Here is a 72,089-nt window from a genome sequence, read left to right on the forward strand (position 1 = left end):
TAGTGACATATTAGAATCAGTTATATGAGTTGAAAGGGATCACAAGATGGCCTATGGCCTTTTAAGACACATTCCATGATGACATATGTGCCTAAGGGTCCTAGGACCCCAAAATGACACATTAGAATGATTTATATGGGTTGAAAGGGGTTACAAGATGACCTATGGCACCTTTTGACACATTCAATGATGAAATTTGTCCCTAGGCATCCAAACACCCATAGAGACATATTAGAATCAATTATATGGGTCGAAGGGATTCATAGGATGCCCCACAATAGCTTTCGACACATTCCATGATCACATTTGTCAAAAGGGGTCTTAGGAGAACTTTAGACATATAAGAATTGTTTATATGGGTTGAAAGGTGTCATAGTATGACCTATGGCCCCTTTCAACACATTTCATAATGATATGTCTCTAGGCATCTTAGGACCCTTAGGAACATATTAGTATTATTTATATTGGTCGAAGAGATTAATATGATGAGCTATGACCCCTTTCAACCCATTCCATGATGGCATATGTCTCTAGGGGTCATAGGACCCCTAGGGACATATTAGAATCATTTATATGAGCTAAAGGGGGTCACTAGATGAAATATCACCCCTTTTAACACATTCCTTGAAGACATATGACTCTAGGGGTCCTAGGACCCCTAGAAAAATATTAAAATTGTTTATATGGGTCTTAAGGGGTCACAGAATAACTTATGATTCCCTTCAACACATTCCATGATATATATGTCTCCAGGGGTCTTAAGAACCCTAGGAACATATTAGAATCATTTGTATAGGTCGAAGGAGGTCATAGTTTCCTTTCGGCACATTTTATGACCTACTATAATATTAGAATCATTTATATATATCAAAGGGGATCATAGGTCCTAGGACCCTTAGGAACATATGAAAATTGCTTATATGGGTCCAAAGGGGTCACAGAATGACCTATGACCCCTTTCAACACATTCCATGACATATATGTCCCTACAGGTCCTAGGACCCCTAGGGACATATTAGAATCTTTTATATAGGTTGACGTGGTTCGTAGCTTCCTTTCAACACATTCTATGATGACTTATGTCACTAGGGGTCCTAATATTCTTAGGAAAATATTACAATTGTTTATATTGTTCAAAGAGGGTCATAGGATGACTTAGGACCAGTTTTGACACATTCCATGATGACATATTTCCCTAGGGGTCCTAAGACCCCTAAAGACATATTAGAATCATTTATATGAGTCGAAGGGGGTCATGGGATGACCAATAAACCCTTTAAACACATTGCATGATGACATACATCTCTAGGGGTCCTAGGAACCCTAAAGACGTATTAGAATCATTTATATGAGTCAAAGGTGGTGATTGGATGACCAATTTCCCCTTTCGACACATTCCATGATGACATATGAACCTAGGGGTCTTAGCACGCCAAGGGACATATTAAAATTGTTTATATGAGTTGAAAGGGGTGATAGGATGACCTATGACCCCTTTTGTCAAATTCCATGATGGCATATATCCCTAAGGGAACTAGGACCCCTAGGTGTTAGGATAAACCACAGACAGAAATAAAAACTACATGCAAATATAACTAATAAAAAAAAATAATAGAACACATAGAAATGAACACAAGGCACCAAGATTTAACGTGGTTCACCCAATCCCTGCGCTACGTTCACCAAACAACACGTCCGATCTTACCACAATCTAACAATCTCCCACTTGGGGACTGATCAGGCTCCACACTAAACAATAATCTCCCACTTGGAGACTAATCCTGTATCAATACAACTACCGCATGGGGCTCCCACTGGATCAAAACCACCCTAGACTCTGTTGTTCTTTTATTCACATTTAGTCTAAAAGACCAACTGAAGCTGAAGAGGAGTTCGGCTTCTCCCTTGTTACAACCTTTGTCAACATATCTACTAGATTTTCATTGGTATGTATCTTCTCCAGCTTTAATTGTCCATCCTCCAAAACTGACCGAATGAAATGGTACCGCAACTGTATGTGTTTCGTCTTAGAATGCAGAGCTGAATTCTTAGCAAGATGAATGGCACTCTGACTATCTATGAACAAATAATTATCCTTCTGAGGATGTCCCAATTCTTCCAAGAAGAATTGAAGCCATATCATCTCTTTGGCTGCCTCTGTAGCAGCAACATACTCTGCCTCTGTAGTGGAGAGAGCATTAATCTTCTGTAGCCTAGAAACCCAGCTCACGGCTGCCCCACCAACAGTAAAGACATAACCTGTAGTACTCCACCTAGTATCAATATCCCCAGCCAAATTTGAGTCAACATAGCCCTGTAAATCAGTAGTAGAGCCCCCAAAGTGTAAACACTTATTGGATGTTCCTCTCAAATATCTGAGAATCCACTTGACAGCATTCCAATGCTCAAATCCTGGATGACTCATATACCTGCTAACGACTCCCACTGCATGTGCAATATCTGGCCTAGTGCATACCATAGCATGCATCAAACTTCCTATAGCTAAAGCATAGGGTACCTTGGACATCTTATCCTCCTCTTCCTGTGTCTTGGGACACATCTCCTTAGTCAATTTCAAATGACCAGGTAAAGGTGTGCTGACAGCTTTAGCATTCTCCATAGAGAAACGTTGCAACACCTTCTCAACATAATCAGCTTGAGATAGCGTCAATGTTTTGTTCTTCCTATTTCTACAAATCTTCATACCAAGGATTTGTTTTTCTGGCCCCAAATCCTTCATAGCAAATGCATGTGCTAATTGGCATTTCAGCCCCTTAATATGATCCATGTTAGACCTAGCTATAAGCATATCATCAACATATAAACATAAAATAATGTAGTTATCATCATCCAACCTCTTAAAATAAACATAGTAATCTGAATGACACCTATTATATCCATGCTGGTGCATAAAACTGTCAAATTTTAGATACCATTTCCGAGGTGCTTGCTTCAAGCCATATAAACTTTTCTTCAATTTGCACACTAAGTTCTCCTTACCTTTGACCTCAAAACCTTGTGGCTAAGCCATATATATTTCTTCATCCAAATCACCATGAAGAAAGGTTGTTTTAACATCCATCTAATCTAAATGCAAATCTTCAGTAGCCACAAGACTTAAAACAGTACGAATAGAAGTCATTTTAACAATAGGAGAAAATATCTCATCAAAATCAATTCCATTTTTCTATGCAAATCCTTTTACAACTAACCTGGTCTTAAATCTTTTCTTACCTCCTTCCTCTTCTTTCAACCTGTAAACCCATTTATTTTGTAAAGCCTTTTTACCTGCAGGCAACTTGCACAAATCCCATGTCTTATTTTTCAGCAAAGAGTCCATTTCATCTTTCATTGTAGACTCCCACTGAATCTTAGTATCCACCTGCATAGCTTCATCATAACTTTCAGGTTCACCAGCATCAGTAAGTAAAATAGAATACAAAGAGGGAGAAAACCTTTTTGGAGGTCTAATTGGCCTTGTTGACCGTCTAACATTCACTGGTGTCTATGGTATTTGTTGTTGCGGTTGTTGCACATCATGAGGAATGGATGGAACATCAACTTTTGGAGTATCATCTAGCACTACATAATCATCTTCTTTCTTCTCATGTTGCTGCAACAGATCTTTGTACAACACTTTTTCATTGAATATGACATCCCGGCTTCTTATAATTTTATGATTTTCAAAATCCCAAAGCCTATAACCAAATTCATTAATGCCATATCCAACAAAGACACATTTCTTTGATTTAGCTTCTAGCTTGGTTCTATTTTCAAAGTCTATATGAGCAAAAGCTTCACAACCGAAGGTTTTGAGAAAAGAATAACTCACCTTCTTACCAGTCCATGCTTCCTCTGGAATACCACAGCCCAAAGGAGTAGAGGGACCTCTATTAATCAAATATACTGCAGTATTGACAGCCTCCGCCCACATGTGTAAGGGCAACCCAGCATGCAACCTCATGCTCCTTGCGTGCTCCATTATAGTCCTATTCATGCGTTCAGCCACTCCATTTTCCTGTGGAGTCCTTGGAACAGTTTTCTGTCTACGAATACCATTAGTGGAGAAATAATCCTCAAATTCATGACTGCAATACTCACCACCATTATCAGATCTAAGACATTTTAATTTCTTACCAGTCTCATTTTCAACCAAGCATTTCCATTTCTTAAAAGTTTGAAATACATCAGATTTCTGTCTAAGGAAATAAACCCATACTTTTCTAGTTGCATCATCAATAAATGTAGTATAATAATGAGAGTCACCAAGGGAAGATACCTGAGCCGGTCCCCATACATCTGTATGCACAAGCTCTAATTTCTCCTTTTTGTTTTCCTTCCCAGTCTTTACAAAACTCACTCTCTTTTGTTTTCCATACACACAACTTTCACAGAAATCCATATTCACATATTTTAGACCTAGTAAAACTTTCCTTGAATGAAGTACTTTCATAACTTTCTCACTCATGTGCCATAGTGCTATATTAGAATCTACAGCAGCTATTTGTTCTCCCTGCTCAACTGCAGTAATTGTTCCTGAATATTCATTTTTCTCTGAAATAATCAAAGTAGAAGGAATAATATGACCTGTACAAAGATATAAGGTGCCTAATTTCACACCTTTTGCTACTACAAGGGAACCTTTTGAAACCTTTCAATTTTTATCATTAAAAGTAACTACACAACCCTTATCACCGAGTTGCCTTGCTGAAATTAAATTTCTACTCAGTTTTGGAACATGTCTTACCTCATGTAGTAGCCAATGATTCCCATTCTGCAACTTAATCTTAATTTTTCCCTTTCCAAAAATCTGACAAGGTTCATTATCCCCCAAATAAACAAGCCCAAAATCCCCTTGGACATAATCAATGAAATAACCTCTATGAGGTGTAGCATGAAATGAAGCGCTAGAATCTAAAACCCATGAATCATCAACACTCTCTAAAGACAGAAGCAAAGCATCCTCTTTGGATTTGTTACTTACCACATTTTCCTCCTTGTCTCCATCTAATTTATCTCCTTCATTTTTCTTTCGAGTCCAACAATCTTTCTTTTTGTGCCCTGGTTTCCCACAGTAACAGCAATCATTTGGTCCTCTCGATTGAGACCTCCTCCCCTTTGACTTTCCTCTTGATTTCCCACGATTTCCAGAGTTACTTCCTCTTTCAGTCGTTCTACCCCTACTTTGTGCATTTAAAGCACTTCTTGATGTAGTTCCACCTGAGGATTTTCTACGAGTTTCTTCACTTAAAATAACACCGATTACATCATCATATTTTAGGGTACTAGATCTAGGAATAGAATTACTCACCGCCATTACCAAGCCATTCCAGCTTTCAGGCAAAGAACACAAAATCAAGAGAGCCCTAATTTCTTCATCAAAATTGATACCCACAGAAGATAATTGACTAGTAATAGTATTAAACTCATTTAAATGATCTACAAGAGATCCACCTTCTGCCATTTTCATATTAAATAAACACTTCATGAGAAATACCTTATTTGAAGCAGAGGGCTTTTCATACAATGTCGCTAGGGTTTTCATCAAATCTTCTGTCATCTTTGCTTTTGTAATATTAAATGCCACCGATGGTGCCAAGCATAACCAAATGCTTCCAAGTGCCTTTCTGTCCAAAAGATCCCATTCAGCCTCTGACATAGTTCCCTGATTCTTGGCTTTTCCTTCCAACGGCTTCCATAAATCCTTCTGATATAAATAGTCTTCCATTTGCATCTTCCGTAACTGGAAGTTCTGTCCATTAAACCTTTCAACCCTCAGCTTACCCTCATCTGCCATCGCTCCCACTTAACCGTGAGACTTTCCTGCAGAGGATAACTAAAATAAAACCTCGCTCTGATACCACTTGTTAGGATAAACCACAGACAGAATTAAAAACTACATGCAAATATAACCAATAACAAAAAATAATTGAACACATAGAAATGAACACAAGGCACCAAGATTTGACGTGGTTCACCCAATCCCTGCACTACGTCCACCAAACAGAAAGTCCGATCTTATTACAATCTAGTGATTACAACTTGATTACAATCCGTAATCCCTTACAGCTCAATACCGCCGCAAGAACCAATTTCGTATCACCACACATGAAAAATACCCAACCCTAAGCCCTTTTTATACAAGTTTTAAACTGCTTTAGGGTTATAACTTGTCGGCCATATGTCGGCCATAATATGTCGGCTATCATGTCGGCTACTTCCCAAAAAAAATTTTTGGAGACTACTTATGAAGTATGTACAGTACTTTCCTGATCAGTCACCACAATCTAACACTAGGGACATATTAGAATTATTTATATAGGTTGAAGAGGGTCACAGGATGACCTCTGACACCTTTAGACACATTCCATGATGACATATGTCCCTAGGGGTCATGTTAAAATTATTTATATGGTGCGAAGGGTGTCATAGGATGACCTATGACCCCTTTCAAAATATTTCATGACAACATATGACCTTAGGAGTCCTAAGACCCATAGGGACATATTAAAATCATTTATATTTGTCAAAGCGGGTCAAAAGATGACCTATGACCCCTTTTGACACATTCAATAATAGCATATGTCCATAGGGGTCCTAAGACCCATAGTGACATATTAGAATCATTTATATGGGTCGAAGAGGATCACAAGATGACTTATGACCCTTTTCGACACATTCCATGATGACATATGACCCTAGGGTTCTTCGAATCCCAAGGGACACATTATAATTATTTATATGGGTCGAAGGGGGTCACAAGATGACCTATGGCCCCTTTTGACACATTCCAATGCAACATATGTTGCTGGGCATCCAAGCACCAGTAGAAACATATTAGAATCATTTATATGGGTCGAAGGGAGTCATAGGATGACACATTACATGATCACATATGTCTATAAGGGTCTTAGGACCATTTGAAACATATAAGAATTGTTTATATGGGTCGAATGGGGTCACAGTATGACCTATTTCCTCTTTTGACACATTCCACAATGACATATGTCTCTAGGGGTCCTATGACCCTTAGTGACATATTAGTATTATTTATATGTGTCGAAGGGGTTATAAGGATGAGCTATGACCCCTTTCAACACATTTCATGATAAAATATGTCGCTAGGGGTCATAGGAGCCCTGGGGACATATTAGAATCATTTATATGTGTTGAAGGGGGTCACTAGATAAACTATGTCCCCTTTGACGGTTTATATGGGTCGACGGGGGTCATAGGATGACCTATGAACCCTTTCGACACATTCTATGATGACATATGTCTGTAGGGTTCTTTGGACCACTAGAAACATATTAGAATCATTTATACAGGTTGAAGGGGGTCATAGGATGACCTATAACACTTTTCAACACATTTCATAATGACATATATCCATAGGGGTCCTAAGACATTGAGGGACATTAGAATCATTTATATGAGTCTAAGGGGGTCATACGATGACCTATGACCCCTTTTGACACATTATAATACAACATATCTCCCTAGGGGTCCTATGACTCATAGGGACATATTAAAATCATTTATATAAGTTGAAGGGGGTCATAAGTTCAACACATTCTATGACAACATATCTCCCTCAGGGTCCTAGGACCCTAAGGGACATATTAGAATCATTTATATAGGTTGAAGGGGGTCATAAGAGGACCTATGAACCCTTTCGACACATTCCATGACGACATGTCTCAATAGATCCTAAGACCCCTATGGACATATTAGCATCATTTATATGGGTCGAAGAGGGCCATAGGATGACCTATGGCCTGTTTAGACAGATTTTATGATGACAGGTGTTTTTAAGGGTCCCAGACCCCTAAGGACTTTTTATAATTGTTTATATGGGTGAAAAGGGGTCATAGGATAACCTATGACCCCTTTTGAGAAATTCAATGAGGACATATGTCCCTAGGGGTCCTAGGACCTCGAGGGACATATAAGAGTCATTTACATGGTTCAAATGTGGTCATAGAATGACCTATAAACTCTTTCAACACATTCCATGATGATATATGTCCCTAGGGGTCCTACGATCGCTAAGGACATATAAGAATCATTTATATGGATCGAAGAGGGTCAAAGGATGACCTATGACATGTTTTGATAGATTCTATGATGGCATATGTCTCTAGGGGTCCTACAACCCTTAGGGACATGTTATAACCATTTATATGGGTCAAAAGGTGTTATGGGATGACAATAACACCTTTTAAAACATGCAATGATGCCATATGTTCCGAGGGGTCCTAGGACCCATAGGGACATATTAGAATCATTTATATGAGTCGATAGGCATCACAAGATGACCTATGATCTGTTTTGACACATTCCATCAAGAAATATTTCTATAGGGGTCCTAGGACCCCTAAGGACATATTAGAATCATTTATATGGGTCAAATGAAGTCACATGATGTCTTCTAACTAGTTTCAACATATTCTATAATGGCATATGTCCCTAAGGATCTGAGGATCCCTAGAAACATATTATAATTGTTAATATGGGTCGAAGGTGGTCATAGGATGTCTTATGACTATGACCCTTTTTGACATATTACATGACGACATATGTCCCTAGGCGTCTTATGACCCCTATGGACATATTTAAATCATTTAAATGGGTCAAAGCGGGTCATAGGATTATTATTAATATTTTTTGACACATTCCATGATGACATATGTCCACAGGGATCCTAGGACCCCTAGGGACATATTAGAATCATTTATATGGGTTGAACGAGGTCAAAGGATGGCCTTTGACCCCTTTTGACACATTCTATGATGACATATGTCCCTAAGAGTTATTAGGATAGCTATTGATATACTATAATCATATCTATGCCTCGAAAGGGGTCACAGTATGACCTCTAACCCCGTTCAAGACATTCCATGATGACATATGTTCCTAGGGATCCTTGGATCCATAAGGACATTTTATAATCATTTATATAAGTTGAAAGGGGTCATAGAATGAGCTATGATGTCTTTCATGATTTTTTGTTATGACATATGTCCCTAGGGGTACTAGGACCCCTGAGACATATTAGAATTCTTTATATGGGTTGAAATGGGTCATAGGCTAACCTATGACCCTTTTCGACACATTTCATGATGACATATGTCTGTAGGGGTCCTAGGACTCCTAATGATATATTAAAAATATTTATATGGATCGAAGGGGTTGATAAGATGACCAATGAGCCCTTTCAACACATTCTGTGATGACATATGTCCCTAGGGGTCCTAGGACCCCTACGGACATATTATAATTTTTTATATGGGTAGAAAGGGATCATAAGATAACCTATGACCCCTTTCAACATATTCCTTGATAACATATGTTCCTAACGGTCCTAGCAACCCTAGGGACATATTAGAATTGTTTAGATGGGTCGAAGGGGGTTACAGGATCACCTAAAAGCTCTTTCAACACATTCCATAATGAGATATCTCCCTAGCAGTCCTATGAGCCCTAAGTACATATTAGAATCATTTATATGAGTTGAAATGGGTCATAGGATGAGCTATGACCCCTTTCAACACATTCCATGTTGATATATGTCCTAATGTGTCTAAAGACCTATACAAACATATTAGAATCATTTAAATGGGTCGAAGGCGGCCATAAGATGACCTATAACACCTTTCAACACATTCCATGACAACATATGTCAATAGGGGTCCTAAGACCCCTAAAGACATATTTGAATTATTTATATGGGTCAAAGGGGGTCATAAGATTACTTAAGAAACCTTTTGACATATTAGAATCGTTTACATAGGTCAAAGGGGGTACACATTCCATGACAATGTATATTGCTAGGACCCCTAGGACTACTAGGGACCCCCTAGTAATGCGTCAAAAATGGTCATAGGATGACCTATGAAACCTTTTGATAGATTCCATGATGACATATGTCGTTACGAGTCCTAAGAACCTTAGGGACATATTAGAATCATTTATATGAGTTGAACGGGGTCACAAGATGACCTTTGACCCCTTTCGATATATTTCATGATGACATATGTCCGTAGGGGTCCTGCGACACCTAGGGACATATTAGAATTGTTTATATAGGTCAAAGGGGGTCATAGGATGCCCTATGACCCCTTTTGACACATTCCATGATGACATATATCCCTAGGAGTCCTAGGACCCCTAGGGACATATTAGAGTCATTTATATGGGTCGAAGGGGGTCATAGGATGACCTATGACTCCTTTCGACACATTTCATGATGACATATGTCCATAGGGGTACTAGGACCCCTATGGATGTATTAAAATCATTTCTATAGATCGAATGGGTTCCCAAGATGAACTATGACCCCTTTTGACACATTCCATGATGACATATGTCAATAGTGGTCCTAAGACACTTAAAGACATATTAAAATTATTTATATGGGTTAAAGGGGGTCACAAGATGACCTTTGATCCCATTTGACACATTTAGTGATAATATATGTCCATATGGGTTCTAAGACCCCTAGTGAAATATTAGAATCATTTATATGTGTCGAAAGGGGTCACATGATGACCTATGAACGCTTTCAAACTATTCAATGATGACATATGTCTCTCGGAGTCCTACGACCCCTACAAACATATTATAATGGTTTATATGGGTCAAAAGGTATCCCAAGATGACCTATTACCACTTTTGACACATTCCATGATCACATATGTCTCTAGGGGTCCTAAGACCCTTACAAACATATTAGAGTTATTTATATGGGTCGAAGGGGGTCATAGGATTACCTATGACCCCTTTCAAAACATTCCATCATGACATATGTCCATAGAGGTTCTAGGACCCCTAGGAACATATTAGAATCATTTATAGGAGTCGAAGGGGGTCGCAGGGTGACCTATTATCCCTTTCGACATATTCTATGATAACATGTCCTTAGGGGTCTTAGGACAACTAGGGACATATTATAATCATTTATATGGGTTGAAGTGGATCACAACATGACCTCAACCACTTTCAACACATTCAATGATGACATATGTCTTTAGGGGTCCTAAGACCCATAAGGACATATTAGAATCTTTTATATGTGTCGAAAGGGGACATAGGATGACCTAGGACCCACTTTTAAGATATTTCATGATGACATATGTCCCCAGGTGTCCTAAGACCCTAGAGGACATATTAGAATCATTTATATGGGTTGAAAGGCATCATAGACTAGGGACATATTAGAATTTTTTATATGGGTTGAAGGGTTTTATAAGATAACCTAAAACCTGTTTTGACACATTTAATAATGACATATCTCTATAGGGGTTCTAGGAACCCTAGAGACATATTAGAATTATTTATATGGGTTGAAAGGTGTCACAAGATGACATCTAACCCCTTTCGACACATTCCATGATGACATATTTCAATAGTGGTCCTAGGACACTAGAGACATTAAAATTATTTATATGGGTTAAATGGGCTCACAAGATTACCTTTGACTACTTTCGACACATACCATGATGATATATGTCCATAGGAGTTTGAAGACCCCTAGTGAAATATTAAAATTATTTATATGTGTCGAAAGGGGTCATGGGTCCTTTCAACACATTCCATAATGACATATGTCCCTTAGAGTCTAATGACCCTTAAGGATATATTAGAATCATTTATATAGATCAAAGGGGGTCACAGGATGACCTATGACCACTTTCGATGCATTCTATGATGACATATGTCTCTAGGAGTACTAGGACCCTTAGAGAAATATTAGAATCATTTGTATGGGTCAAATGGGGTCATAGGATGACCTATGAGCCCTTTGGACACATTTCATAATGACATATTTTCATAGGGGTCCTAAGACCCCTAGGAACATATTAAAATTGTTGATATACGTCGAAGGGGCTCGCAAAATGACCTATGACCCCTTTTGACACATTCTTTGATTACATATGTCTCTAGGGGTCCTAGGTCCCCTAGGGAACGATTATAATTATTTATATGGGTCGAAAGGGGTCATAGGATGGCCCATGACCTCTTTTGGTAAATTCCATGATGACATATGTCACCAAGGGTCATAACAACCCTAGCGACATATTATAATCATTTATATGGGTTGAAAGGGGTCATAGGATGAACTATGACACCTTTTGACACATTCCATGATGACATATGTCCCTAGGGGTCCTAAGACCCCTAGGGACATATTAAAATCATTTACATGGGTCGAAGGGGGTCACAGGATGACCTATGACTCTTTTCGACACATTTTGTGGTGACATATGTCCATAGGAGTCCTCGGACCCCTAAAGACATATCAAAATCATTTCTATAGATTGAAGGGGTTCACAGGATGACCCATGACCTTTTGACACATTCCATGATGACATATGTCAATAGCATTCCTAGGACAACTAGGCACATATTAAAATTATTTATATAGGTTGAATGGGGCCACAAGATGACCTTCAACCCCTTTTGACACATTCCATGATGATATATGTCCAAAGTGGTCCTACAACCTCTAGGGACATATTAGAATTATTTATATGGGTTGAAGAAGGTCATAGCATGACCTATGACCACTTCCAACATATTCCATGATAACATATTTCTCTAAGGGTCCTAGTTACCTTAGGGACATATTACAATCATTTATATGGGTCAAACTTTTGACACATTCTATGACAACATATGTCCATAGGGGTCCTAGGACCCCTAGGGACATATTAGATTTATTTATATAGATCGAAGGGGGTTGCAAGATGGCATATGACCCTTTTCGACACATTATATAATGACATATGTCCTTAGGGGTCATAGAACCAATATGGACATATTAGAATCATTTATATGTGTCAAAGGGGGTCATAAGAAGACCTATGACTACTTTCAACACATTCTATGATGACATATGTCCCTAAGGGTCCTATGACACCTACAGACATATTAGAATCATTTATATGCGTTGAAAGGGGTTATAGCCTGACCTATGACCTTTTTTGACACATTCGATAATGAGATATGTCCGTAGGAATCCTAGGACCTCTAGGGACATATTAAAAATATTTATATGGGTGGAAGGGGTTCATGGGATGACTAATGACCCCTTTCGACACATTTCATTATGACATATCTCAATAGGGGTCCTAGAACCCCTAAGGATATATTATAATTCTTTAAATGATTTGAAAGGGGTCATAGGATAACTTATGACCCTTTTCAACACATTCTTTGATGACATATGTCTCTAGGGGTCATAAAAACCCTAGGGACATATTAGAATTGTATATATGGGTCAAAGGGGGTTACAAGATAGCTTATGACCCTTTTTGACACATTCTATGATGACATATGTCCCTAGGAACATGTTAGAATCATTTATATGGGTTGATGGGGGTCACAAGATGACCTATGACCCCTTTTGACACATTCTATTACGACATATGTTCTTAGGGGTCTTAGGACCCATTGGCACATATTAGAATCATTTATATGGGTTAAAAGAAGCAATAAGATGACTTATGACCCCTTTCAACACATTCTATGATGACATATGTCAATAGGGGTCTTAGGACCCTTAGGGACATGTTTGAATCATTTATAAAAGGCAAAGGTGGTAATAGGATGACCTATGACCTCTTTCGACATAGTAGAATTGTTTATATAGGTCGAAAAGGGTAGACATTACATGACAATGTATATCACTAGGACCCCTAGGACCACTAGGGACCCACTGGGAATGCGTCCAAAGGGGTTGTAGGATGACGTAGGACACCTTTGAACACATTGCATGATGACATATGTCTCTAGCAGTCCTTAGGAACCCTAGGGACATCTTAAAATCGTTTATATGGGTCTAAAGGGGTGATAGGATGACCTATGACCCCTTTCAACACATTCCATGATAACATATGTCCCTAGAGATTCTACGACTACTAAGAACATATTAAAATCATTTATATGGGTCAAAGGGTGTCATAGGATGACCTATGACCACTTTCAACACATTCCATGATGACATATGTCTCTAGGAGTGCTACAACCCCTATTGACATATTAGAATCATTTAAATGGGTCAAAAGGGGTAAGACGATAACGTGTGACCCTTTTCAACACATTTCATGATGACATATGTTGCTAGAGGTCCTAAGACCCCTAGGGAGATATTATAATAATTTATATGGGTTGAAAGAGGTCATATGATGAACTATGATCCTGTTCGATACATTCCATGAAGTCATATGTCTCTAGGGGTCCTATGACCGCTAACAACATAGTAAAATTATTTATATGGGTCCAAATTTGTCACAGAATGACCTCTAACCAATTTAAACATATTCTATAACAACATGTCCCTATGGGTCCTACGACCCATAGGCACATATTAGAATTGTTTATATAGGTCGAAGGGGGTCATAGGTCCTTTTTAACACATTCTGTAATGACATATGTCGCTCAGGGTCCTAGGACTACTACAAATATATTAAAATTATTTATATGGGTCGAAGGGGGTCATAGGTCTTTAAGACACATTCCATGATGACATATTTCCCTAGGAGTCCTACCCCTAGGGACATATTAGAATTATTTATATGAGTTGAAGGGGGTGATAGGATAACCTATTACTCCTTTTGACATATTTCATGATAAGATATGTCCTTAAGGGTCCTAGGATCCCTAGGGACATATTTTAATAATTTATATGGGTCAAAAGGGGTCATGACCTGTGACCTCTTTTAAAACATTTCATACAACATATTTGCATAGGTGTCCTAGGACCCCTAGGGACATATTAGAATCATTTATATTGATCGAAGGAGTTTTGATACATTTTATGATGACATATGTTCTTAGGGGTGCTATGATCACTTAGGACATATTAACATTATTTATATGAGTCGAAGGGGGTTATAGGATGACCTATGACCCCTTTCGAAACATTACATGATTACATATGTCCCTAGGGGTCATAGAACCCCTAGGGACATATTAGAATCAATTATATGAGTCAAAAGTTGTCATTGGATGACCTATGACTCTTTTCAACACATTCTTTGATGAAATATGTCTCTAGGTGTCCTAGGACCCCTAGAGATATATTAGAATCATTTATGTAAGTCGAAAGGGGTCACAAGATAACTTATGATCCCTTTAAACACATTTCATGATGACATATGTGTTTATTACATGTTACAATCATTTATATGGGTCAAAGGGGGTCACAAAATGACCTATAAAACCTTTCAACACATTCCATAATGATATATGTCTATAGGGGTCCTAGGATCCCTAGGGACATATTAGAATGACATATATGGGTCAGAGGGTGTCACAAGATGACCTCTGACTCCTTTCTAACACATTTCATGATGACATATATACCCAGGGGTCATACGACCCCTAGGGACATATTAAAATTATTTATATGGGTCAAAGCAGGGCATAGGATGACTTATGACCCCTATCGACACATTCTATGATAACATATGTCCCTAAGGGTCCTAGGATAGCTTGGGACATATTATAATCATTTATATGGGTCAAACAAGATCACAGTATGACCTCAAACCCCTTTTGACACATTCCATCATGACATATGTCCCTAGGGGACTTAGGACCCATAGGGACATATTACAATAATTTATATGGGTTAAAAATGGTCATAGGATAACATATGCCTCCTTTCAAGATATTTCATGATGATGTATGTGTCAAGGGTACTAGGACACCTAGGGACATATTAAAATTGTTTATATGGGTCAAAAGGGGTCATAGGCTAACCTATAACCCCTTTTGACATATTCCATAATGACATATGTCTGTAGGGGTCCTAGGACTTGTAAGGATATATTAAAAATATTTATATGGGTTGAAGAGGATCATAGGATGACTGATGACCACTTTCGACACATTCTGTCATGACATATGTCCCTAGGGGTCCTAGGACCATTAGGGACATATTATAATTGTTTATATGGGTCCAAAGGGGTCATAGGATGAACTGTGATCGCATTCGACACATTCCTTGATAACATATGTCCCTAAGGGTCCTAGCAACCCTAAGGACATATTAGAATCATTTATATGAGTCAAAGGGGGTCCTAAGATGACCTGTGACCTCTTTTAACACATTAAATGATGACATATATCCCTACAAGGTACTAGGACTCCTAGGGACATATTATGATAATTCATAAAGGTCAAAAAGGGTCATAGGTACTTTCAACAAATTTCATGATGATATATGTCCATAAGGGTCTTAGGATCTTTAGGGAGGTATTAGAATTGCTTATATGCATTGAAGGGTGTCACAAGATGTCCTATGACCCCTTTCGACACATTCCATGATGACATATGACCCTAAGGGTCCTAAGAACCCTAGACCCCTAGGGACATATTGGAATCATTTACATGGGTGAAATTTGTCCATAGGTTTTCTAAGACCCCTAGAGACATATTAGAATCATTTATATGGGTCAAAGGGGGTCATAAAATGATCTATTGCCCAATTTAACTCATTCAAGAATGACATATGTCCCTAAGGGTCCTAGAACCCCTAAAGATGTATTAGAGTGATTTATATGGGTGAAAGGTGGTCATAGGATGACCAATGACCCCTTTCGACCCTTAGGGACATATTAGAATTATTTATATGGGTCGAAGGGGGTCACAAGATGACGTATAACCCATTTCAACACATTCCATGATGACATATGTCTGTATGGATATTAGAACCCCTAGGGACATATTAAAATCATTTATATCGGTCAAAAGGGGTCATAGGCCCTTTTAAGATATTTCGTGATAACATATGTCCCTAAGGGTCCTAGGACCCCTAGGGACATATTAGAATCATTTATATGGGCGAAAAGGGGTCATAGGCTTACCTATGACCCATTTCGACACATTCCATAATGACATATGTTCGTAGGGGTCTTAGGACCCCTAGAGATAGATTAAAGTTATTTATATGTGTCGAAGGGGGTCATAAGATGATAGATGACCCCTTGCGACACATTCTATGATGACATATGTCCATAGGGATCATAGGATGACTTATGACCCCTTTCAAGATATTTCATGATAACATATGTCCCAATTGGTCCAAGTACCCCTGGGGACATATTAAAATTGTTTATATGGGTCGAAAGGTGTCATAGGCTGACCTATAACTCCTTTTGACACACTCCATGATGACATATTTTTATAGGGGTCCTAAGCCCCCTAGGGATATATTAAAAATATTTATATTTGTTGAAGGGGGTCAGAGGATGACCGATGATCCCTTTCGATGCATTCTATCATGACATATGTCCCATAGGGACATCTTATAATTATTTATATGGGTTAAAGGGGTCATAGGCCCTTTCGACACATTCCTTGATGATATATGTTACTAGGGGTCACATCAACCCTAGGGACATTAGAATTGTTTATATGGGTCAAAGAGGGTTATAGGATAACTTATGACCCCTTTCAACACATTTCATGATGACATATGTCCCTAGAGGAATATATTAGAATCGTTTATATAGGTTGAAGGCGGTCACAAGTCTTTTCGACACATTTTATTATGACATATATCTCTAGGGGTCTTAAGACCCATAGGCACATATTATAATCATTTATATGGGTCGAAGGGGCCCATAAGATGAGCTATGACCCCTTTCGACACATTGTATGACAACATATGTCAATAGGGGTCTTAGGACCCATAGAGACATGTTAGAATCATTTATGTAAGACGAAAGGGGTGATAGGATGACCTATGAATCCTTTAAACATATTAAAATTGTTTATATAGGTCAAAGTGGGTACACATTTCATTACAATGTTTATCGCTAGGATCCCTAAGACCACTAGGCACCAACTAAGAATGTGTCAAAATGAGTCATAGGATATCCTATGACCCCTTTTGACACATTTCATGAAGACATGTCTCTAAGAATGCTATGACCCCTAGGAACATATTAGAATAATTTATATGGGTCGAAGGGGGTAAGAGGATGACCTATGACCCTTTTCAACACATTCTATAATGATATATGTTTGTAGGGGTCCTAAGACCCCTTGGAAAATATTAGAATAGTTTATATGGATTAAAGGGGGTCATAGGATGAACTATGACCCCTTTTGACACATTCCATGAAGACATATGTCTCTAGTGGTCCTAGGACTGGTAGGAACATATTAAAATTATTTATATGGGTCCAAAGGGGTCACAGAATGATCTATGAACCCTTTCGATACATTCCATGACATATATGTCCCTAGGGGTCATAGGACCCCTATGGACATATTAGAATCATTTATATGGGTCGAAGGGGGTCATAAGTCCTTTTTGACACATTCTATGAAGACTTATGTTTCTAAAGGTGCTAAGACCCGTAAGTATATATTATAATTTTCTATATAGGTCGAAAGGGGTCATAGGGTGACCTATGACCCTTTTCGACACATTCCATAATAAAATATTTAGCTAAGGGTCCTAGGACCCATAGGAACATATTAGAATCATTTATATGGGTTGACGGGGGTCATAGGATGACTTATGACCCCTTTCAACACATTCTATGATGACATATGAGTCTAGGGTTCTTTAGACCCCTTTTGACATATTCCATTATGACATATGTCCCTATGGGTCCTAGGAACCCTAGGTATAGATTATAATCATTTATATGGGTCGAGCTGGGTCATAGGATGACCTATGACCACATTCGACACATTTCACAATGACATGTCTCTAGGGGTGCTAGGACCCTTAGGGACATATAAGAATCATTTATATGGGTTGAAGGGGGTCACAGGATGACCTATAACATCTTTCGAAATATTTCATAATGACATATGTCCATAGGGGTCCTAGGACACCTAGGGACATATTAGAATCATTTATATGAGTCTAAGGGGGTCATAGGATGACCTATGACCTCTTTCAACACATTACATGACAACATATGACCCTAATGGTCCTATGACTCCTAAAGAAATATTATAATATTTTACATGGATTGAAGGGAGTCATAAGAGGACCTATGACCCCTTTCAGTACATTCCATAATAACATATGTCTGAATGAGTCCTAGGACCCTTAGGGACATATTAGAATCATTTATATTGGTCAAGGGGGTCACAAGATGACCTATGGCATGTTTTGACAAATTTCATGATGACATATGTCTTTAGGGGTCTTAGGACCCTTTGGGACTTTTTATAATTGTTTGTATGGGTCAAAAGGGGTCATAGGTCATCTTATGACCCTTTTTGACAATTTCAATGAGGACATAATTTCTTAGGGGTCCTAGGACCCCGAGGGACATATAAGAGTTGTTCACATGGGTTGAAGGTGGTCATAGGATGACCTATGAACCCTTTTGACATATTTCATAATGACATATGTCTCTAGGGGTCCTACAATGACTAATGATGTATTAGAATCATTTATATGGGTCGAAGGGTGTTTTGACAGATTCCATTATGACATATCTCTCTAGGGCTACTATGACCCCTAGGGACATGTTATAACCATTTATATGGATCGAAAGGGGTTATAGGATGACCTATAACCCCTTTCGACACATATAATAATGACATAGGTCCCTATGAGTCTCAAGACCCATAAGGACATATTATAATCATTTATATGAGTCAAAAGGGGTCACAAGATGACCTGTGACCCATTTTGACACATTCCATGATGGCATATGTCCATAGGGGTCCTAAGACCCATAGGAACATATTATAATAATTTATATGGGTCAAATAAGGTCATAGGATGACCTACGACCCCTTTTGACACATTCTTTCAAGACATATGTCCCTAAGGGTCATAGGACCCGTAGGGACATACTAAACTCATTTATATGGATCAAAGGGGGTCAGAAGAGGTCTCATGACCCCATTCAACACATTCCATCATGACATATGTCCCTAGAGGTCTTAGGAACCATAGAGACATATTAGAGTCATTTATATGAGTTGAAGGGGGCGATAAGATGACCTATGATGTGTATCGACACATTCCATGATGACATATGTCCTTAGAGGTCCTAGGACCTGAGGAGACATATCAGAATAATTTATATAGGTTGAATAGGGTGATAGGATGACCTACAATTTTTTTTGAAACATTCTTTCATGACATATGTCTCTTGGGGTCCTAGAACCCATAGGGACATATTAAACTCATTTATATGGGTCTAAGGGGGTCATATGTCATTAGGAGTCCTAAGAAACCTATAGACATATAAAAATTATTTATATGGGTCAAAGGGGGTCATAGGATGACCTATGACTCTGTTAGACACATTTGATAATGACATATGTCCGTAAGGGTCCTAGGATACCTAGGGATATATAAGAATCATTTATGTGGGTCAAAGGGGGTCATAGGATGAGTTATGACCCCTTTCAACACATTCCATGATGACATATGTCTCAAGGTGTTTTAGAACCCCTAGGGACATATTAGAATTGTTTATATAAGTTGAAGGGGTTAATAGGATGACCTATGACCTATTTCGAAACATTCCTTGATCACATATTTCTCTAGGGATCCTAAGGCCCATAGGGACATGTTATAATTTTTTATATGAGATGAAAGGTGTCATAGGCCATTTTGACACAATTAATGATATATGTCCCTGGGGACCTAGGACCCTGAGGGACATTGGAATCATTTATATTTTTTGAATGGGATGTCCCTAGGGATCTTAAGATGTCTAAAGACATATTGCAATCATTTATATGAGTCAAAGGGGGTCATAGGATGTCCTATGACCCATTTTGACACATCCTATAAAGACATATGTCCCTAGGGATCCAAGTACCCATAGGGACATATTATAATTGTTAATATGAGTTGAATGGTGTCATAGGATGACCTATGACCCTTTTTGACACATTACATGATGTCGTATGTCCCTAAGGGTCTTATGACCCCTAGGGACATATTAGAATCATTTATATGAGTCGAAGTGGGTCATAGGATTACTTATAACACCTTTTGACACATTCCATGATGACATATGTCCATAGGGGTCCTAAGACCCCTAGGGATATATTAGAATAATTTATATGGGTTAAATGGGGTCATAAGATGACCTATAACCTCTTTCAACACATTCTAAGAAGACATATGTCTCGAGGGGTCCTAGGACCTTTACGGACAAATTATAATCATTTATATGGGTCGAAGGGGGTGACAAGATGTCCTCTGACCCCTTTCGACACATTCTATTATGTAATAAGTCCATAGGGGTTGTACAACCCCTAGGGAATTCCTAGAATCATTTATGTGAGTCGAAGGGTATCATAGGATGACCTTTGACCCATTTCAGCACATTCCATGATGACATATGTCCCTAGGGGTCCTAAGACCCTTAGGAAATTATTAGAATCATTTATATGGGTCAAAGGAACCATAGGATGACCTATGACTCCTCTTGAAACATTTTTTGATGACATATTTCCATAGAGGTCGTAGGACCCCTTTCGATATATCAAATTCATTTCTATACATCAAAGGGGTTCATAGGATGACCTATGACCCCTTTCGACATATTCCATGTTGACATATGTCAATAGTAGTCCTAGGACACCTAGAGACATATCAAATTTATTTATATGGGTTAAAAGGAGTCACAAGATGACTTCTGACACCTTTCAACACATTCCATGATGATATATGTTCATTTGGGTTCTAAGCCCCCTAGTAAAATATTAAAATCATTTATATGTGTTGAAAGGGGTCACAGGATGACCTCTAATATCTTTTGACATATTCCATGATGAAATATGTCCCTCAGTGTCCTACGACTCCTATGGACATATTAGAATCATTTATATGGGTCGAAGAGGGTCATAGGAAGACCTATGACCACTTTTGACACATTCCATAATTACATATCTCTCTAGGGTTCCTAGGACCCTTAGGGACATATAAGAATCATCTATATTGGTTGAAGGGGGTATAGGATGACCTATGACCCCTTTTGACACATTCCATGATGAAATATGACCCCTAGGAACATATTAGAATCATTTAGATGAGTCAAAGGGGGTCATAGGATGATCGATGACCCCTTTTGACACATTCCATGATGATATATGTCCCCAGGGGTCTAGAGAAATATTATAATTGTTTATATGGGTTGAAAAAAGTCATAGGATTAACTATGACTCATTTCAACATTTTCCTTGATGACATATGTCCCTAGGGGTCCTAGCAACCCTAGGGACATATTAGAATTATTTATATGCATTGAAGGGGGTTACAGGATAAACTAAAACTCCTTTCGACACATTTCATGATAACATATCTTCATATGGGTGCTAGGACCACTAGGGACATATTAGAATTGTTTATATGGGTTGAAATGTATCATAGGATGACCTATAACCCCTTTCAATACATTCCATGACAACATATGTCAATATGGGTCCTAAGACCTCTAGAGACATGTTATAATGATTTATATAGGTCGAAGGGTGTTATAGGATGACCTATGACACCATTTGACACATTAAATTCATTTATATAGGTCGAAGGGGTACACATTCGATGATAATATATATCACTAGGACCCGTAGCAAACCTACGAACCTACTAGGAATGCGTCAAAAGGGGTCATAGGATAATCTATGACACCTTTTGACACATTCTATAATGAAATATGTCTTTAGGAGTCTTATAAAACCTAAGGACATATTAGAATTGTTCATATGGGTCGAAGGTGGTCATAGGATGAGCTTTGACTCCATTTGACACATTCTATGATGACATATGTCCCTAGGGGTCCTATTACCCCTAAGGACATATTAGAATAGTTTATATGGGTAAAAGAGGGTCATAAGTTGACCTATGACCCCTTTTGACATATTTCATGGTGACATATGTCCCGAGGGGCCTAGGAACCCTAGGGACATATTAGAATCATTTATATAGGTTGAAGGGGGTCATAGGATGACCTGTGACTCCTCTTGACACATTTTGTGATGACATATGTCCATAGGAGTTTTAGGACACCTAGAGATATATCAAAATCATTTATATGAATTAAAGGAGTTCATAGGATGACCTATGATCTCTTTCAACACATTCCATGATGACATATGTCAGTAGCGGTCCTAGGACATGTAGGGACATATTAAAATTATTTATATGGGTTGAAATCGGTCATAGGTTATCTTATGACCCCTTTCGACAAATTTCATGATGACATATGTCTCTCGAGATCATACGACTCCTAGGGAAATGTAAGAATCTTTTATATGGGTCGAAAGGGGTCACAAGATGACCTATGACCCTTTTCGACACATTCCATGATGACATATGTCAATATGGGTCCTAAGACCCCTAAGGATATATTAGAATTGTTTATATGGGTCAAAAGGGGTCAAAAGATGACCTATGACCCCTTTCAACACATTCTATGATGACATATGTCGTTAGGGGTCATGGGACCGCTAGGGACGTATTCTAATTATTGATATGAGTTGAAGGGGATCACAGTATTACGTCTAATCCCTTTCAACACATTCTATGATGAGATATGTCTCTAGGGGTTCTAGGACCCATAGGAACATATTAAAAAAAATTATATGGGTCGAAAGGGGTCATAAGTCCTTTCAAGATATTTTGTGATGACATATGTCCCTAGGGGTCCTTGAACCCCTTGGGACATATTACTATCGTTTATATGGGTTGAAAGAGATCATGGGAAAACTTATGACCCCTTTCAACACATTTCATGATTACATATGTCTGTAGGGGTCCTAGGACCCCTAGAGACATATTAGAAATATTTCTATATGTCGAAAGGGGTCATAGGATGACCGATGACACCTTTCGTTACATTCTTTGATGACATATGTCCCTAAGGGTCCTAGGACACCTAGGGACATATTATAATTATTTATATGAGTTGAAAAGGGTCATAGGATGACCTATGACCCTTTTTGACACATTCTTTGATGATATATGTGCCTAGGGGTCCTAGCAACCCTATAGAGATAATAGAATTGTTTATATATGTCGAAAGGTGTTACAAGATAACTTAAAATCCCTTTTGACACATATGTTTATATAGGTTAAAAGGGGTCATAAGATGACCTTTGACTCCTTTTGACACATTTCATGATGAGATATGTCCCTAGGAGTCTAAGGACCCATACAAACATATTTGAATCATTTATATAGATCGAGGGGGGCCATAAGATGACCTATAACCCCTTTCGACACATTCCATGACAATATATGTCAATAGGTGTCCTAAGACCCCTAGGGACATGTTAGAATCATTTATATGGGTCAAATGGGGGTAAAAATTCAATGAAAATGTATATTTCTATGACCCCTAGGACCCCTAAGGACCCACTAGGAATGGATCAAAAGGGGTCATAAGATGACTTATGACATATTTCGACACATTCTATTACAACATATATTCTTAGGAGTCCTAGGAACCCTAAGGACATATTAGAATCATTTATATGGGTTGAATTGGGTTATAGGATGACTTATAATCCCTTTTGACATATTTCATGATGACATATGTCTGTAGCGGTACTATGACCCCTAGGGACGTATTAAAATTATTTATATGATTTAAGGGGGTCATAGGTCATTGACACATTCAATGATGACATATGTCTCTAGGATTCTTAGGATCCATAGAGACATATTATATTCATTTATTTTTGTCAAAAGGGGTCATAGGATGACCTACTACCCCTTTAATATATTTCATGATGACATATGACCCATAGGACCCCTAGGAACATCTTAAAATTATTTATATGGGTCGAAAGGGGTCATAGGTTTCGACACATTTTATGACAATATATGTTTGTAGGATTCCTAGGACCTTTAGATGGGTCAAAGTAGGTCAAAGAATGACTGATGACCCCAAAAACTGTCATGATGACATAAGTCTCTAAGGGTCCTGAATCCCTTAAGGACATATTATAATTGTTTATATGGGTCAAAAGGGGTCATAGGATGACCTATGACCCCTTTCAACACATTCCATAATAACATATGTCCCTAAGGGTCTTACCAACCCTAGGGACATATTATAATTGTTTATATGGGTCAAAGAGGTTTACAAAATGACCTATGACTGCTTTTGACACATTCCATGATGACATATCTCCCTAAGGGTCTTAGGACCACTAGGGACATATTAGAATGATTTATATGGGTTAAAGGGGGTCACAAGATGACCTATGACCCCTTTTAACACATTCTATGATGACATATGTCCCTCGAGGATCTACAACTCCTAAGGACATATTAGAATCATTTATATGGGTCGGAGGGGGTCACAAGATGACCTATGACCACTTTCAACACATTCATTGATGCTATATATTCCTAGGGGCCCTAGGATCCCAAGGGACATATTACAATCATTTATGTGGGTTAAAAAGGGGTCATAGGATAACCTATGACCCCTTTTGACACATTCCATGATTACATATGCTGATAGTGGTCCTAGGACCCCTAGGGACATATCAAAATGGTTTATTTGGGTTGAAGGGGGTCATAGGATGACCTATGAGCCTGTTCGACACATTCCATAATGACATATATATTATAATCATTTATATGGGTTGAAGAGGGTCATAGGATGACTTATGACCCCTTTTGACACATTCCATGATGACATATGTCCCTAGGGGTAGGACCACTAGAGACATATTAAAATTATTTATATGGATTGAGAGGGATTATAGGATTACCTATGACCCATTCAATACACTCAATTACGACATATGTCTACAGGAGTCCTAGGACCCCTGGAGACATATTATAATCATTTATATGGGTGGAATGATGTTTTTGACACATTCCATGATGACATATGGCCCTAGGGTTCCTAAAACCTCTAAGGACATATTAAATTTACTTATATGGGTCAGATGGGCTCATAGGATGACATATTACCCTTTTTGACACATTTCATGATGACATATGTCCCTAGGGGTTCAGAGACATATTGAATTTTTTTATATAGGTCAAAGAGGGTCATAGGATGACCTATGACACCTTTTGGCACATTCCATTATGACATATGCCCGTACAGATATTAGGACCCATAGTGATTATTAAAATTATTTATATGGGTTAAAGGGGGTCATAAGATGACCTATGACCCCTTTCAACACATTCCATGATGACATATGTCTCTAGCAGTCCTAGGACGCCTAGGGACATATTAGAATAATTTATATGGGTCAAAAGGAGTCACAAGATGACCTATGACACCTTTCAACATATTTCATGATGATATATATCCATATGGGTCCTAAGACTCTTAGGGACATATTACAATCATTTATATGGCTCGAAGGGGGTCACAAGATGTCTTATGACCCCTTTCAACAAATTTCATGATGAGATATGTCTCTAGGGGTCATACGGCCCCTAGGGACATATTAAAATTATTTATATGGGTTGAAGGGGGCAGAGGACGACCTATGACCCCTTTTGACATATTTCATGATGACATATGTCCCTAGGAGTCTTAGGACCCTTAGGGACATATTAGAATCATTTATATGGATCGAATGGGGTAATAGGTTTCGACACATTCCATTATAACATATGTCCCTAGAAGTCCTAGGACCACTAGGGACATATTAAAATCATTTATATGAGTTGAAGTGGGTCATAAGATAACCTATAACTCATTTTGACACATTTTGTTGTGACTTATGTTCTTGAGAGTTTTAGGACCACTAGGGACATATAATAATCATTTATATGGGTCGAAGGGGGTCATAGGATAACCTATGACACCTTTCAACACATTTCATGATTACATATGTCCATAGGGGTCTTAGGACCTCTAGTGACACATTAGAATCATTTGTATGGTTCAAATTGGGTCATAGGATGATCTCTGAGCCCTTTTGACACATTCCATGATGACATATGTCCTTTGAGGTCTTACAACCCCTAGGGACATATTAGAATCATTATTATGGGTCGAAAGCAGTCATAGGATGACCTATGACCCCTTTCAACACATTCCATGATGACATATGTCACTAGGGGTCTTAGGATCCTTGGAGACATATTAGAATCATTTATATGGTTCGAAAGAGGTCATAGGATGACTTATGACCCCTTTCGACACATTCTATGATGACATATGTCCATAGGGGTTCTAGGACCCTTAGGGACATATTAGAATCATTTATATGGTTCGAAAGGGGTCACATGATGACTTATGACCCCTTTCGATACATTCCATGACAACATATGTTCTTAGGAGTCTTAGGACTACTAGGGACATATTAGAACCATTTATATAGGTCAAAGGGAGTCTTAGTAATACCTATGACCCTTTTTGACACATTCTATAATGACATATGTCACTAGGTGTCTTAGGATGCATAGGAAAATATTAGAATAATTTATTTGGGTCAAAATGTGTCATAAGATGACCTATGACTCTTTTGAATATATTTTGTGATGACATATGTCCCTATGGGTCCTAGTACCCCAAGGGACATATTAAAATTGTTTATATGGGTTCAAAGGGTCATAGGATGACTTATGACCCCTTTCGACACATTTCATGATGACATGTCTCTAGGGGTACTAGGTCCCCTAGGGACATATTATAATTGATTATATGGGTCGAAAGGGGTCATAGGATAACCTATGACCCCTTTTGACACATTCTATGCTGACATATGTCACTAGGGATCATAGCAACCCTAGAGACATATTATAATCATTTATATGGGTTGAAGGGGGTCACAAGAAGAACTATGACACCTTTTAACATATTCCATGATGACATATGTCACTAGAGGTCTTAAGATGTTTAAGGATGTATTAAAATAATTTATATGAGTCAAAGGGGTTCATAGGATGTCCTATGACCCCTTTCGACACATTCCATGATGACATATGTCCCTAGGCATCTTAGGACCCCTATGAACATATTAGAATCATTTATATAGGTCAAAGGGGGTCATAGGATGACCTATGGCTCCTTTTGACACATTTCATGATGACATATGTCCATAGGGGTCCTCAGAACCTTAGGTACATATAAGAATCATTTCAATGGATTGAAGGGGTTCACAGAATGACCGATGACCTCTTTGGACACATTCCATGATGACATATGTCAATAGCAATCCTAGGACCCCTAGAGACATTAAAATTATTTATATGGGTTGAATGGGGTCACAAGATGACCTTCAACCCCTTTTGACACATTCTATGATGATATATGTCCATAGGGGTCCTACGACCCCCAGGGACATATTAGAATTGTTTATATGGGTTGAAGGGGGTCACACGATTACCTATGACCACTTTCAAAAGATTTCATTATAACATATGTCTCTAAGGGTCCTAAGACCCTTAGGGACATATTAGAATCATTTATATGGGTCAAACTTTCAACACATTTCATGACGGCATATGTCCATAGGGATCCTAGGACCCCTAGGGACACATTAGAATCATTTATATGGGTCAAAGGGGGTAGAAAGATGACCTATGACACCTTTCGACACATTACATGATTACATATGTCCCTAGATGTTATAGGACTACTAGGGACATATTAGAATCATTTATATGTGTCGAAGGGTGTCAAAGGATGACTTATGACTCCTTTCAACATATGACATGATGACATATGTCCCTAAGAGTCCTACAACCCTTAAAGACATATTAGAATCATTTATATTGCTTAAAAGGGGTTATAGGCTGACCTATGACCCCTTTTGAGACATTCAATGATGACATATGTCCATAGGGGTCCTAGATCCCTTGGGACATATTAGAAATATTTATATGGGTCAAAGGGGTTCATAGGACGATCGATGACCCCTTTCGACACATTCCATTATGACATATGTTAATATGGCTCCTAAAACTCTTAGAGACATATTATAATTCTTTATATGAGTCAAAAGGGGTCATAAGATGACTTATGTCCTCTTTCAACACGTTTCTTCATAACATATGTCCCTAGGGGTCATAGCAACCCTAGAGACATATTAGAATTGTTTATATGAGTCAAAGGGGGTTATAGGATAACCTATGACCCCTTTCAACACATTCTATGATGACATATTTCTCTAGGGGTATTAGGACCCCTAAGCACATATTAGAATCATTTATATGAGTTGATAGGGGTCACAAGATGATCTATGACCCCTTTGGATACATTTTGTTATGAAATATGTTCCTAGGGGTCCTAGGACCGATAGGAACATATTATAATCATTTATATAGGTCGTAGGAGGCCATAAGATGACCTCTGACCCCTTTCGACACATTCTATGATGACATTTGTAAATAGAGGTTTTAGGACTCTTAGGGACACGTTAGAATCTTTTATAAGGGACAAAAGGGGTCATAGGTGATAGGATGATCTATGACCTATTTCGATACATTAGAATTGTTTATATAGGTTGAAGAGGGTATACATTCCATGACAATGTATATCACTAGGACCTGTAGGACCACTAGGGACCCACTGGGAATGCATCAAAAAAGGTTGTACATTGACCTATGACACCTTTCAACACATTCCAGGATGACATATGTCTCTAGGAGTCCTAGGAACCCTAGGGACGTATTAGAATCGTTTATATGGGTCGAAGGGGGTGATAGGATGACCTATAACCCCTTTGAACACAATTTATGATAACATATGTCCCTAAAGCTTCTATGACTGCTATGGACCTATTAAAATTGTTTATATGGGTCAAAAGGAGTCATAGGATGATCTATGACCACTTTGGACACATTCTATGATGACATGTGTCTCTAGGAGTGCTACAACCCCTAGGGACATATTAGAATCATTTATATGGGTCAAAGAGGGTAAGAGGATGATGTATGACCTCTTTCAACACATTTCATAATGAAATATGTCTCTAGGGGTCCTAGGACCCCTAGGAAAATATTAGAGTAATTTATATGGGTTGAAGGGGGCCATATGATAAACTATGACCCCGTTCGACACATTCCATGAAGTCATATGTCTTAAGGGGTCCTACGACCACTAAAAACATATTAAAACTTATTATATGGGTCCAAGGGGTTCACAAAATAGCCACTGACCCCTTTCGAAACATTCCATGACAACCTATGTCCTTATGGGTTTTAGGACCCATAGGGACATATTAGAATCGTTTATATAGGTCAAAGGGGGTCATAGGTCCCTTTTGACACATTCTATGATGACGTATGTCACTTGAGGTCCTAGGACTACTCAAGACATATTAAAATTGTTTATATGGGTCAAAGGGGGTCACAAGATGACCTATGACCCATTAAGACACATTCCATGATGACATATTTTTGTAGGGATCCTAGGACACCTAGGGACATATTAAAATCATTTATATGAGTTGAAGGGGGTCATAGGATGACCTAGGACCCATTTTGACATATTTCATGATGAGATATGTCCCTAGAGGTCTTAAGACCCTTTGGGACATATTACAATCATTTATATGGGTCGAAAGGGGTCATGACCTATTACCTCTTTCAAAACATTCCATGGCAACAGATGTCCATAGGTGTCCTAGGAACCCTAGGGACATATTAGAATCATTTATATTGATTGAAGGGGGTCATAGGATGACCTATGACCCTTTCAACACATTCCATGAAGACATATGTCCCTAGGGGTCCTATGACCCATAAGGATATATTAAAATTATCTATATGGGTCAAAGGGGGTCATAGGTGACACATTTCATGATGACATATGTCTCTAGGGGTTGTAGGACCCCTAGGGACATATTAGAATCATTTATATGGGTTGAAAATGGTCATAGGATGAGCTATGACTCCTTTTGACACATTCCTTGATGACATATGTCCCTAGGTGTCCTACGACCCCTAGGGACATATTAGAATCATTTATGTGAATCGAAGGACTTATGATCCCTTTCAACACATGTCATGATGACATATGTGTCTAAGACATGTTAGAATCATTTATATGAGTCAAAGGGGGTCACAAGATGACCTATGATGGTTTTTGACACATTCCAGGATGATATATGTTCGTAAGAGTTTTTAGGATCCCTAGGCACATATTAAATTGACATATATGGGTTAGAGGGTGTCATAGGATGTCCTATGACCCCTTTTGAGGCATTCCATTATGACAGATATCCTTAGGGGTCCTACGACCCCTAGGGACATAGTAAAATTATTTATATGGTCAAAGTGGGCCATAGGATGACCTATGACTCTTTTCAACACATTCCATGATGACATATGTCCCTAGAGGTCCTAGGACCCCTAGGGACATATTAGAATCATTGATATGTGTCGCAGGGGTTCATAGGTGCTTTCGACGCATTCTATGGTGACATGTGTCCATAGAGGTCCTAAGAACCCTAGGGACATATTAGAATCATTTATATGGATCTAAGGGGTTCACAAGATGACCTATGACTCCTTTTGACACATTTGATAATGACATATGTCTATAGCACTGTTAGGACCCCTAAAGACATATTACAATCATTTATATGGGTCGAAGGGGGTCACAGGATGACCTCTAACCCCATTTGACACATTCCATGATGATATATGTCCATAGGGGTCATAGAACCCCTAGTGACATATTAGAATCACTTATATGGGTTGGAGAGGGTCACAAGATGACCTATGATGCCTTTCAACACATTCCATTATGAAATATGTCTCTTGCGGTCCTACAACCACTACAGACATAATGGAATTTTTTATATGGGTTGAAGGGGGTGACATGATGACCTATGACCTCTTTCAACACATTGCATGATTACATATGTCTTTAGGGTTCCTAAGACCTGTAGGGACATATTAGAATCATTTATATTGGTTGAAGGGGATGATAAGATGACCTATGACCCCTTTTGACACATTCCTTGATGACATGCCCATACGGGTCATAAGACCCTTAGGGACATGCTAGAATCATTTATATGGGTCGAAGGGATTCACAGGATGACGTATGACCCCCATTCCATGATGACATATGTCCCTAGGGATCCTAGGACTACTAGGGACATATTAGAATTGTTTATATGAGTCAAAGGGGTTCACAGTATGACCTTTGACCCCTTTGGACATATTCGATATCAACATATGTCCATAGGGGTCCTTGGACCCATATGGAACTATTAGAATCATTTATATAGGTTGAAAGGTGTCATAGGATGACCTATGGCCCCTTTTAAGATATTCAATGATAACATATGTCCCTAGTGGTCCTATGACCCCTAGGGACATATTATAATCATTTATATGGGTCTAAAGGGCGCATAGGATGACCTATAACTCCTTTCAACACATTTCATGATGACATATGTCCCTAGGGGTCCTAAGACTCCTAGGGACATATTAGAATCATTTATATGGATCGAAGGGGTTTATAGGATGATCGATGATCTCTTTTGACACATTCCATGATTACATATTACCCCATGGAGACATATTAGAATCATTTATATGGGTCAAAGGGGGTCATAGGATGACCAATGACCCCTTTCAACACATTCCATGATGACATATGTCCATAGGGGTCCTAGGGTCCCTAGGAACATATTAGAATCATTTATATGGGTCGAAGGGGGTCATCGGATGACCTATGACCCCTTTGGACATATTCTATGATGACATATGTTCCTAGGGGCTAGGGACATATTAAAATCATTTATATGGGTTGAAGGGGGGCATAGGATGACGTATGATCCCTTTTGACACATTCTATGACAATGGATATCCCTAGGACCCCTAGGGGTCCTAGGAACATATGTTGTTAAGAAATACATCGAAATGATGTAATTTATGACAATATTATATTTAATAATTATATAATATTGTATATTTTAATATAATAATAATAACATATTATTAGATGATATAACAATAATAATCATGTATGTTACTAGATTATAGATTTAATAATAATAACCATATATATGATTATATATAATAATTTGGTCATATAATTTTACTATATATATTTAATAATAATAATATATATCATATATATGACTATATTATATTTAGTTATAATAATTATTATTATATTTAAAATTATATTATTTTTAATAATAATAATCATACATATTCTAGTACTATAATATAATAATAATTATAATAATATATAATAATAATAATATTTATTTCCAAACTTTCCCAAAATAAATTTTCCTCCAAAATAGTCTAAAGTTTCCCTCTTAAATTTATTTTTTCTCAAATTTCCCTCCCTACAAATTGCTATTGAAAATTTCAGGTAGTGATTAGATATTTGATTTTAATATGGATAACTGATTAGGCTTGGTATTTACCAAGCCTATTCGATCAACCCAAAAAATGTGTTCGAGAAGGTTTTCACTAACACTCAGACTTCAGGTAGCGATCTAAAAATGTTATTTTCATCAAAATCGAATGAAACAAAATGGGTTTTTTTTATCATACTCGAGATTCTATCGATATAATTGCTGTCAAATTCTGAGTTCGATAAGTATTTATTAGTTAATTTTCAATGAAGATTATTTTAAAGTGCTGCTTGACATACTGATTGAAAAATATCTATAACTTTTAAATGGTATAACATTTTTTAAATCCAAAAGTTGTGTCACATTCTATGCTTTTTCTAGTATAAGAAAAATAAAAATATATAAAATTTGTTAAAATTTTCTATTGGTTAAGTTGGTCAGACACAGGAGTTTTTTTTCTAAAAAATTTTTAGTAGAAAATTCATATTTAATTATTTATTTGGAATAAAAATACCCAAAAATATGGATCACATCCAGGCATGAGTCTACTTTTTATATCTATAATTATATTAAAAAAATATTATCATTTGATTTTGATTAATGTGGTCTGAGATACACCGACTTTTTATTTTCACCCTAAAATTTTTGTAACACTGCATTAAAATCTAAAATTTTAATCAATCAATTATTTTTTTCTCTAGATAAGGCCTAGTAGTTTAGAAACTACATTCAATTTTCTATAGATTATTTTCTTACAACATTTTGATATAAATTCCATAACCACTTTAAAATGATGTGTCAAGTTGACATAACCTTGATTTGCTAGTTTTTCATTGCCACTTAAGGCAATAATTTGGTTGACCATGATCTTGCACGTACCCTAAGGTGGTCAGACATACGTCTACTTCTTATTTTTATTCTAAATTTTTGGTAATATTGTATTAAATTTTAAAATTTTGACCAATCAATTTTTTTTTTTTTTGAGATAAGTCCTAATAGTTTTGAAACTAGATTTAATTTTCTAGAGATTCTTTTCTCTCAACTTTTTAATATAAATTTAATAACAAATAGAAAATTGCATGTCAAGTTGACATAATCTTAATTTTCTAATTTTTTATTGCCACTTAAGAGCATAGTTTGGTTGACCATGATGTTGCACATACCTGCATATCCATGCCATTGTTCAAAAGGTGTACCATTTGTACCTTTCTTGACATGTACTCTATTTAAGGTATAGACAAAATTACTAACAAATTCTCTCCAATATTTTATTCATGTATTTTTTCCATCATTAATGTTCTTACATAGTAAATTATAAATTAATTTCTCCTTTCAACTATCCCATTCTAAGGATAGGTCCTTGGTGCTAACATTTGTCTTTTAATTTTTCTATCATTTTAACATGTATTCAACAAATTTTAGATGAATTCATCACCTCTAAAAGATCTCAAGCACTTTATGTTGGAAAAAATTGATTAATTATGTATTATTTTTGATGTTACACAAAATGTTATAACATTTCTAGACAGTGTGTGCCAAGCTCACTCTAGAATTAAAGATAGTTTCATGTGTGTGTCGAGAATTTCAAGGTTTTCTTAGTTTAGAATTTAGTATCTATCAAGTTCACTCTCTCATCAAAGGAAAGTTTGAAAAAGTTGAGTGTTAACCAAGCTCACTTAGCCAATGAAAGAAATTTTGGATGGAACTAGTGTTAACTAAGCTCACTTGGTTACCAAAGAAACTTTATAAACATGCAGTGTTAACCAAGTTTAGTTGGTTAACAGAGGAAAGTCACACCACCCTTACCAACTTGCAATCAAGATCACAACAATATGGAGACAAAGAGAAAATAAAATGCTTCCCAAAGAATACTTTTATTATACTTGAAAATCCTTACAATATTCTCCAAATGAGAGAAGTCCAAATTCTTACAAAATGAGAGAGTTCCCAACCAAGAACTTCCAACTAGCTTGCACACCAAGAGCTTGACCTTCCAAAGCTTCCACATTTTGAAGCTTTACCTTCCAAAGCTTGATTAGAACTGCTCATATGCCTTTCTTATATAGGCACTTACCACCCAAGATGTTGCAACTACCTTTTAATAAACATTTAATTCCCACCCAAATACAACTAAGCACCCAACAATTATTAAATGCATAATTACAAAAAATATTTAATTCCCAACCAAATACAACTAAGCACCCAACAAATATTAAATGCATGATTTATCAACAACCTTCTAGAATTCCACCTACACACCTCGATAAATGGAATGTCAACCATTTTTATTTAATTTTTTGTCTACACCACCTATGCACCTTGAAAATAGAAATTCTTTTTCTTTTATTTTCTCCTTTTTCCCTTTTTAAATTTTTTTTTTAATTTTAATTTATCCCATGCAAGATGCTCTTGCATCAGATTCCCCAAGTAGATAGAAAAGTGTGTCCCACACTTTGATGCCAAAAGAAAGATCTACAACTTGTAGAAACTTAAATTTGATTACACCACTTTGGTAATCCTATTTAGTTATCTCTAAAGGCATCATTAATTAAATTTCTATTTAATTAATCCTTTGTCATCCCCTAGCTGATTAATTTAATTAAATCATCTATAGTCCTAATTGATAAATCAAATAACCTATTATTTATCAATTAAATCCTATTCTTCTATCTAAATTCAAAATCCCCATTTATTAAATAAACCTATTTGATAAATAAAACCCTCAAATCCAATAACCCCTAACCTATCCTAAATTCCCTTTTTAGCCTAATCCACCCCATCCACCCATACTAACTAAGCTTAGTCACTAACTCACCCACCCTCATGAATGCCATCCACTTGCAAATCTCTAACATCCCTAATCTAATCCTAAACCCAAGCCTAATCCACCCCCTAATGTTGTCACATTCCCTAAGCAAGCTTAAGACTTTCTTAAGCCAAGGAAAGTCAACAATCTCAACTTCCTCCAAAATATCCCAACCACCCAACAATGAATGCTCTTACAAAAGCCATAAAGACTCTTACAAGCTCTTACAAGCCATAATGAAGGGTCTTTATGAAGATATTATCCTTTGAGCCTCCTTTGTTGACTCATCCTTCCCCTTTCCTACATCCACTCACCTTGTGACATGTGTCACTCTTGGATTGGTGCTAAACAAGCACAATCCATGTGCTCCCTTTTGAGTGCATCCTAGCCCTCCTTAAGCCTTCATCTTTTCTTCCATCTTATCCCTCCATCCCTCAAGCCCTTAGCCTATAAATTGAATCCCCTCCCAAGCCATTTCATCAAAATCTTGGAGCTAAAGTTATAATGCCCTTTTGAGAGCCAAAAGCCATCAACCATACCCTTATGATGCCAAATTGAGAGCTCACAAAGCTACCAATTTGCCATTTTTCATCTCCATTGAAGCTAGTTTTTGGGAACCTTGAGCATACATCCCAATCTTTAGACCCATCTACCAAGCAAGGAGCTAAATCCTATTGGGAGAGTCTATTCATTTGGCTCACATTTCCAATTGCGGTTTCCTCTTTAGTCTCTCATTTATGTTATGGTTTATATGCTAGTTAATTCTTTTTTTTTTGAATAGATTAGTATTACTTGCTAACATATTTCTCATATACACAACCATATTCATCTTTAGCAAAGGCTTCCACCTCAACATGGACAAGGAAACCAATCTACACATCATTCATAGCCACATCGATCTATCAAACACCAGAATCTCAACCAACCAATCGACATGCTCACTCCTAGAAACAAACTGAACATAATGACTCATCAACAAACCCCCATCCATGTCAGTAACTAGTGAATTCACACTAGCAACAAGAAACCCCACATAAGTAGCAACATGTAGATCTCCATCAACACATGCCAAACTTTCAGCACTAGCAATCTCATTGCTCACAACAAGATGCTCTGCAACATATAAGCCACCACCAACAATAACTAGATCATCCATGACCAAGTGCTCTACAATCTCCATGTTAGACCCAACCAACTGATCATGAAAATCAATGTCCATCCCAACATCAACAAGGTTAGGAATATCTTCAACAACAACCTCTAGTTTCTCTATAGGTTTTGCATCAGGCTCCACAAACTGATCAACAAAATCAACCTCTTCCACCTTGACTTTAGGATGCCACCTTCTCTCTTGAACAAGTCACTTAACTAGCAAGATAACCCTCTTCTAGATTGGTAGACTCCAGCTCCTCAAATAGCTATAGAATTCCTTCCTCGCCTCATCCTTAACTTGATTAGCCAAGCTAGCTTCCAACTAAGCAAACATATTAGAAAAATTCCTCTCCACTATATAATGAAAATCCGTAATCATCTTAGATTCCAATCCTCTTAGGGCCATCTCCCAAGATCTTCATAAACCCTCTGCAAAAAATCTTTCCCATGCTCCTTGTGACAACCTCAAATTGTTTGCAACTAAGATCACAACCTACCATCTCACATGAACAATTGGGAACCACATCACAAGTCTAGGACCATAGATCTACAATCCACAAAATCTATCTGATTATGCCTCAAAAAGACTAGTCTTCCATCTTTGCATCCATCAATCAATTTGCATGTCCTCCAAAGGTCTTGGTGCAAACTACCTTAGCTTCAACGATCTGTCTACACACTCAAGAACTCTTGCTCTGATACGACTGATGGAGGGCCCCACCTCCCTTACCAACTTGCAACTAAGATCACAACAATATGGAGACAAAGAGAAAATAAAATGCTTCCCAAAGAATACTTTTATTATACATCCTTAAAATATTCTCCAAATGAGAGAACTACAAATTCTTACAAAATAAGAGAGTTCCCAACCAAGAACTTCCAACTAGCTTGCACACAAAGAGCTTGACCTTCCAAAGCTTGATTATAAATTCTCATATGCCTTGCTTATATAGGCACCTACCACCCAAAATGTTGCAACTACCTTTCAACAAACGTTTAATTCCCACCCAAATACAACTAAGCGCCCAACAAATATTAAATGCATGATTACACAAAATATTTAATTCCCACCCAAATACAACTAAGCACCCAACAAATATTAAATGCATGATTTATCCACAACCTTTTAGAATTCCACCTACACACCTCGATAAATGGAATGACAACCATTTTTATTTAATTTTCTCTCTACGCCACCTATACACCCTAAAACTAAAAATTTCTTCTTCTTTTTTTCTCCTTTTTCCCTTTTTTTTTTTTTTTTTTTTTACTATTTATTCTAATTTTCCCCCATGTAGGATGCTCCTGTATCACTTAGTATCTACCAAGTAGGGTTGACTAACGAAGAATTTTTTTATTTTGGCATATTGAGTTCAATCATATTGTCTATTGGTTATAGCCAACTGAGGAGATGGATGTTAAGTATTCTAAGTTTTATTCAAGCCTACTTGACAATGTGTAAGATATAAATATAAGGTCAAGTTAATGATTGAAAGTGTGGAACATAATAGAAGATTTTATGATGCTTATATGAAGTAAAATAGGAGGATAAGCATAATATTCTTGTTGAGCTACAAAGATATATTCAACTAGGAATGATAAAATATACAATTCATAATTGAGATCTATAATCAGGAATCTAGTTGCATTAGAAATTAGGTCACCTCATTGTTACTTTCTAACCATTATAGTAGTGATCTAAATCTCTTAACAAAGTTGGCTTAACAACTATTTGTAAATCTATTAGAATTTTCCTTAGGAAAAAATGACACCAAGATCAAGAAGCTCAAGAACTTAGCACAATATGGACCAGCAATGTATGATCATAATAAAAATATAAAAAAGAATAACTAACAAATACACACTAGAAGTGCTTGTATATAAAGGCCTCTAAAATTTATAGGAGTTGGCAAAGTGATAAGCCTCACAATGAAGCACATGTCCACCAAGAGTGGATTACCCTCCATTGAGCATAGGAGTTTGTTTAATGATGATAGGATAAAATTATATAGGTGTATCTCATAAAAAGATGTTGTAGACACCATGTACTCAATTAGAGTGTGAACAACTATGTTGTCTACATGACAACTTAGATGAATATGCAAACTCCTTTGTTGTCAACAAGACAACACATATGACTATGTATACTCGTAGGTGTCTACATGAAAATTAATAAAATAATGCATTTAACCTAAGTAAACTTAAGAAAAGTGTAATAATAATTAATTATTTACACTAACACACCCCCTTAAGTGCAACTTAGTGGAATTCACTTAAGCTCACAAAACTAAATGCAAGATGCAATGTGGGTCCTAGCTACTAGGCCATGTTAGGTAGCCATGTACAAGTGCAACGAAATGCAATGAAATCTCTCTAAAAGTAGAGAAAGAGGGAAAATGTCATGGGAAAAATAGTCCCCCAAAAGGAGAGATAAGTACAATAAAGAAGAGAAGAGTCATGTAGCACCCTTGGTGAAAATGAAGATACTTGATCTCAATGAAGGGCTTGGTGAAGATATTAGTAATCTGCTGCTCTATAGGACAATACTGCAATGCAATGACCTACTCATGAACCAACTCTCTGATGTAGTGCATATGAACCTTAATGTGTTTTGTCTACTAATGTTGCATGGGATGTTTTGAGATGTCAATGGCACTCTAATTATCAAAATGTATGATTGTGGGTCTATGTATGTCAAAGCCAAACTCCTTTAGAATATATTGTAACCAAATAGCTTTTGTAGCCATAGTGACAACTCCTCAATACTCAGCCTCAATAGATGAAAGAGAAATAGTGTTTTTCTTTTCAATCTACCAAAAAATGGGGTTAGAACCAAGATGAAACATGTATCTTGAAGTGAATTTTCAAGAATCAAGATCCCTTGCATAGTTTAAGTCTCTTTAACCCACTAACTATAATCTAGTACTAGAAGCATAGCATATCCGATATGTATGTGTACCCTAGATATAGTGAAGGATGCATTTGGCTGCCTTCCAATGAAGCTCATGTGGCCCTTGCATGAAGTCAAAAATAATGCCAACTACAAAGGATATTCCAGGGCATGTACATGTCAAGTAGATGAGACTTCCAACCAATTGTCTATACAAAGTAGCATCAATAAGTGGAGTGGAACACTTTACTTCTAACTTAACACCTAAAAGAAATGGAGTAGATGCAGCCTTGTAGTCACTCATGTGAAATCAAGCAAGTAGATAAAGAGCATACTTGGGTTGTGATAATGTGATCCCTGATGTGGAATTTTGTATCTCAATACCAAGGAAATAATGAACTCGACCTAAATCTATCATTGAAAATTTTTCCTAGAAAGTAGCCTTGACACTTTTAATGATGGATGTTGTACTCCCTATAATGATCAAATCATCAACATAAAACACAAGTAGTAAGTGAGAATCATCCTGTTGAAGAATGTAGACACTTTGAGCATAATGATATTTGGTGAACCCTACCAAGAGATGGAAAGAATCCATCTTGGCATAAGAAGCTCTTGGAGCTTGTTTTAGTCCATCAATTGACTTTTTTAACTTACAAACCAAGGAAGAATCATAAATGAACCCTTGTGGCTGGTCCATAAAGATCTCCTCATGAATATCCCCATTCAAGAATGCACTCTTCACATCCATTTGATGAAAAACCCATTTTTGAGCTGCAACTATAGCTAGTGTCAAATGAATGGAGTTTATTTTTGCAACTAGAGCAAAGGTCTCAGTGTAGTCAATGCTAGGTACTTGAGAGAAACCTTTTACAACAAGTCTTGCCTTATACTAATCCACAATTCCATCTGCTACAAACTTGGCTTGATAGATCTAATTAGTACACTAATCAAATTTTCTTCCATATGATATAGAAGCATCTAGGGTTACACTGCTATCCTGCATTTTTTTAATTATTTTTTTGCTACTAAAATTGTGTTTTGTTAAAACTGTGTTTTCTAGTCTTTAGGTGTCTATTGTAGACTGTGTAACTAATTTTCCTTAATGAATGAGAGATTATACAGTTCAAGTACTTAAGAGTTCCTAGAGTAATATCTATGATCCAAGTAAAAAGTTCTAACTCCTTATAAGTTGGGAGATATGACAATTCTTCCAGAGCATCAATTTTTGATAGTTTCATGTGATAGTTTTATGTGCTTGACTTTTAGGTTAGATGTGCACTTTTCCTTGATGAATTAGGCTTTGTGCACTTACAGGGTTGCAAAGGACCTAAAATAATACCCATAGTTTGAAGTGTGAGCTCTAATTAAATCAAATCTAGGAGATATTATGATTTTGCTCCAACATTAAATTTTGGACATTTAATTATCGATGTAGGCAAACTTGTGGTTCTTCAAGAATTTAATGTTAGGTTTATTTTCATTTTATATTTTTGAGATCCAACTTATGATCTTTAAGACATTTTTTCTAGTATAAATAGAGTGTTTAGGCTTAGAGATAGGATAATTTTTAGAGATGATTTCAAAGTAGAACTAGAAAGTGCGAATTTTTTGCTGGATCTTGGATTTCAATGTATTTATATCTAGCCATAACCTTGAAGGCCTTACAACTAGGCATGTAAATTGAATATTTGGAGAATCAATTAAAGTGTTTTCTCTTCTTCTTTTGGTTGTTGATTCTATGTGTTAACTCTTGTAGGATGGTTCAGAGAGCTGGGTGTGCCTTTGGCCCTAGATTTCCCTATCCTTCCTTGCATAAGGTGGTATAAAAGCTTGAGGTTCATACTTATGGAGATTAGACCATGTAGAACCCTATTTGACTTATAACTTGTAGATGGTTATGATCTTGTAGGAACCTAATTTGTAAAGATGGTTTGTGGTAGAGGAAATGTTGATAATGCTATATTAGATCAATTGAGCCAGATTAGATGCTATGGAGATAGCCTAGAGGAGAGGAGCACATCTTGATGATGTAAATGATGATGATGAAGTAGTAGCACCAAACTTGAATCCATAAGTTGAAGAAGATAAAGATGAGGAAAGATTATTGCAAGTGTTATCTAGGGAAAATTCAAAGCCTTCTATAGAAGTTGTTCCTTGTGATGAAAAATTGGATACCAATGCTATGTTGGATTGGATATCAGATATGAAGAAGTTATTTTGAGTATCAAAACACTCCTAATAATAAGAAGGTGAAGATCGTAGGCACTAGGTTAAGAGATCATGCATCACTATGGTTGGAGCATTTACAAACTAATAGATAAAGGAGAGGAAAGGAGAAGATTAGAACTTGGCCAAAAATGGTGAAAAAGGTAAAGGAAAGATTTCCTTCTTGTTGATTACCAAGTTATCTTGTTGAGAAAGATGCAAAATTTGAAACAAAAGGACATGAATGTGAAAGAGTATACCAAGGAATTCTATAGATTGGACATCATATCTGGACATGTGGATGATGATGTTGAGAAAGTTGCAAGGTACATAAATGGATTGAGATCTAGAATTCAAGATGAAATAAGTTTGGTGAAGTTGGAAAGTGTGGAAGAAGCATATCAATATGCCTTCAAAGTTGAGGAGATCTTGATAAATAAGCATGAACAGAGACAAAGAGGTAGAGGTGCTAGATTCTAGAGAGGTAGAGGTAGATCTTATGGAGAAGCTAGTAGATCTAGCATTTCTATATATGATAAAGAAAAATTTAAATGGAAGAATGATGAAAAACATAAGACCAAGTGGAAAGGTGGTAGTTCATATTGAGGAGGTATTGGATCTTACCGAGGAAGAGGTAATTCTTATCCTAGAGGTAGTTTTTGTTGTAATTATTTCATATGTGGTAAAGAAGGACATAGAGCTTTTGGATGTAGATCTTCTAAAAGTGGGTGGGATAATAGAAATGTTGTGATTCAAGGAGACATTGAGAGTTCACCAAGTGGACCTGAGGTCGGAGAAAATCTAATTGTGAGAAGAATCTTATGTAATAAAGGAAGTGACGACAAACCTATCCTTAGAAGAAGTCTTTTCAAGACCAAATGTAAGATGGATGGAAAATGATACAAGGTGATCATTGATAGTGGAAGTTCAACAAATTTTGCATCAAAAGAGCTAGTTACAAAGTTGCATCTAAAGAGGCTAAAACATCCCAAACCTTATCATGTTTCATGGATCAAAGATGAGCATAAGATATTGGTAAGTGAGAAATGTGTTATGAAATTCAAAATTGGATATTACTTTGATGAAGTTTTGTGTGATATTATGTCCAGGGATTGTTTCCATATTTTGTTGGTTAGACCTTGGAAATATGATAGATATGTTGTACATGATGGAAGATTGAATCGATATACTCTTTGGGTAAATGGGGAGAAACAAACATTGATGCCTTTGACTGAAAGTCTAGATGAGGTCAATTGTACTACAATAAAAGTTTGCATGGTTAATGGAAAGCAATTTGAAAAGAAAGTAAAAAAAAATAAAGTTTTTTTTTCTATAATTCCTAGAGGACTGAGTGTTGGTAGTAATGATCGAACATCAGAAGTTGGTAATGACAAAGTGACAGTAGAAATTTTAGAATTGTTGAATGAGTATAAAGATATTTTTGCTAAAGATATTCTTGATGGTTTACCTCCAATGAGAAGTATAAGTCATTATATGGATTTGATTCCTGGGGCTAGTTTGCATAAAAAACCACCATATAGATTGGCACCTACAAAGAATGAAGAACTTAATAGACAAGTGCATGAGTTATTGTAGAAAGGTTTGATTAGAGAAAGTTTGAGTCCATGTGTTGTACTTTTTGTATTAGCACCTAAAAATAATGGAGAAAGGACAATGTGTACTGATTGTAGAGCTATTAACAAGATCATAGTGAAATATAAATTTTCTATGCCAAGGATGGATGACATTATGGATTGTTTGAGTGGAAAAAAGTATTTTAAAAAGATTTATTTGAAGAGTGGCTATCACTCAATCAAAATAAGAGAAGGTGTTGAATGGATGACTTCTTTCAACACAAAAGATGGTTTGTATGAATGGTTGGTTATGTCTTTTGGTTTAACTAATGCATAGAGTACTTTCATGAGGCTGATTAATGAAGTTTTGAAAAGATTCTTGGGTAAGTTTTTTATTGTTTATTTGGATGATATTCTGATATTTAGTAATACTAAGGAAGAACATCTTGAGCATATTACACAAGTATTACAGAGGTTGAAAGAGGAAAAGTTTTTGATTAATTTGAAAATGTGTTCTTTTATGCAAGAGGAGATTGTGTATTTGGGATTTTTGATTTTAGTTGATTGATTGAGGATGGATCCCGAGAAGGTTAAAGCAACACCTAAGAATGTGGGTAAGATAAGATTATTTCATGGTTTGGATAGTTTTTATAGAAAGTTTATAAAGAATTTCAATGTCATTTTTAATGCTATGATTGAGACAATGAGGGGAGATAAAAAGGAATTCAAGTGGACACATGGAGCTAATAAGAGTTTTGAGACTTTGAAACAAAAGGTTGTTGAATTAATTGTCTTGACTTTACTTGATTTCAACAAAGTATTTTAAGTTGAATGTGATGTAAGTGGTAATGCAATGGGAGTTGCACTAAGTCTAGAAGGTAAACATATTTCTTTCTTTAGTGAAAAGTTGAATGATGCTAAAAGGAAATATTTTGTGTATGATCAAGAATATTATGCTATTGTTCAAGCATTGAAAAAGTGGAGACATTAGTTGATTCCTAAGGAGTTTCTATTGTATACTAATCAGAAATCTTTACAATATTTGGAAAGTCAACATAAATTGAATCAGAGACATATGAAGTGGATTAAGTATTTGTAGAATTTTACATTTGTAATTAAACATGAGACTATATTTACTAATAGAGTTTGCTAAGGCATTGAGTAGAAGATGTTCTTTGTTGACTGTAATGAAGGTTGAAGTTCTTGTTTTTGATGAAATGAAAGAGTTGTATGTTGTTGATCCTAATTTTTCAAAGGTATGGAGAGAGTTGAGAGCACCAAATCTGATAGATCACATAAGTAAGTATGATGAGTATTTTATTCAAGAAGGCATGCTATTCAAAGGTATTTAGTTGTGTATTCCTAGAAATTCTATGAGGTTGAATCTAGTTAAGTAAAAGCATAGTGGTGGATTGGCTAGACATTTTGGAATTGATAAGACATTGAGTTTGCTAAAAGAGAAGTATTATTAGCCACAAATGTAGAAGGATGCTCAAAAATTTGTAAAGATTTGTGGAGTTTTTCAAGTTGCAAAAGGAGTGAGTCAAAATATTTGTTTGTATACACCTATTACTGTTCCTAAGAAACCTTGAAGTGACATTAGTATGGATTTTTTTCTTGGATTACCTAAGATAGTGAAGGGGTATGATTCCATATTTGATGTAGTGAAAAAATTTTATAATATGGTTCATTTCATACCATGTAAGAAGACATCAAATGTTGAGCATGTTTCTGAACCTTTTTCTAAAGAGATTGTGAGATTGCATGGATTACCAAGAATCATTATTTCTGACAGAGAGAGTAAGTTTCTTAGTTATTTTTGGAAGACTTTATGGAAGAAGATGGGTATTGAGTTGAAGTTTAGTTCTACATTCTATCCATAAATAGATGGATGGACAGAGGTTGTAAATAGAAGCTTGGATAATTTTCTAAGATGTTTAGTTGGTAATAAGCCAAGTAATTGTGACATGGTATTGGCACAACCTAAATTTTCATATAATAATTCTATGAATAGGAGTACAAGGAAGACACCTTTTGAGATTTTTATTGGAATGAAGCTTAGAGGAGTATCAAATTTGAGAGATATTTCTAATTAAGAAAATAAAGCTGCTATAGGAGAATAATTTTCTGATTTTATGGAGTCTTTACATAAGGAAGTGAAGTTGAGGGTGGAATAAAGTAATTAGAAGTATAAGGAGAATTTTGATCAGTCTAGGAGACATCATGATTTTCAAGTTGGTAATGAGGTCATGGTTCATTTTGAGAAAGGAATATTTCCAATTGGAACATAGAGTAAGCTAAAGATGACAAAAACTAATACCTACAATTCAAAGCACAACTTCTAATTCAATCAGAGCTTGGAGATATCACAATTTTTTCTTGGACACCAATTTCTAAACATTTAATTACTAGTGTAGGCCAACTTGTGGCTTTTCAAGAATTTAATGTTAAGTTTATTTTCATTTAATATTTTCTAAGAGCTGACTCTAGCTTCTCTATGTTCTAGAATGATCTATAAGCCATTTTGGCTAGTATAAATAGATCTTTTAGGCTTAGAGCTAGGATAGTTTTTAGAGATGATTTGAGAGTAGAACTAGAAAGTGCAAATTTTCTACTAGATCTTGGATTTGAATTTATTTGTATCTAGCCATAACCATAAAGGCCTTATAGCTAGGCATGTATGTTGAATATTTGAAGAATAAATAAATTTTTTTGCTCTTCCTCCTTTGGCTGTTGATTCTATGTGTTAGATTTTAACTATGTTAACTCTTGTAGGGTGGTTCAGAGAGTTGGGTGTGCCTTTAGCCCTAGCTTTCTCTATCCCTCCTTGTGTCACCTTAGGAAGAGAGATTAAGTCCTATGTGTTGTTTCTCATAACAAAAATATATTCTTCCTTTATTTCTTTATCCAATTTTATAATTCGTAAAGCTTCTTTGAATGATTGAGGATTGGAAGCAACTGTAATATAAGGATGAGGGAGTGAGTTGTGTTGTGATCTTGTCCTCCTAGTATTTGAAGGATTCTCTACCAATGGTCCTACTGCATCCAATGTCTTTTGAGCTCATTTAGGTCTTGTGGAAGAAGATGTAGAGGTAGAAGGGATATCCTCAACCTAATATATCTGATTCCTCTATTTGGGTCATAGAAAAACATCTTCCAAGTCACTATCATTGCTATCACTCTCTTTAATGAAGGAGGAAGAAGGAGGAGTTGAAGAAGTAAAGCTAGGACTACTTTCCTCAAAGTGTACACTCCTCTCATAGAAAATTTCATGTCTTTGGATCCATCAATTTGAAGGCTTTATGAGAGTCCACATATCCAAAAAAGATGCAAGGTTTACTTTGAAGTCCCAATGCCTTGCATTTCTATGGAGGTATTTGTGCCCATGTTGGACAACCAAAGACTCTAAAGTTCTTTAAATAAGGTTTCATTACATCCCAAGCTTCAAAAGGAGTTACACTATCCAAAGCTTTATGAGGACTCCTATTCTAGATGTAGTTAGCACAATTCATTTCTTCATTCCAAAAGACATGATCAAGAGACTCATGTAGTAGCATGCACGTGGTCATCTCCTTGATGATCCTACTCTTTCTTTTGGTAACACCATTCTACTATGGAGTGTATGGCACTAAATTTTGAAGGTCAATTCTCTCTTGAGTACAAAAGTCTATAAGTCTTGAGTTCACATACTCCCTTCTATTATCTATTCAAAGAACTTTGATGACTTTCTCTAAATACTTTTCTACTTGATCCTTGAAGGTGAGAAATCATTCAAACACTTTAGTCTTATGAGCCATGAACAATACCCAATTATAGCAAGAGTAGTCATCAATGAAGGTGAGTGCTTAACGAGACTTTCCAAATGATGAAAATAGAAATGGGCCTACCACATCACTATGAACTAGTTCAAGAACACTTTGTGCTCTCCAAGACTTCCTCTCGTCAAACATTTTTCTAGATTCTTCTCAAGTGTGGAACCTAAAAAAATACCATCTAAAAATTGGACTTGACATAGACCATGAACCATGTTCTTTCTACTAAGCTGTTGAAGATACCTATAGTTAAGATGTCCAAATATCTCATGCCAAAATTTTCTTTTTGTAGTTGAATGCATACACAAGGCTTTTGCATTAAATTTTGTAAAGCCTTGAATCATGATTAGCTTCACCTATTGCAACCATGGATTCATATTTTATGCTTTTCACTATCACTAAATCTGAAAGACATTCAACCTTATTTCCACCTTCATAGTGAGTGACTTGGTAAACTAAAAGAAGAATCAAGGTAAAATTAGGAACATAGAGAACACCCTTGAACACTAGACTTTTCATCTCAACTTCACCTTTTCCTTCAACTTCCACTTTAATATCATCCCCTACAAAGATGTGAGGTACTTTTGAAAGTGTCAATGAAGAAAAATCTCTCTTTGAAGCACCGATGTGATGTGTGGCACCTAAGTCAATAATCCATTCTCCTTGACTAACAATGTTTGTGGGTAAGACTTTCCCTTTTCTCTTAGAATATGAAGATGAAGAACCCTTTTCCTTATAAGAATTAGGAAATGCAACATTGTGTTTCTTCATGATGCTTTTTAATTCATCAATCTTCTATTGATAAAACTGATGTTTGTCATGACCAATTTTTTTGCAACATGCACACTTCTTCTTCTCCTAATTATTGTCCCCCTTTTTGTTGGTATTAGGAGAAGAATTTCCTAGTTTTTTATTTGATTTAGGCGTTTAATTTTCTATGTACTCTTGTTTGTTTCCACTTCTTTTTTCCCTTTCCTTTGTTTCAACTTTTAGCAGTTGAATTTTTAGAGATCTCATTGTTAGCCACCAATGCCTTGGACTTTGAAGACTTGAGAATATCCTTTGTTATCAACTTAGCTTTTTCATCCTCTAACAATTAAGCATAGTCATCAAAAGTGATTTTCTGATAAGAAGATCCTAGGGTAGCCTTTGTGGTGTTGAAAGAAGAGACAAATGTGGAGTATTTAGATGGAATCTTATTGTGGATTAGATAAATCAACCATTCATCCTTAATGGGACTACCACAATCATTAAGATTTGTTTTCAACTCATTTACCTTAATGATAAAATCGTAGATAGAATCAAAGTTTTTAGGATCTAGGAAGATAAGTTTATCTTTAATCTTGTAGACATCCTCCTCAGTCACTTCCCCATATATTTTTTTAAGGGCACCCCAAGCTTCCTTGGATGTATTATATTTTATTATTTGATAGAGGATCTTGTCATCAACCCTAACCTAATGAGTCCTAGGGCTTTCCTATTTGTTGTTTCCCTAGCATGAATTTTTCTTTGAGATATTTGATTGCCTATTGGTTTTGGAAAAGATCCATCTAGATATTGAGAAACGTTTTCATTCATTAATTTACACCATTTTTTAATTGACCATGTGGCATAGTTGTGAGGTGTTAATTTTGGAACCTTAAGGTTTCCCATAATGCAAGGAAAGAAATATAACAACAAGAAAAGAAGAACACAACACCAAGAGACACTCCCCTTTTCACTCAATCAACCCCTACACCCAAATGAATGCTTTAGGCACTTTATATGCAGTGTGACTATAATAGTCACTTGCAAATTTAGGCCTATGTGGACTTCTAATTTTGTTGTTTACAACCTCCTTTCAGAGTTCAAATTTGGTACTTGGTAATGTAGCTCAAATGGACAACAATTTTGAAATTTGATCAAAGCAATACAATGTTAAAAAGGACCTATTTCTAAAAGTGGCATTTCTATCCACACAAGCCTATAATTTTATTGTAGATCTATAAGTAGACAAAAAAATTATGTAATTGAAAAAAAATAGAGCCTGATTATGTGTCTAGATGAGCCCATACAGAGCATTTGAAGTTACAAAATGGAGGATTGGATAGGTATAGTTTCCAAAAGCTAAATTTTATGAAAAATCCATGCACAAAAACTAGAAAATAATAGCACCAATAAAAAGTTTAGGAAATTCTAGCCAAAATAAAAAATTTCACCTGATTTGGAGTCTGAATATCTTAGATATGGCCTCCCAAAGTTGGACAATCAAATCAAAATTGCATATGCTAAGGGGTCTACCCTGGTGATGTTAGAAAATGCAAGGTTCAATTTAATGTCTAAATGGGCATTAAAAAAATATAGTATGGCCTTCTTGTGATGGTCAAATGACTATCAAATTTAGGATAGTGAAAAGATAATGCTAGCAAAAAAATAGCTCTCTGGCTTGTGTGGTAGTCTATAAGACTGATGTGTTAGGCCCATATAATGACATGGATGTTGACATAGAGTGATGATTTTGCATTCTACATTGGTGATGATGACATGTTTGTGGGTGTGTTGGTGCTGATGTGTCCTATCCTATGTGGTGATTGACATGGAGAAGTTGGCAGAGGAGTGACAGTAGTGTTGGGAAGTGATTGTCTAGTGTAGCAAAGTGGAGGAATGCCAGTGTTTGGTGACTAAGAGATGGTCATTAATGGAGGAGGTTACCAAGGTCACTAGTGGGAGGTTAGCAGTGATAGTGATCCTTGGTGGGTGGGGGATTTTTAATCCCACATCTGTGATGTTATTGAAACCAATGTTGTATAATACTATGGGTCGAAAACTATTTATAACAAATTAGAAGCCACTATAGTATGTGATATGTTGATTACAATGTGATATCCAATACGGTTTGGAGGTAGATGCCACTAGTTATGTTGGATGTGTAATATTTTGGTGCAATATGGAATACTCTAGCCGTGGACACTAGGATTTGACCGCCTAGTTTTCCTGCAAAAAAATACTCTCCTATAGGCCTGATGGCCAAAATTTTTCATAGAATGCAAATTCAAAAAATGAAAAGACACAAATGAAAAAAATTCAGATCAAAAAATAAATTTCATAGCTCTAAAAGATCATACCAATTTCACAAATCAGGCCTTTGGGTTCTAGTTTGCAAAAATAAATAAAAAATTCCTCAATTTTGATTATGCCCTAGGGTGGAAAAATTTATATTCAAAATTTCGCAATGGTGAGGTCTAATTTTTCTCTAGATGCTCCCAATAACTACAAATACTTTGGATTTGAATTGTGGTCCTCTAAGAGGTGAAGCAAAAATGATCTCTAATGGCTATGAAGTGAAGCTCCCTTAGCTCTAATGCCATGTAAGAATTTTCCTTAGGAAAAAATGACACCAACATCAAGAAGCTCAAGATCTTAGCACAATATGGACCAAAAATACATGATCATAATAACAATATGAAAATGAATAATTGATGAATACACACTAGAAGTTCCTATATATAAAGGCCTCTAGAATGACTAGGAGTTACCAAAGTGATAAGCCTTACAAGTAAGCACATGTCGAGCAAGAGTGGATTATCCTCCATTGAGCACAAGAGTTTGTGCGATGATGAGAGGATAAGCTTACATAGGTGTATCTTGTAAAAAGATTTTGTAGACACCATATTCTCAATTAGAGTGCAAACAACTATGTTTTCTACATGACAACTTGGATGAATATGCAAACTCCTCTATTGTCAACAAGAAAACTCATATGACTACTCATAATCCTAGGTGTCTATATGAAAACTAATAAAATAATGCATTTAGCCTAAGTAAACTTAAGTAAAGTGTAATAATAATTAACTATTTACATGAACAAAATCCTCTAACAAGGTGGCATTTCTAGATTGAATTATCTAAAGGCCTCTAACAAGGCCACACCTAATAGGGTGATTAAATCCTCTAACAAGAAAACACCTAATAGTATATTTTGTAAATTTTAATAGGGTTGGCTCCTAACAAGGCTCACTTAAGAAGAGTGAAAATCAAAACTAGTTGCAATTGGTGATTTTTCCCAAATTGGGTTTCCACATAATATTTTGGTGTCAATCATGTTCATGTTGTTTCTTTTAACTGTATGCAACTAAGTTAAGTAAGATTAATCACATATAATATCTTACATATTTTCATGTTAAGTAGTTACCATGTTAATCCAATGTTTACTATGTTACAACATTTGCTAGTGTAAACCGAGTGTATGTGTATTTGATGAGTTACAAAAAAATACAATTTAATTAGAGTTTTGATTTTTATTGATAGCTAAGGGATCTAGGATTTACTTTATTAGTAACTAATTGACCCCTCCACTCTCAATTACTCCTCTTATATTTCCAACACTTTAGAATCTTGCCTATTTCTTTTTCAACTCTAGTTAAATACCACTTAAATAACTAAAAAGCATCATATGGTATGTGCAGGATCACAGTGTGCCAAAAAGTGGCAATCTAAAAAATCTGTAGTTCTGAAATATCTCGAACCATTTCAAAATCAATTCCAACTTTTTGTGCACACACCATGATACTAAATGAAAACAATTAATATCTTTATGAGGTCTACTATATCTTTTTCTACCAAACCTATATGGTCAACTTTAAAAACATCCTAAAGATGTGCTTTTGGCCTATTTTTATGTGATTTTTACTCCAAACATGTAGCTAATGACTTTTTTTTCACCAAAATTTGATGAAATGAAAAGGGTTTCTAAATAATGTTCTTATCTTTCCATAAATTTAAGGTTTGTCAAATTACGAGTTTAGTAAGTAATTATTACTTATTTTCTAATGGAGTTAGATATAAAGTGCTGACTGATACACTACTTGAAAAACAACTATAAATTTCAAATGGTACAACATATTTTAAATCCAAAAGATGCATCACATTCTATGTTTCTTCTACTATAAGGGAAAAAATGAAAAATTGAATTTTGCAAAGTTTTGAATTAGTTAAGGTGGTCAGACACGAGAGTTTTTTAATTCCAAAAATACTAAAGTCAATAATTAATTAATTATTATTTATTTAGAATAAAAAAACCCAAAAATATGTGTCACATCTAGGCATGAATCTACTACTTATATCTAGAATATTATTAAAAATTATTATCATTTGATTTTGATTAAAGTGGTCAGACATACATGTACCTCTTATTTTTATTCTGAAATTTTTGTAATATTGTATTAAAATTCAAAATTTTGACCAATCGATTTTTATTTTTTTGAGATAAGTCCTAGTAGTTTAGAAACTAGATTCAATTTTCTAGAGATTCTTTTCTCTCAACTTTTTGATATAAAGTTAATAACAAGTAGAAAATTGCACGTCAAGTTGACATAACCCTGATTTTCTAATTTTTTATTGTCACTTATGAGCATAGTTTGGTTGACCATGATCCTACACATACCCATATTTATCTTTAAGAAACATCAGAGTCATCATCCTAGAGCATTCATCAACAAATACAATGAAATACTTATCTCTACAATATCTTTGAAAATTAATAGGTCCACATAGGTTAGTTTGAATGAATTCCAAAATATCACTTGAAATGTATATTTTTCTCTTAAAACTAGACTTGGTTAGTTTTCCAAATTGACATTGTTTATAGATAGTATTTTCAGGCTTATTTACTTAAGGGAATCCTTTTACTTTCTTCATTTTATTGATATTAACCAAATTGTCAAAATTTATAAGGCATAACCTCTTCTTTCATAACCAAATATCTTGTTGTTGTAAAAGCAAACATATCTCATCAGGTAAATATGTTGAATAAAATTGGTTAATTGTGTATTGTCTTTGAGGTTACTAAAAATGTAATATATTTTCTAGTTAGTGTATTTCAAGCTCAATTGGGTGATGAAGATAGTCTCTCGTGTCTGCCAGGCATGCTAGAATCTACCAAGTTTAGAGCACAATGTCAACCAAAAGTTCATAGAACATTGAGTGTTAACTAAGCTCACTTTGTTAATGAAGGAAAAGTTAGATAGAACCAATGTTAATTGATTTTAGTTAGTTACCAAAGTAACTTTGTGGAGATTTAGTGTTAATCGAGTTCACTTGGTTAACTTAGGAAAATCATTTATGAGTTAGTGTTTACTGAGTAGGGTCAACTAATGAATGATTTTCTTGTTTTGGAATATTAAGTTCAATAGATTTTTTTGTTGAGTATAGCTGACTAAGGAGATGCATATTAATTATTCTAAGGGGTATTCAAGCTGATTTGAAAATGTGTAAGGTATAAGTATAGGGTCAGATTCACAGTTGAATGTGTGCAAGTGAATTGAAATATATTGAAATATACGTTCAATTAGAAAGGATGAATTATAAAGCCACAATTGAGATTTGTAATTAGAAATTTAGCTACATTAGAGATTAGGTATTCTCATTGTTACGTTCCAACCATTGTACTAGTAATCTAAATCTCTTAATAGAGTTGGCTTCACAACAAAATGTAAATCCTCTAACAAGGTGGCATTTGTAAATTGAAGTGTCTAAAGACCTATAACAAGGCCACTTGTAACAAGGTGATTGAATCCTCTAATAGGGTCACACCTAATAGTGTGTTTTGTAACCTTTCATAGGTTGACTCCTAATAGGGTTCACTTCATAAGAGTGGAAATTAATAACTAGTTGCAATGAGTGGTTTTTGCCAAATTGAGTTTCCACATTAAATCTTGGTGTAACTTGTGTTCATGATATTTATATCATGTGTATGAAACTAATTTAGGTAAGGTTAATCATAGATAATGGCTTAAGATTAGTGTGTTAAGCATTTTCCAAGTTACAGTTTCTATTTTAGTGCTTACTAAGTTACAACATTTACTAGTGTAAACTGAGTGCCTATGTGTTTATTGAGCATCAATATTTTTTAGTGAAGTTTAATATTTTGTGTTAATATCTAAGGATCTAGGATTTATTTTAGTGGTAATTGATTTAGCCCTCTGCTCTTAGTTACTCATCTTATATTTCTAACAATTGGTATCATAGCTTCTTGGTGCTTGTAAAGAAGGTTTCAAGGACCTAAGCTAAAGATTAGGATGTCTTATAGAAGGGAGATCCCCAAGATGAACATATTTAACTTCAAGATATGATAGGAACTCATGAGGTTACACTTGGTAACCAATTGAGATTCAAGGCTAAAGTATCTAGACACCAAATATACAATAACTTTTAGAATGATGACTGTTAAATAAATTTCAAAAAAGAAGAGTTATAACATTATGATGATTGATATTGCATCATCTCCCCACTAAGTTGAATTTGACAAAGTTAAAGAATGTGAAACTGCTCATGAAATGTTGATCAACCTAAAATCCATCTATGGAGGAGATGATAATGTAAGTAGAGCTAAAGATGAAAGTATCAGAGGAAAATTTGATCAAATAAAGATGAGAGAAGATGAGGACATTGTAAAGTATAGTGACAAAATCAAAGCTTCAAGAGGAAATATTGAAGATGAGATAGTGGTAAGTAAGTTTCCCATAACACTTCTTCCTATATGTGCAATTAGAGTATGAAAAATTCAAGAAATGAGATGCAATCAAAAGAATTATATGGTATTAGATGTAGTAGTTGGAAGATTGACAACATTTGAGCTAGATAACTATGATAATTATGTTCCTAGTTCTAGTAATCTTGAGTCTACATTTGAATCCAAGTTATCACTCAAGAAGAAAGCTAAGAACTTTAAAGCTAAACAATTTGAAAGTGAAGAGGAAGATATTTTTGATAGTGATCTTGAAATTAGTGAGGTGTTACTTGCAAGAAGGTATCCCAAAGGCAAAGAAAAGTACAAAGGTGAAATTCCTTTGATTTGTTTAACTTGTGAAGAAGTTGGACACATTGTTGCAAGGTGTCCAAATAGAGAAGACAAAGATGAAAAGAAGCACAACAAGTACAAAGGAAAGAAGGATTTCAAGAACTTCAAAAACTACAAGGACCAAGGTAAGAAATATTATTTTATGGCTAAAGATTCAAATAGTAGTAAAGATGATGAAATGTTCTATATTGCTATAAAGAATGAATCTAATGATGAAGGAGATAAAATGGCACTTATCTTTCATGTTACCAAAAATGATACATGGATTACTGATAGTGGTTTCTCACATCATATGACTAGTGAAAAAACAAAGTTTGAACATATGGAACATTATGATGGTGGTAGTGTTAGATTTGGAAACAATGAACCATGTTTCATAAAGGGAAAAGGTTGTATCTGACTAACCAATGAAATTAGATTTGATAATGCTTATTGGATTGAAGGACTAAAGAATAATCTACTAAGTGTGGCACAATTTGATAACATTGGACTCAAGGTAGAATTCATGGATGGAGAGGCCAAGCTGCTAGATGGAAAAAGGAAATTTAGTTGGGTTCAGTAATCAAACCAAAGGTAATCTCTTCTACCTAGATTTTAGTGAAAGTTCATGTTTCATTGCTCAAGTAGAAGAAAGTTGGTTGTGGAATAAAAGGCTATGTCATGTGAACTTTGATAATATGATTAAAATGAGAAAAAATAAATGAGTGAGAGGTATTCCTAGTTTGTGGAAACCTGATATGGGCCTATCCAAAAGTTTTTCAATTGGTAAGATGGGAAACACAAGTTTTAAAAGAAAAAACTATCTTTCCGAAGAAGCCTTGGAGGTAGTTCATATAGACTTATGTGGACCTATTGGAGTAGAGAGATATAGTGGAGATAATTAGTTTATTCTTTTTGCTGATAATTATTCTAGAGTGATGAATGCAATGTATTTGAAAGACAAATCTAAAGCATTTAAAAAGTTTAAGTGGTATCTAGTAAGAGTAGAGAAAGAAACTAGAAAGAAGTTGAAGTGTTTAATGTCAGGTAGAGGTGGTGAATTCATTTCCAACAAATTTGATGGATTCTACATTTAAAGAGGAATTAAAAGACAAGTATTAGCTCCTAGTACACCACAATAGAATGGTATAGCTAAAAGAAGGAATAGATCTATCATGGATTGTGCAAGAACTTTGATTATAGAAAAGAATGTTGCAATCAAATACTTGAAGGAATTAATCAATACTCCAATGCATACCTTGAACATATTATTGCTAAAGAGATACTCAAATAAAACTCCTTATGAAATCTGCTATGGATAAAAATGTAATGTAAGTTATTTGGAAGAAAATGTTATATCTTGAAGGAATCTAGGAATGGTAAATTTTATGTCAAAGGTGATGAAGTAATATTCCTAGTATACTCCTATAGAAATAAATAATACAAATATTTAAATTTATCCACTCATAAGATCATAGAAAGTGTACATGTGAGAATTGATGAATTTTTAGAAAAGAGTGAAGAAGAGAGTAGTAAACAACCTAAGGATTATGGAATTTTTCTCTACCATGAACCTAATACATTACAAAATCTAGTTGGAAGTTAGAAAAAATCACTTCCTAAGTTCCCAAAATACCCTATGGCTACCAAGTTGTAAATAGTACAACCCAAGTCACAGTCTGAAGGACCCAAGTGGCAGTCAAACACTACCAAGTTGTTTCAAGAGAAAATTGAGTCTGATGGACTTGAGTCATAGATAGTAGGACCCAAGCTTAATACAAAATATCATGATGAGGCTAATAGAAAAGGTTCTAAATCTAAAGTACATGTGTTAAAAAGATATGTTAGAATGCACCATACACATACTTAGATCATTGGAGACAAGTTAGATGGAACAATGACAAGAAACAAATTGAAAGCTACATATTTTCTTATTAAATTTGAACCTAGATGAGTTAAAGATGCTTTGGCTAATGAAATTTGGATTGAACCTATGGATAAATAGATAGATTAGATAGAGAGGAATAAGACCTAGACTATTGTTCGTAGACCCAAGGATAAAAATGTAATTGGCACAAAGTGGGTTTTTATAAATAAGTTGAATAAAGATGGAGAAATCTCAAGAAACAAAGCAAGGTTAGTATGAGAAAGCTATTCTCAAGAAGAAGGTTTTGTTTATGAGGAAACATTTTCTCCTATTGCAAGATTAAAAGGTGTTAGAACTTTACTTTGTTATTCTGCACATAAAGGTTTTAAAATTTATTAAATGGATGTGAAATCTGCATTCTTGAATGGAATTCTTGAAGTTTACATAGAACAACTAGAAGGTTTTGTAGATCCTAGAGAAAAGGATATGATTTGAAAATTGCACAATGATTGAAAAATTGCAATATGTAGTGCACACAAGGCTTGATATTGTATTAGCAGTTGGTATGGTGGCAAGATTCTCAACAAATCCACAAGAAAATCACATGATAAAAATTAAGAGAATCATGAGGTATCTAAAGGGTATAAAGATTATGGATTATGGTACAAGAAAGGAGGTAATTTGGATTTGAAGGCCTTCAAAGATTGTGATTAGTTAGGAAGTGTTGATGATAGGAAGAGCACCAATGGTGGAGCATTCTTCCTTAGTAAAATACTATTATCTTGGACAAGTAAGAAGAAGAATTTTATTTCTTAGTATACAATAGAAGTAGAGTATCTAGCATGAGTAGTTAATTTCTCCAATGTTGTTTGGCTCAAGAAGCTATTGGCAGGTATCAAGGTAGAGATAAAGGATCGAGTGGTTATCTTTTGTGATAACACCAGTGCAATTAATATATCAAAAAATCCTTTGATGCATACCAAAACCAAGCACATTGCTATAAAATATTATTTTTCGAGAGAATTGGTGCAAGATAAAGAGGTAATATTGGAATATGTGAATATTAAACAACAATTTGAGAACATATTTGCTAAACCATTACCTAAGGATACGTTTTGTATCTAAGAGGTAAGTTAGGGGTTATTCCCCTATTTTAAGCTCACAAAATGAGTTTAGTGATGCATCAACTAGAGCATGTTAGACATTTGATGCAATATTAAAAAGGGAATATTGTGTACAGATTAGTACATTAGGTACATTGATATTTACTAAATATTGTCTTTACCATGAGATGTCAAAGAAGACGAGTTTGCTATACTATCTTTAAAAAAATTTCTAAAGAGCGAGACTATACATTTTAGATAAATTTTTTAAAGGAGAATTATTTGCACAAATGCTAGAAAGAGAATGAACTTGGTCTAATATCAAATAGATAGAGTTTTCTGAGAAAGGGAGAAGCTAAAGGCAAAAAGTGTTCACACTGATAGAGGGAGTTCTAAAGAATGAGAATTAAAAAACTAAGGATATTTTTCTTAATTTATTTTTCTCTAAAAAATTCATTGTATAATGACATGTTGTGTTGCCATCAATGCTAAAGAGAGATATTGTTAAATACAATTGGTTAATTGTGTATTGTCTTTGATGTTACAAAAAAAATTCTAGTAAATGTATGTTAATTTCACTTGGGTGATGAAGATAGTTTCCTGTGTCTATTGAGCATTGAAGAGATTGCCTAGTTTAGAGGCTAATGTCAATTGAGTTCACTCAGGAGACAAAGAGAAGTTCATGGAACATTAAGTGTTAACTAAGCTCACTCGGTTAATGAAGAAAAAGTTGGATGGAAGTAGAGCTAAGTCTACTTGGTTATTGAAGGAACTTTGTGAAGATGCAATTTTAACCAAGTCACTTAGTTGACATAGGAAATTTTCTTTTGAGTTAGTCTCTATCGAATAGGGTCAGCTAACAAAGGATTTTCTTGTTTTGTCATATTGAGTTCAATAGATTTATTAATTGGTTCGAACTAACTGAGGAGATGAATATTAATTATTCTAAGTTGTATTCAAGCCAACATGAAATTTTTTGATAATATTATCCTTGATGTCACAAAAATTTCATATCAGTCATTAGTCTCAAATTCACCAAGCTCAAACAATCTACAATGCAATATATAGTGTCAACCGAGCTCACTCGATCATCGAAAGAAATGTGGAAGACAATGTTAAGCGAGCTAACTCGGTCAACAAAGGAAAGGTGAAAGACAGTGATCACCAAGCTCACTCAGTCATCAAAGGAATTATGGAGAAGTCAATGTTAACCGAGCTTCACTCGATCTCCAAAGAATAGTTCTCACTGAGCTCACTCAATTTTCTCAGGAAACTCAGTACTTACGGAGCTCTTCTAGCAATTGAAGGATTGTCATGAAGTTCATTGTATTAAGCGAGCTCAGTCGGTCAACATAGGAATTATTTTTTGACAAAGTTTACCGTGCAGGGTCGGCTAGTATAGGGATTTGCAAATTAATTACTTCTAGCTGACTGTTGTAATTGTTTGTTTAGTCAGTGATTCAAGCTGACTAAGATAATCTGAAAGGTATATATGGTCATTCAAGTTATGAATTAAAGTGTGAGATTATGAAAAAGAAGTTATGAATGCGAAATATAGTATGAAATGAAAAGGCAAATGTTGATCAAAGTCTGGTGAAGGATTAGATGTATTGAAGGAGCTATAAAGTTGTATTTAATCAATAAGGATTCAGTCAAAGCTAACAGAGATCTGTAATCAGCAAAGATAAGTTGTACATTATATCAGATCACTTCATTGTTTCTTTCTAACCATTGTAATAGTGAATTCAAAATCTCTTAATAGAGTTGGTCTAATAGCCATTCAATAAATCCTCTAACAAGGTGACAGTTCAGTCGAATTGTTCTAAAGACCTCTAGCAAGGCCACTCCTAATAGGGTGATTAAATCCTTTAACAGGGTCACACCTAACAAGTGTGTTTTTGTAACCTTAACAAGGTTGGCTCCTAACAGGGCTCACTTCAGAAGAGTGAAAAACAATATCTAGTTACATTGGTGGTTTTTTCCATATTGGGTTTCCATGTTAAATCTGGTGTCTCTTGTGTTCTTAATTGCTAAATTGCTTTGTGCATGATAACATATCAGTTCTTAATATTTGTCATTTGCTGCATATCAAGTTTTAGCATTTCATATTAATCAGATCAAGGAGATATTTAGACATCTTAGGGACTATAAAAGTTTTTGGAGTAACTGATTCACCCCCTCCCCCTCTCAGTTACTCTATTCTCATTTCCAACAATTGGTATCAGAGCATTTGGTGCTTGCAAGAAGAGATTTCAAGGATCTAAGCCAAAGATCAAGATGTCTTACAAAAGAGAAATTCCAAAACTCAACAGAGATAACTTCTCTGCATGGCAAGGATTGATGAGACTTCATCTAGCTAATGTTGGTGATACTGGACTAAAATACCTTGAAGAAAAATATGAAGAACCTCCTGGCACATTGTCTGTCAATGACATTGCTAAAAAGAAGACTCACAACAATATGATGATAGACATAGCATCTGCTCTTAGTTATGAAGAATTTGATGACATTAAGGACTACAAAACTGCCTTTGAGATGTGGAACAAGCTAAAAGAGATCTATGGACGAGATGATAATGTGAGAAGAGCAAAAGAAAAAAATTCTAAGAGGACAATTTGATCAAATAAGGATGAGAGAGGATGAAAACATTGCAAAATATGTTGAAAGAGTTAAAGCATGTGTGAGTGCAATCAGAGCATCTGGAGGTGATATCAAAGGAGAAATGGTTATAAGAAAAGTTCTCAGAACCTTGCTTCCCGTGTATGTAATCAGAGTTTGTAAAATTCAAGAAAGAAGGTGTGATGCAAATCATCAAATAAATCTTGAGGCCATAGTCAGAAGACTAATTGCATTTAAACTAGATAACTTTGACAACTATGTTCCAGTCTCCAAGAACATTGAATCAACATTTCAAACCAAGCTCTCACTCAAGGAGAAAAACAAAAAGGAGAAGGAATCTCAGTTAGAAAGTGAAAATGAATCAAGCCAAAGTTTAGACAGTGACCTCAAAGTGATTGAAGCTCTGCTAGCAAAGAAATATTCTAGAGGCAGAGGAAAATACAAAGGTAAAGTTTCTCTAATTTATTTTTCTTGTGAAGAAATTGGTCATATTGCAGCAAGGTGTCCAAACAAGAAAAAACATGATGAAAAGAAATGGAATGGCAAGAAAGACTTCAAATCATCCAAGAAAAAAGGTAAGAAATCATGCTTCATTACTGAAAATTCTAAAGATTCTGATAATAGTGAGGATGAAATTGTTTATATTGCTGTTAAAGATGATTCTGATAGTGATGAGGAAGATAAAATGGCACTTGTTTCTCATATAAGTAAGAATGATACATGGATTATAGACAGTGGTTGCTCACATCATATGACTAGTGATAAAACTAAGTTTGATCAATTTGAAGACTATGATGGTGGCAGTGTAAGGTTTGGTAATAATGAGCCTTGTTTCATAAAAGGAAGAGGAAGAATCTGTCTAACCAAAGAACTTGTATGTAATAATGCCTATTGGGTTGAAGGTCTTAAAAATAATTTGCTAAGTGTGGCACAGTTACTCAATACTAGATTCAAGGTGGAATTCATGCATGGAAAGGCAAGACTGTTGAATGAGCAAGGAAAGTTGATAGGATCTGGCACCCAAACTAAAGGTAACTTGTTTTATCTAGAACTTGGCGAATGCTCATGTTTTATTGCTCAAATTGAAGAAAGTTGGTTATGGCATAAAAGGTTGTGTTATGTCAATTTTGATAATCTGGTAAAAATAAGTAAATTCAAAAAAGTGAGAGGCATTCCCAACATTAAGAAACCTGAGGTTGGTCTATGCAAGAATTGTCAGATTGGTAAAATGGGAAAGACTAGTTTTAAAAGTAAGAACTATCAGTTTGAAGATATATTAGAATTTGTGCATATTGATTTATGTGGACCCATTGGAATAGAAAGCTATACTGGAGAAAATTTTTTCATTCTTTTTGTTGATGACTACTCAAGAATGATGATTGTCATGTATCTAAGGAATAAATCAGAAGCATTTGAGAAATTCAAATGGTATTTGGCAAGAGTAGAAAAAGAAACTGGAAAAAGACTAAAATGCTTAAGGTCAGATAGAGGTGGTGAATTCATCTCACATGAATTCAACAACTTCTGCATTGAAAAAGGTATTAAAAGACAGGTCTCAGCACTCGGAACTCCTGAACAAAATGGAATAGCTGAAAGAAGAAATAGATCCATCATGGATTGTGCAAGAACCTTGATGGTAGAAAAGAACATTGCTATCAAATACTAGAAGGAAGCCATCAACACTGCAGTTCATACCTTAAACTGAGTAGAGTTGAAGAAGGACTCATTCAAAACTCCCTATGAATTATGGTATGGCTACAAACCCAATGTAAGTTATTTGAAAGTATTTGGAAGCAAATGTTATATTTTGAAAGAATCTAGAAAAGGAAAATTTGATGTAAAAGGTGATGAAGGAATATTTTTAAGATATTCTTGCAAAAGCAAAGCATATAGATGTTTAAATCTATCCACTCACAAAGTCATAGAAAGTGCACATGTGAAAGTTGATGAGTTTGCAAACAAATCTGAAAAAGAAAGCAAAAAGGTACTTGAAGATTACAAAAGATTTGTTTACATTGAACTGGATACTATACCAACCATACCGTTCACTCAAGAATCCTCAACTCCTGAGTCATTAGTAATCGAGTTACAAAAGGTTCAAACCGAGCCACAACAACATTCAAACATTACCGAGCAAGTATCTACCAAGTTTGAAGCGCTTGAGCCAATTCTTACCGAGCTAGAACAGCTTGAACATGAAATTGAAGCACAAGGAGATAGCAATGAAACTCATTCAAGAGGCAAAGAACCTGTATTAGCTAAATATTTCAGAAGACATCATGCACCAGATCAGATCATTGGAGACAAGTTTGAAGGAACCTTGACAAGAAGCAAGCTGAAAAATACTTGTTTACTTGCTGATTTTGAACCTAGAATCATTAAAGATGCATTGACAAATGATAGTTGGATTGAGGCAATGAACGAGGAAATAGAATAGATAGAGAAGAACAAGACATGGACTCTAGTACCCAGGCCTAAAAATAAGAATGTAACTAGAACCAAGTGGGTATTCAGAAACAAGTTGACTAAAGATGGTAAAATATACAGAAACAAAGCTAGATTAGTATGCAAAGGATACTCTCAAGAAGAAGGCATAGATTATGGAGAAACCTTTGCCCGTGTTGCAAGATTGGAAGGAGTCAGAACCTTACTTGCATATGCTACTCACAAAGGATTCAAAGTTTATCAGATGGATGTCAAGTCAGCATTCCTCAATGGAATACTGGATGAATAGGTTTACATTGAACAACTTGAAGGTTTTGTTGATCCAGATAAAAGGAACATGGTCTGCAAATTACACAAGGCACTGTATGGTCTGAAACAAGCCCCTAGAGCATTGTATGAAAGATTGCATAACTATCTTATTCAGATTGGTTTTCAAAGAACTAATGATAATAGTAGCTTGTATATAAAGGAAGGACCAGATAATAAGATTGTATTGGCAGAAATATTTGTAGATGATACTATCTTCATAAGGCATGATGATCTTTGCAAAGAATTTTTAGAACAAATGAACAAGGAATTTGAAATGTCTATGTTTGGTGAAATAAAATTCTTTGTTGGTCTCCAAATTCAACAAAATAAGAATGGAAACTACGTCACTCAATCAAAATACATCAAGGAGATATTGAAAAAGTTTAGTATGGAGGACTATAAACCTGTTGAAACTCCTATGTGTACTGGATTGAAACTTACCAAAGATGATGAATCCAAAGAGGTAGATCAAACATTGTATAGATCTATGATTGGAAAATTGCAATACGTAGTTCATACCAGGCCAGATATTGCCCTTGCAGTTGGTATTGTTGCAAGATTTTCAGAAAAACCAAGAGAAACTCATCTGATGGCAATCAAAAGAATAATGAGATATTTGAAAAGAGCTGAAGATTATGGCTTATGGTATAAATTTGGAGGTAATTTAGATTTGAAAGTGTTTATTGATGTTGATTGGGCAGGAAACCTTGATGACAGAAAAAACACAAGTGGAGGAGCATTCTTTCTTGGAAAAAGATTGGTTTCTTGGACAAGCAAAAATTAGAATTGTACATCCCAATCTACAACAGAGGCAGAGTATGTTGCTGCAGTAGTAAACTATTCAAATATTGTTTGGTTTAAGAAATTATTGCAAGGAATGAAGATGGAAATCAAAGAACTAGTTGTCATGTTCTATGAAAATACTAGTGCAATCAACATATCTAAGAATCTAGTGATGCATTCCAAGACTAGGCATATTGCAATAAAATATCATTTTTTTAGAGAATTGGTGCAAGACAAAGAGATCAGACTGGAATATGTCCATACAAAGGAACAAATTGCTGACATATTCACAAAGTCTTTACCTAAGGATGCATTTTTGTATCTCAGAGGTAAGTTAGGGGTCATTCCCCTATCTAAAGTCCACTAAAATAAGTTCTAGTGATGCATCAAGGCATATAAGATTGAAGATCCATCTGTTGATGTAGTTCACTCAGAAATCATTGCATATGAATTAGTACTAAAGGTACACTACAATTCACTTAACTTCTGTTGTCTTTGGCATGTGTTGTCAAAGAGGGAGAGATTTAAAGTCATATCCTTCTGAAATTTGTGAGATTTGAAAAGTTTGCCATGAAGTCCCTTAATAGAGGGAGATTATTGAAAGAGGGAGAAGTCTATTATCTTGTTGGACTTGTTTTCAAAATTTCATTCTGTTATGACATGTTGTGATGCCATCAATTCCAAAGAGGGAGATTGTTGATAATATTGTCCTTGATGTCACACAAATTTCATATCAGTCATTAGTCTCAAATTCACCAAGCTCAGACAGTTTGCAATGCAATCTATAGTGTCAACTGAGCTCACTCGGTCATTGAAAGAAATGTGGAAGATAGTGTTAACTGAGCTAACTTATTCAACAAAGGAAATGTGAAAGACAGTGATCACTGAGCTCACTCAGTCATCAAAGGAATTATGGAGAAGTCAGTGTTAACCGAGCTTCACTCGGTCTCCAAAGAATAGTTTTCACTGAGCTCACTCAGTTTTCTCAGGAAACTCAGTACTTACCGAGCTCTCCCGGTGATTGAAGGATTGTCACGAAGTTCGCTGTATTAACCGAGCTCAGTCAGTCAACACAAAAATTATTTTCTGACAAAGTTTACCATGTAGGGTCAGCCAGTATAGGGATTTGCAAATTAATTACTTCTAGCTGACTGTTGTAATTGTTTATTTAGTCAGTGATTCAAGCCGACTAAGATAATCTAAAAGGTATATATGGTCATTAAAGTTATGAAATAAAGTGTGAGCTTATGAAAAAGAAGTTATGAATGCGAAATATAGTATGAAATGAAAAGGTGAATGTTGATCAAAGTCTGGTGAAGGATTAGATGTATTGAAGGAGCTATAAAGTTGTATTTGATCAATAAGGATTTAGTCAAACATAACAAAGATCTGTAATCAGCAAAGATAAGTTGTACATTATATCAGATCACTTCATTGTTGCTTTCTAACCATGGTAATAGTGAATTCAAAATCTCTTAACAGAGTTGGTCTAGAAGCCATTCAATAAATCTTCTAACAAGGTGAAAATTTAGTCGAATTGTTCTAAAGACCTCTAGCAAGGCCACTCCTAACAGGGTGATTAAATCCTTTAACAGGGTCACACCTAACAAGTGTGTTTTTGTAACCTTTAACAGGGTTGGCTCCTAATAGGGCTCACTTCAGAAGAGTGAAAAATAGTATCTAGTTACATTGGTGGTTTTTCCTATATTGGGTTTCCACGTTAAATCTGGTGTCTCTTGTGTTCTTAATTGCTAAATTGCTTTGCGCATGATAACATATCAATTCTTAATATTTTTCATTTGTTGCATTATCAAGTTTTAGCATTTCATATTAATCAGATCAAGGCGATATTCAGACATCTTAGGGATTGTGAAAGTTTTCGGAGTAACTGATTCACCCCCTCCCCCTCTCAGTTACTATATTCTCATTTCCAACAGAAATTATGTAAGGTATAAATATAAGTTCAAGTTGAGGGTTGAATTTGTGGAAGTGAATTGAAATATAGAACATGTTGAGAGGAAGAAAAATAGAAGGATAAGTAGAATATCCTTATGGATCTATAAAGATACATTTAATTAGAAAGAATCAATTATACAAGATAGAATTGAGTTCTATAATCAGTGATTTGATTGCATTAGAAATCAGGTCATCTCATTGTTATGTTCTAGCTATTGTAGTAGTGATCTAAATCTCTAAATAGATTTGGCTTAAAAGCTATTTGTAAATCCTCTAACAAGGTTCATTTCTAGATTAAAGTGCTTAAAGACCTCAAACAAGGACACTCCTAATAGGGTGATTCAATCCTTTAATAGGGTCTCACCTAATAATATTTTTTTAAACGTTTAACAAGTTACCGTCTCCTAAAAGGGCTCACTTATGAAGAGTTAAAATCAGTAACTAGTTGAAATTGGTAGTTTTTCCCAAATTGGGTTTCCATTTTAAATCTTGGTGTCACTTAAGTTCATTCTATTTATTTTATGTGTATGCAACTAAGTCAAGTAATGTTATTCATAGATAATATCTTAAGATTCGTATGTTAAGAATTTTCTATGTTATATTTGTTATTTTAGTGCTTACTTAGTTACAACATTTACTAGTGTAAACATAGTGCCTATGTGTTTACTGAGCATCAGTATATTTTAGTGAAGATTATTGTCAAGATTATAAGATCGATAAGTAAATGTCTAATTCTCATGAGTTTGTAGCCCAATAGATAAGGCACTAGTCATCCTTGAAGTTGATCTAGTTGAAATATTTTATATGATGTAGAAATTGTTATAAACTTAATAATTTAATGTTTTGTTATTAAATTCTTAAAATGTCATCATGTACTTGATTCATGGAGTTATAGGGTTTGATAAAGTCACCGTTTATCATCTATTTTGTTGTCCTAGAATTAGAAGAAAGAAGGATAAGTCATTTGTTATTTTGTAACTCATGTTGATTTTTGAATTTGAAGGAAGTAAAGAATTAATTCCTTGGTAAACCCATCCAAATCTTTTAGAATTAAAAGTGGATAAGACATCAAAAGTCTTGTTAGTTTATCCTCATAGTTTTCATATCAGAATAGCCATTATGATCTTTAGCTAATTCATAAATTTTTTGCTTGTCTAAGAGGTTAAAATCCTATCAATTCAAGAGCAAAAATATGGCCACTATGTTAATGATTGTGTGAAGAAATCCATTACTTAAAATATTGGAGTCTCTAGAATAAATTGTACATCTATAGTCATACTATTTAGTGGTGTCTAGTTTGTGTTGGTATTGGTTTATTTTGATAGATAAACCTTAAGAATATACAAAATTCCAATGCAAACAAGAAGTACATACCATGGGTTGTGTCTAAATAGTGCCTTGACTATAAGAAAGAGTTTCCATTTCTCAATGTTGACTATATTGAAGTCATTCTATATTGGGCCCTTGTCTTGGTTCTATAGTCAAACTTTTTCTCCCTTGATATTTTTCTATTTTCTAGCTATATCAATTTTTCTCCTTACTGGGTGGTCACTCAATCCAAGGTTTTGTAGCTAGTGATATATATTTTATGTAATTTTTAAATTGGTATGTAGAAGGAAAAACACTAGATCATATAGAAAGGTAAATCTAGAAATTCCTTTATATATAGAGCTACATCATGTGGGTAGGAAAAACCAACCCAAGAAGAAAAGTAATCCTAACCACACATGGAAACCTCTTGATAAAACCTTATATCATTCCCAATATCATCATGTGGTAGAGAGAGAATATTCATCCTTAAATTCTAAATCTAAGATCACCCAACTTTTAGGTGAAATATTCAAAACCCCATTACCAAAAGAAAGGACCTATCAAGATAAAGATGTTTCTTCTATAGGAGATACCACTTTCATACCTAATGTGTCCAAAGAAATAAATACAAGATGTAGAAAAAAGAATTTTTTTAATGCTAGGCCAACTCTTGGTCAAGTTCCATACATTGAGAGGAATCTTATAGATCTAGATTGATCTAGTAGATTCAAAAATTGCCTCTATATACTCTAATGAGTTGTTATCTAAGATTGATAGATTGAGGAAGAAGGCTGCTAAGGAAGATGCCAAACACATTCATTTGGAAAAACGAAAAATAAGAAATTGCCATGAAAGATCTCATAGATAGAGAAGCTTTTAGAAAGATGGAAGCTCTGAAAGAGAAAAATAGAAAACTAGAATAAAGATTTTCTACTTTTCATTTAGACATCTTTGGAGATGTAGGAGAAATAAGGTCAAAGATCCAAGATCAAGAACACCTTCTACAAGAGAAGAAAGGACTTATCATTTCCCAAGTCCAACCCTATAAGTATTTAGAAGAAAATGTCATAGATCTTTCCATGAAGAATCCTAATAAATTAAAGTAAAAGGTTATACAGATAAAGATCCATGAGCCCCAAGCTACCTCTAAGAACCCTATCATGTCAAAAATTGACTTAGAGTTGGAGAGAGCCAAAAAAGAGAGGGAAGATCTTACTATGGAGTTAGAAAAAAGATGAAAATGAGGTTGAGGCCGTAGAGACAAGAAGAAAGATACATTCTCTTAAATCTACCCCTGGCTTAGCATGTTGGCCAAATTGGTCTTCAAAAGCCATACCATCTATTCCAACTTGTGAACTTGTAGTAATTAACCAAATCTCTTCCCAGTCAATTCCAGCTTCCACTTCCATAACTACTAGCTAAATAGGTACAATTGAACAAGTTCAAATCCCTACATTAACCAAAGGGACTGGACCAAGTACTTCAAATGTCTTAGGTTTCAAAAAGAGACCTTTTTATATGGAATGATATAAGAAAATGTCCTTTGTAGGCATCCCTAGATTTTTGCATCCTATCTCAAATGACTTGAGAGATAAGCTCACCAAAATTTTAGCAAATAATGCTATAACTAGTGAAGAGAATCTTAGATAGTCTAATGATATGTTAAATGATTATGAAGTAGAGCATGAGGATGTGGTGATGAAATCATTTGTGCACTCACACACCAAGGATACAAGGGATTATTTTGACAATGACTCGATGATAGTGTTGCTTCTTGGGATAATCTACAAAAATTGTTCAAGGAGTAATATGGTGATAATGAAAATAAAATTTTCATGTTGAATGGATATGATAATATTAAGAAAAAATAGAATGAGACAACACTTTATTTTATTGTCAGATTCCAGAAGGGAATATATAAATTATTTCAAGTTATGATACTGGGTGAGAATGTATGTCTCACCACAAATTTCAATGTATTTAATAGCAAGGTGGATTATATCATATGAGATAAAGATCCTAGGACATTAAGGGATTCTTTAAAAATTATTGTCAATAGTGAGAATAATAGGAGAGCATTGAGTAAGCTATGAAGAAGGGATGAAAAAGAAGTGCTCAATCCAAGGAAAAATATGAAAGAAGGTGACAAGCCTCTTACAAATGAGAAGATTGAGAATAATATGTTGGATCAGTTCCTAAATCTTCTTAAGAATTTAAATCCCTCACCAAACCATACAAATAGGCCTAATCCTAGTGAGAAGTCATAGTTCAATAATAACTTTAATAAGTAGATCAGATTGGTTAACTATCCCTACAACACATAGTGGAAGCATGGAAACCCATACCTAATCCTTCCCAAGGCCCAATTTATAAAAAACACAAGATCCGTGATAGATAAACTATGTAAATGTGATGAAAGAAATTCCTTGGTGCATTTTTTTCCAATCTCCTCATACCCCTAACTATTGTGTTGTTGCCTAATCATTTTCTACTAATCAATAAACATAGCCTAAAGAAGGTGAGGAGGAAAAGAGAAATGAGGATGTGGTATTTATTATGATTAATTTATGTGATAATGATGAAGAATTTGATCTAGAAGAATCTAAGATTGATGTTAGCAATTAGAGAAGCATGTATCAATTGCATCATCAACAAGTATTTTTAGATGATGAAGATCAAAATTATGATAGGATGTACAACATGAAATTAGATGTTGAACATATGAATTTGAGGAAGCCATCCAAATAAGAAATTCATAGAATAACTACTGCAATGGTGGCCCAAGTTCACAGTATATAAAATCTAAGAAATTGGAGTGTAAACATTGTTGTTAGAAAAGCATATGGTGTTTTCATCAAATATACAACTCATAAGATGGATTGTGGAAGTAAAGAAGAGAATCTATTTATTTTTGAAATCAAGGATAGTAAGAATAAAAAATGGGAACCTAAAAAGAAGGTGCAATTTCAAGGTGTAGAGGCAGTCAAGATGAATACTAAAGAAAAGAAAAATTAAATATTGATGCTTCTAGACAAGTAGAGGAGCCTCTAGTTCAAATGCAAGCAACAAAAGGTAATATGTGCAAACCTCTTTTATATGATCCTATTGACATGATTTCTATGTTATTACAAATTACTAATAAAGTCCCTTTATCTATAATGTTTAATATAAGAAACATAAGAATAAAGCCCTTTGTTGGTTTGTGGGGGAATTAGGAATATTAATGTTGTTTAAAAGGAATCATCAATAGGGAAAGAGGTACCACTTGTAGTAAAAGAGAAGGATGATAAGGGAGTCATGTTCCAAATACCTCTTATGTATTTGGATAACTCTTCTACATCTTGTATAGAAAAAATTGATCCTTTCTTCCTTTTCCTAATCATAAATTGTAAGACCTTTAGGAACTACATGATTACTCTAGTTCCCTCAATTACTGTCATATCATTACGAATCATGGAAGTGCTTGGTTTAAAGGTAGACAAAAAGTAGGGTAGATGTAGAGGTATGAATGTTAGAGAGGTCCATGTGCTTCATTTAAAGGTAGATACAAAGTAGAGTAGGTGTAGATGTATGGATGTTAGAGAGGTCCATGTTATAGGAACAATTAATGCATTGAAATTAAAACTAGCTACCTATCCTAATGTTCACCTGACTATGACTATCCTAGTAGTTAATATTCCTCCACAATATTGAATGTTGCTCTCAAGCAAATGGATTATTTCAATGGGAGGTAGCTTACAATGTAACTTTTATTTTTTCTACATTTTACATAGGAGATAAATCCATCATGGATAAAAGAGAGCCAAGGGCTATCCACATGCTTTAGGATAATATTAATACACATTCTACTTGCTTTATAGACACACAAGTGAATTCCCTTAGAGCTGAGATTTTCATTCAAGAAGTTTAAAAGATAGTCCCATTAATTTCACAATAGGAAAAAATATGCATAGACTCTCATACTATTTGGTTTATGTACTTTGATGGGGCTAGTTACAAAGAGGGGTCATTGGATGGCATAGTTTTGAAATCTCTAGAGAAGAATACATTTAGATACTCATTTACCTTGAACTTTACTTCTATTACAAGTATAAAGATACTTAGATAAATAGCAAAGGATGAAGCACTTTTACTTCAATTAAAAGTGGTAGAAAACTATGTTATAAAGAAGTTGCAT

Source organism: Cupressus sempervirens, chromosome 8 (genome assembly GCF_028749045.1).
Source record: "Cupressus sempervirens isolate cs-2001-9-10 chromosome 8, ASM2874904v1, whole genome shotgun sequence".
Classification (NCBI taxonomy): Eukaryota; Viridiplantae; Streptophyta; class Pinopsida; order Cupressales; family Cupressaceae; genus Cupressus; species Cupressus sempervirens.